We start from the raw sequence: 72,089 nt of genomic DNA, 5'->3' as shown, positions 1-72,089 counted from the left end.
AAACTGCAAGCCCCTTTCCCGATGTTTATTTTTCACCAGAGCCTTAGTTGCTACCTAACATTTAATGTGTACAATTGTTTATGTTCTGTCTCACCGGTAGAATGGAAGCTCCTCAAGGGAAGAGACTTTTGTCCATTTCGTTCACAACTATATCACTAGCTCCAGGAACAGTCTCAATAACCAATTTGTTTTATCTGGACTTGAAAGCTGGGCATAGTGAGTGTCAGAGTCAAGGCATACAGAAAAGCCACCAGTGTGGTTAATAAATAATTGGTCCAACCTGTCTTTAAGTAACAGAAGGCATCCATCAAGTGCTCTCAGATTACAGCGTGCCCCAGACATCATAGCAACAGACCTACCTAAGGCCACGTGGTTCACACTTGGGATGCTGGGACCAGACTGGACTTTTCCAATTTGTTCCTGCCTCCAGGCTCACTACCCTCCAATCCACCTCCACCCTGGTACCAGCAGGCTCTTTCTAAAAATATCAACCTGAATCCATGGGTTCCCTACTGCTGCTCATCCCTTGAAAGAGAACTCCAGGCGCCCAGAAGGCTCTTTCTAGTCTGTCTCTACCCACATTTCTGTCCCGTTCCTGCCCTACCTCCATAACACCCTCCGTGCCAGACATACTCTCTTCCCATTGCACATTGCTGGACATATTGTGCTCTCCCTGCCTTCAAACATTGTCTCTGCTCTGCCCTGCCTAAAACGCCTGTCTCAGCTTCCAACACCTACTGGTTTATACTGCTGAGCTCCACCACCAACTCTTTTCCAAATTCTTCCCTGCTTATTGTTCCCCTTTCCCCAAGAGGTTCCCCTGCATCTTGGGCAAACTATGATGCTGTGTGGCATTGTATTGTAATTGCTTAGATGTTTCTCTCCCCTGGTAAATGGGTAGGGTCTTGAGAACAGGAATAGTCTTATTTATGCCTGTGCTTAGTCCAGGGCCAGACCTACACCTAGAGTCTCTGCAACTATCGAATTAATGAAAAATCAACTTACTTTTCTTTCTCAGTTTTACTAGTTCCCTGATTTTCTTCACCTTCCCAGATCATTCTAATATATAGAATGGGTAATGAAAAGCAGCTCTAATACTGAAAAATAGTTCTCCATCAGTCTGAGGCTCCATCCAATGTGATATTCTGTGATTCTCTAACTCCCAGACAGAAAGTTAAGGTTAGGGAGGCTGAATATCTTTAACTTAAAGGACTAAATCAAGCAGGTCTTTAGGTTTGCCATAGGATGTCACTGGAAAGCATTAATATATCGGGGGAAGCAGGTAGGGCGTGGTGAAAGAGAGAAGAAAGTAGACGCTTAGTACAGCAGCCCAAGCAAAATCAAGGACCTGTAGAGGAGTGTGGATTCAATTCACCCCAACAATCCTCCCCGCCAGCATCATGCCTTGTTGAAGTTCTCAAGGGCTTTAGGGCCTCCTGGTGGTCTCCAAACATTCCCCCAACAGCTCCCACAATGGTAGAAGCCCCCTCCCTGGGAGCAGAAATTGCATGCTTATACTCCACCTGCAGAGGGAGGCCCCCCACTGAGAACCGGGCCCTGTGGGCACCCTTAGAGAAGGAGCTAATACTGAACCATGATTTAATGAATCTTACAAGTATCTACAAGCTCCTTCAAGACTCCATTTCTCATGCCTCCAAGTGTATATATTGCAACACATTTTTAAGGGCTGGCCTTTGTTTCAAGACAAATAGTTGCCAAGTGGGATTCATTTTCAAAAATTAATTTTGTTCAAGGCCAGAGGCAAGAGCTATCTAGAAACAAATAGATGAACTTTACTTTTCAAATGAAATGCACTGAGAAAAGATTTGCTTTTTCTCCAGCCTTTGGGGCTTACGCTCAGGGAAGAATTAACAATAGTAACACAGGCATTATTATTCAAAGCCCATCCCATTCCTGAGGAATTCACCTTTGACAGGAGATCTGGCAAGTTCCTAACTGCAGGGGGGCTAACAGTGACAGTGTGTGGATTCGGAAGAGCACTCAAAGACTTGGGATGGGGACTTTGTCTCCCCGTTCCCCACAACACTCCCCCATGCCTTGCTTTTGCTGTCTGTTCCTCAGTCTAATGCCACTCAAATTACTAAAACATTGTCCTTTCCCACCTCTGTGAATCTGAGTTATTCTCCTACACGGCTCAGGTCTAAGCTTGCTTCTTAAACAATGGATCTAAGTACCATGTGGGCAGGGACTATGTGCTCTTTAGTGAACCATGCATTGGCTCCAGTACCCAGCCAGCTCCTGGAACAGAGCAGGCACTCAGGAAATGTTTGCTGAAGAATGAAAGCCAGGCTGCATGATTTGCTTTGTTAATTCTGACCCCTCTGCCTCAATTTCAAGCCAAGAAAAGGTGGCCCAACGCCCCAGCATGTGTTCCTCAAAATGCCTTTACAACTGTTATTTTCCAATTGACTGTGAAAATGATTAAACTCCCCTGACCAGCAGGAAAGAAAGAAAAAACTTGCTTCCATGGCCCCAGGGCCAGCAAACCCACTGGTAGTGATGGAACAATTTACAAAATGCCCATCCCAGGCAATCAGGTGAAAAAAAGATTACTATTACCTTAGTCATTTTCTTTATTCAAGATAGTAGCTTTGCTTGAGCTGGTTTCATCTCACTGATCTTCCTTAGAGATCATATCTCTTTCCTTTTTTTTTTTTTTTTTTTTTTTTTTTTGAGATGGAGTCTTGCTCTGTCACCCACGCTGAAGTGCAGCAACACCATCTTGGCTCACTGCAACCTCCGCCTCCCGGGTTCAAGTGATTCTCCTGCCCCAGCCTCCCCAGTAGCTGGGATTACAGGTGTGCCCCTCCACACCTGGCTAATTTTTTATGTTTTTGGTAGAGATGGGGTTTCACCATGTTGGCCAGGCTGGTCTTGAACTCCTGATCTCAAGAGATCCGCCTGTCTCAGTCTCCCAAAGTGCTGGGATTACAGGCGTGAACCACCACACACAGCCGAGATCATATCTCTTACTTAAAAAACAGTTGGTGTTTTCAAACCTTTTCTACCTATTCACCTCTTTCTTTCTGAAGACTTTAATTTATATCACAATTTTCAATATTCACAAACCTTCCCTTAGGTCCTGGAATCAAAAATCCTTCATAGGTCTTTGCATCAGTTTCCTAGGGTTGCTGTCATAAAGTATCACAAAATAGGTGATGACTTAAACAACAGAAACGTATTCTCTCACAGTTCCAGAGGCTAGAATCCAAAGTCAAGGTGCCAGCAGGGTTCGTTCCTTCTGAGGGCTATGAGGGACGGGTCTATTGTGAACTTCTCCCCTTGGCTTGTAGATGGCCACCTTTTCCCTATGTCTCTTCACACTGTCTTCCTCTGTGTGTACCTGTCTGTGAGTCCAAATTTCCCCTTTTTCTAAGGACACCAGTCATACTGGATTAGGGCCCACCCTAATGCCCTCATCTTAACTTGATTACCTCTGTAAAGCACCTATCTCCAAAGAAGGTTTTATTCTGACATACTAGAGGCTGGAATGCCAACATATTTGGGGAAAGAGGGATGCAGGTCAACCTATCACAGTCTTTCTGCATAATTTGAAGCACTCATACTAAGAGTTAGAGAGACCACATAAAGACACCGTGGAAAAAGAAAAATCGTCGTAATGCTGAAAATTAGCTCGTTGTGGAGATTAACAACTCCTTCAGCTCCAACCCTCAAACTATAAATAAATACACACATAAATAAATAAACAACCATATCCCCAAATGCCTAATTGAAGGAGCTCAATCCTGTCTGCTGTACTTTTTCACATCTGATGGCTCAATGACCTTTGCTCCTCCTACTTTATCAGACCCAATTTTTGATAAATATCAGTAATGTTAAATATCATATATATTAATATTAAATAATATTAAGAATAAATATCAGACCCAAATTCAGGCCTGTGAACACAAAATAAATCATAGGGTTTGATTATCATTAGGTAAATTGAACCAAAGAGGAATGCTTTCCTAATGAAGGGTCAGTAAATTAGGCACAAATTGCACCATGCAGCCAATGAAGCCAGCAAGCAAACAGACCTGCTCCCAAGGGTTCACATGAAGACTGGGAGAATGGCCAGCACATCACATCCAGGCTGAGTGGCAAAGGCCAAGCTCAGTGGTCAGAGAAGGACAGCAACAAATGGTAGGAGTAGAATTACCCAGTCAAAGGGTAGGCATGTATGTACTTTGAATAGGTAACACCAAACAGTTATACAAAGCTGTAGTACATGCTTACACTCCCATCAGTAGGATCTGAAAGTCCCAGTTTGAAGAATAAAGCTGGATGCAAGTTGCCCTCAGCATCCCAATGGACAAACTAGGGGTCCACCCAAGGGGATGGAGAAGCTTGCAAAGCGTCAAGCAGCTCCTCATGATTTTCTAATCTACTTTCTGACCAACATGCCATTCCCTCCTCTAGAAGGCTGGATGGAGAAACATAACTGAATGTGCTAACAGGAAGTACGAGCTGAGCAAACAATAACTGGATGCAAAGCCAGACCAGGAGGGCTGACCTGAGGTCAACTGGGTGCTGCACACTAATACTAGTGCCTTTGGATACCTTCTCTTACAGAAGTCCTACAGAGCCAAATATTTCTCAGAAGGTCAACTTCATCAGTTATCAGCCATTCAGCAGGTGGCATGAGTGCAGGGGTTGGGACTATCACAGCTCCATGGGGGAAATGCCAAGGAAATTACGGTGCTCTCAAATTTCTCCCACAACCAACATCAGCACACACTGGAGAATATGTTCCTTTCATATCTATTACAATATCAAGTAAGAGAGATAAAAAGTAAGACCAAACCCACTAGTCAAATATCCTTGCTGAACCCTCAAAGATCATTCATAGGACATCAAAAATGGCTATTCTTCCAAAATATTCAGGTTTCCTGAAAGGCATGGCAGCAGGAGAACACATTTAACAGTGAATTCTTTAACAATATAAGGAGTAATAACAGACGAAAACATCGACTGTGGTCTAGCACTTTTCACATATGCTATCCTTTACTCTTCAAAATTGCATTTCGAATTGAGCAGAGTTGGTATTATTATCAAGCTGCCTTCTTCTGATAAAAGGGCTTTCTCCTAATCAGAATAAATGTGAAAACAGAAGGTACAGACTTCATAAAATTGAAAAATATCAATTATTAAGAAAATGTTAAATGCTAATGTATTTGTTTCATTTATTTTTAAAACTGAAATGAGAGACTGAACAAAGGAATACAAGTATGCAACTAAATGCAGGGTGTTCTTGCATATGTCCATCATAAAAATACTTTGAAATTTGAACATCTCTTTCTAGAGATTTGGGTATTTACCATATATTTGACCAATAACCATGAACACAGGTCTAATTTTAAAAAGAGAAGGAGACCTGACCTTTTAGAGAGGCGGTAAACTTCTGGATTGTCCGTATAAACCAGTAGATGCCATGAACAAAGACAACTTACTTTGATAAGAGCTGTTTCTCCAGGATAATTTATTTTAAAACTATCTGGCTTTCAAAAATCTGCCTTTCTATTTTAAGATTGAAAAAGGTGCCTTTATCAAAACTTTCAAGTGTTTCAGTGTGGGTTCAAGTTCAGGTGAAGAAACAGTTGGAGGGAGCTAGGTTTTCATTTCATCTGTACCAGTTCATACAACCTACTTAAGAAAGAATTATAGGCAGGTGATATCTGAGTCTTCTACAAGATGTGTGTGGGGATCCCGAATTGGCCTAAAAGGGACTCTCCCGGTTGGCTTGCATTATGGAAATATCTATAGCTTCAGGCTCTATTGGAGTCCTCTTATTAGAATTATTTACTGCTGCAAAATCAGCAGCGCTTGTATCACTGGCAGCCCAATTTGATTGTCAGAGGTGTTCGAACCAGAGCAACTAGATCTTGAATAGGTGTTGGGTAAAATGAGGCTGAGACCTACTGGGCTGCATTCCCAGGAGGTTACGCATTCTAAGTCACTGGATGAGATAGGAGGTCGGCACAAGATACAGGTCACAAAGACCTTGCTGATAAAACAGTTTACAGCAAAGAAGCCAGTCAAAACTGCCAAAACAAAGATGGCAACAAGAGTGTCCTCTGATCATCCTCACTGCTCATTATACAATAATTATAATGCATTAGCATGCTAAAAGACACTCCCATCAGTGCCACCATACTTTACAAATGCCATGGCAACCTCAGGAAGTTACCCTATAGGGTCTAAAAGGGGGAGAAACCATTAGTTCCAGGACTTGCCCACCCCTTTCCCAGAAAACTCATGAATAATCTACCCCTTGTTTAGCATATAATCAAGAAATAACTATAAGTATCCTTACTCCAGCAGTCCTTGGGGCTGCTCTGCCTATGAAGTAGCCATTCTGTATTCCTTTACTTTCTTTTTTTTTTGAGACGGAGTCGTCTCACTCTGTCGCCCAGGCTGGAGTGCAGTGGCACAATCTGGACTCACTGCAAGCTCTGCCTCCCGGGTTCACGCCATTCTCCTGCCTCAGCCTCCCGAGTAGCTGGGACTACAGGCGCCCGCCACCACACCCGGCTAATTTTTTTTGGTATTTTTAGTAGCGATGGGGTTTCTCCGTGTTAGCCAGGATGGTCTCGATCTCCTGACCTCGTGATCTGCCCGCCTCGGCCTCCCAAAGTGCTGGGATTACAGGCGTGAGCCACCATGCCCGGCCTGTTCCTTTCTTAATAAACTGGCTTTCACTTTATGGATTTGCCTCACATTCTTTCTTGTGTGAGATCCAAGAACCCTCTTGGAGTCCCGATGGGGACCTCTTTCTGCTAACACAATCACTGAATACAAATAAGCAGCCTTCTGCCCAGGGGCCAAAAGGGAAGCCCTCTTCCCCATTTACAGAGGAACAGAGTCATGGGAAGGGGTGAAATTTTGATGCTAAGTTTTGATGTGTGTCTCCTGATTCAGGAAAATGGATTGACCTAAGAATCCTTGTCTCATTAGGGTGACCAATCACCACCAAAAGTATCTGAAAGAAACAGCAGTCATCACGGTCACATGTCCCCCTGTTAAAGAAAAAAAAGTTGATCTTTCTCTGCCTGGGTCAGCCCAAGACCATCCCAGCTATTACTTCCTCATTATTGCCTATGTCTGAGAGTAACCTTGTAGCTAAAAAAAAACCAACAGGGCAATTGCATTTCAAAAGTCTCTTAGAATCTAGACTCTATGGTAACCCTCCCCCTTCTGCTTCTGACCTCCTGGGGAAGAAATTAGTATCCTCTGCTTATGGAGGAAGTGAATTACTTCACAGAGGCCCTGGATCACAAGCTGAAATTCTATTGTTTGTGTGCAAAATGCTTCCCTTTTTTTATCATTGTGTTATTGACACCAGTAGACTGATTTCATTGACCTAAAGTGAAGTCGGCCGGCATGGTGGCTCACGCCTGGAATCCCAGCACTTTGGGAGACTGAGGCAGGCAGATCACGAGGTCAGGAGATCGAGACCATCCTGGCTAACACGATGAAACCCCGTCTCTACTAAAACTACAAAAAATCAGCTGGGCGTGGTGGCTGGCGCCTGTAGTCCCAGTTACTCCAGAGGCTGAAGCAGGAGAATGACGTGAACCTGGGAGGCACAGCTTGCAGTGAGCCGAGATCGCGCCACTGCACTCCAGCCTGGGCCACAGAGGGAGACTCTGTTTCAACAACAACAAAAAAAAGTGAAGTCACCAGAATTGTCTTTTTAATAGGAAGACAATATTAAAAATATGTTGAACTTATGGTCAGTAAAGAGATGCCTGGCACATTACTGATTGCTCACAGCTCTTTTATTCAGCCTAACCTCCTATAAAGATTTCATCAGATGCTTCCAATCAAGAGCATCAGAATATGCTGCATATATTTGAAATATTTATCTTTACAGGGCTTTTTAAAAAATCCCTCAGCTCCCCAGTCTGAGAGAAATAAACTGTCCTCGAAATGAGGTCTAATATTCCATAGCTCTGTTTAAGGCCACAGAGGGCTGGTTTTTATTTCTGTGTCCAGTGACAAATATTTGAGTATTGGGCAAGGCACTCTCTTTCTCCATGTCTGAAATCAGATGACAAAAAAAAGATATAGGGCCAGGTGCGGTAGCTCACGCCTATAATCCCAGCACTTTGGGAGGCCTAGGCAGGAGGATCACATGAGGTCAGGAGTTTGAGACCAGCCTAGCCAACATGATGAAACTCCGTCTCTACTAAAAATTAAAAAAATAAAAAAATTAGCCGGGCGTGGTGGCACATGCCTGTAATCCCAGCTACTCAAGAGGATGAGGCAGGAGGGTCGCCTGAACCCAGAAGACAGAGGTTGCAGTGAGATGAGATCGCACCATTGCACTCCAGCCTGGGCGACAAGAGCAAGATTCTGTCTCAAAAAAAAAAAAAAAAAGATATAGAAAAACAGTCCTAGGCATCCATGAAAAGGAGGTGTTTGTGATTATTTCTTTTTAGAATAAATGAAGTCACATTGCAAATGGGTACAGGGCTTCTTTTTAGGGTGCTGAAAATGCTCTAAAATGTGTGTTCACAATTCTATGAATATACTAAAAACTATTGAATTGTAAACTTTGATGAATTGTATAGTATGTGAATTACATTTTAATAAAACTGTTACATTAACGAAGGGAATTAAGTCATGATAGTTTAATTATAATACAATTATTTTTAAGAATTAAGCAATACTACAAATCACTTTCATAATATTACTACCATAATAATATTACACATTAAACATATGGTACTTGCTTGGGAAGGAAATATTTGAAAAGATAATAGTGGTAGTTTTGATACGGCTCCGATGAGTGGAGAAACACCAGGGCTCTTGTCTCATGCCAGATTAGATAGGATGACACTGACACACGTGAAGTGGTTTTAAGGAGCGGAGAGTTTAATAGGCAAGAAAGAAGGGAGAAGAAAAGAAGCTCCCCTGTACAGAGGCAGAGGGAGGGGGGTGTCCAAAGCCGAGAGAGTAGACCCCATGTGCCTTGGATACCAGCCAATTTTATGAGGCGGCCGGAGGAGGTGGTGCCTGATTTGCATAGGGCTCAGGGGATTGATTTGACCAGGCAGGTCATTCACATAGCCGGTGGAAAAAAAACTGGCCCTCCCACCCTAACTTTTAATATGCAAATGCAGGGCTCCATAGTGTTCTACACACGTGGGGATATGTGGAGGTGGCCATGCAGCCAGGCACGGGGTATTGGGGCAAGAAGGCAACGGTGGGAATCGCCATGTTTGGGTGGACCCAGTTTCCAATGGCTTACATTTGCATATCAAAGGTTGCTTGCCCAGTTCTAAGAGCCGGGTTTTCCCGCAAGACCAGAAACATTTCTGGAGCTGCTTTAAAAGAAACGAAAACTTTCCAAGCATCCCTTTTCCTCTCTATCTGACTAAAATAATTTCTTAATAACTCCTATAACAGTTTGACTACCTCAGCAATAGTGTTCTAAAAATGTTCCACTGAAATACAGAATAAATTTTCAAGCTATACATGCTATGTAACACAATATTATTTATATTATTGTTGTGATTTTCTTTAGCCAAGCCTATGGAGAAAGGGCTCTGTGTCAACCAGGTCCAATGATACCTCGGACATTGAAGAAGCCGCTAGCATCCTTTTGGGGGAAAGCAGTCATCGCATACTGTTTATATCACTGCTCCACCATTATTGAGACTTGAAACATGATTTTTAACTACTGTAGTGAATCTGTTATAGGTTTGACAGTAAACTGGCCCACCCCTTTAAAAAAGGAATATAGCCATAGGTATAAAAAAGTTTTAGAAGATATCCATATACTTGACTCTGTTGTCACACTTGTAGAAATGTATCCCAATGAGATAATATAAAGAACTATAGCAAAAATGTCTACACAGTATCACTTGTGCTAACAGACATTAGAAAACAACCTAGGTAGGTATGTAGGTATGAAAATTACGAAAAATCCACTTTATGGTATATAATGCAGCTATTAAGTTTTTCCATTATGTTAAAAGAAAAGACTTTAAAATAACCAAATATATCCTATAATCCCAACACTTTTAAAGATATTGTGTGATGGTTTTAAAGATATGCCCACAAAATCTTTAATAGTTTTTTTAAGAAATGTAACTTAGTTTTTCTCCCCTTGATTGTGGGTGGGACTTAGTGACTTGCTTCTAGTGAATTGAATATTGTAGAAGTGATGGAATGTCAGTTCTAAGATTGACTGGAATTCTATGTGTAGATTCAGTCTCTCTCTCTCTCTCTCTCTCTCTCCCCTCACCCCTCTTCCTCTCTTTCTCTTTTTCTCCCTCTCATCACTTACTCTGGAGGAAACCCGCTGCCAAAGAGGGAAGCCACCTGCCGTGTTGTGAGGACACTCAGGCACCATGTGCAGAGGCCCACGTGGTGAGAAACTGACACCTGCCACCAGCCACGTGAGTAAGCCTGGAAGCAGGTCTTCTGGGGTCTGCCTGCAGCCATGTGAGCCATCTTGGAGTGGCTCCTTCCGCAGTCATGCCTAGAGATGACTGTAGCCCTGGCAAACAGCTTGACTGCAGCATCGAGAGAGAGCCTGAGTCAGAACTACCCCACTAAACTGCTCCAGGGCTCTCAGTCTAGAGAAACTGTGAAATCATGTTTGTTGTTTTAAACCAGTAAATTTGAAAAAAAATCTCTTACACTGCAATAGATAACTGAAGCATGTAGTAGAGAAAAAAATTACATGAGGGTATGTGAAAATGCTAACAGAGGTTTATTAATCAGATGATAAAAACCTTTTCCTTCCTTTTGTCTCCCTTGTCAAGTAATCTATAATTAAAATAATTAATTATGACCTGTTTGAAAGAGATTTTAATTCCTTTATTACACAAACAGTAATTTAACTCTTTCTCAACCCCTATGTATCTGCAGGATGTGAACTTTGTTCTTGTTCAGAGATACAAATGAAGTAGAGGAGGGCAATGGCCCTCTTATTAAGACATGGTTACTCAAAACACAGGCACCAATGCATGTGCCTTTATATACTGTTTCTTTTTAAAGATGCTACTGACTCAGCAACAGCAAGACAATCATTGAACTGTTTTCCTGGTCATTTTAGATTTTATCCTGATGCATCCATATTCTGTTACTCAGCAGTTTTTTCACCAATGCTACACATTCGTAAGAAGGCCATGTATTGGCTTTGTAACCTTGGGTACTTAAAGTCTATCTCAGTTTCCTCATGGGTAAGATGGTGCTAATCTTACCTTTCCCATACAGTCACTAGTGAGAAATAAAATATGCAAAGCATCTCATGTAGGATCTGACATACAAGGGCTTTGCAGAATTAGCGATTACCATTGCGCATTTTAAGAGAAACTTAAACAATAGGTGCATCTGAGCAGTTAGTTTGATGGGTAAGTTATGGGCTAAGGAATCAGTATAGGTAACAAGAGGCCCAACCAAGCCACATTAACTGAGTTTACAAATACCAGATCCCTTATCTCCATTCCTTTTTCAGGAAAAATGATTCTACTGACTTGTTTGTAGAATGAATTTGTCACTGTCTGAAAGTTGTTGCAGGGATCTGAAGCTTGTGCTCATTTCTACTTGCCTTGATAGGATTTCAGTTTTTGTAGTACTTAGATTATGAATGTTTATTTTCTTTCTATTTAAAATTGATCTTTGAACTTAGGAGGGTGTGCCTCCAGCCCTTCCAAAGCCAAGAAGTATGATCGATCAGGCACCCAATCTTCAGTAAAGAAGTAATTGGATGAATACTGCTCCTGATTAACGGTGAGCTCCCTGGGCTTACAGGCCACCTGGGCTAATTATTCTTAAGAACCAATTTGCATTTCATCACAGAGGGAATCATTTCACTCCAAAGGTGGTGTGTGCTAATAATAGGGCATTTATCCTCATTCATCTTTCAGGGCAAAGGACATTTTCAGTTTTTAATTAAAGACATAAAAAGGTGAAAGCGCATGAACCTGGCTAAATCAGGGAGCATGTATTTTCAAGAAATCAGCTAATGCTCCTCTTACTCAGGAAATCACATCTATTTCGGCTACACAGAGCGGATCAACCACAATCTTGATGGCACTACCAGGAGGCTGGACCGCAGTTTCCACTAGGGCATAACTGAGAAAGACATCCAACACACAGAGGAGTGATGGAAGCTCACCAGCTGCATTGGAGGCCTCTGTCTTCCACCCCCAGATAGCTGGTGACCTGAGCCCACTGGGTGCTGAGTTTTGACCATCCCCAAGAAAGAAAAATGAAAATAAATTTAAACTTCTAAACTAAACATTCATTTTGGAAGTATGAGCAAATGAGCTCCTCACTAAGACAGTATTCATATCACTGGAATTAATCAGTTCAACTCATTGACTAGACTTAGTTCTAAGCAAAACAGCAGACAAGAAAGAGAACATACTGGAGAGAAAAATTGCTTTAGGAGCCCAGTAACGCAGATTCCAGTCCCATTTCTGTCACTTAGTAGCTGTGTGACCTTAATTAATTCTACTATCAACTTTGCTGGAAAATGGTTAAATGGGCCCAAAGCTTGTGACCATTTCCATCTGCCTTGATGGGATATTTTTTTTTTTAATCTTCACACTTTGAAGATTTGATTTTTTTTTTCAACTAAAACTGTTTTCTGAACTTAGAAGGGTGTGGCTCCAGTTCTTAGTTCCCTTCTGTGTAGAAGAAAAAGGGTGAATTAATTCAATGGTAATTAAGAATATGAATCAGAATCTCCTGAAAATATCGTCGAATTCTCAAGCCAGACTTTATTCTGGACACCATGATCTAGCACTTCTGGGACTGGGGTCTTGGCACTTGCTTCCTGAAAACCATTTCTAGATGATTCAGGTATACATTTGAACCAATGGCAGAATGAGCTCTGGGATGTTAGGATGGTTAATTTTATGTGTCAACTTGACTGGGCTCAGGGTGCCCAGATTAAACATTGTTTCTGGGTATGTCTGCATGGGTGTTTCTGGAAGACATTAGCATTTGAATCAGTGGACTGAGTGAGAGAGATCCACCCCCACCCAATGTGGGCAGGCACCATGCAATCCATTAAGGGCATGATTAGAACAAAAGGTGGAGGAAGGAGGAATTTGTTCCTTTTTTTCTTGCCTCACTTCTTCACCTGGGACATCTCATCTCATCTCTGCCTTCAGACTGAGACTTAATTACACCACCAGCTTTTCTGGGTCTCCAGCTTGCTTGCCGATGGCAGATAATGGGACTTCTCAGCCTCTATAATCACATGAGCCAATTTCTTATAATAAATCTCCTTTTACATAAGCCTCACTTCACTTCATCCAAGGTTAGTCTTGGGGTTCTCATATCAGAATGAACTTCACCTGTTCTAGAGAAGGCAGCTTTCTCACTGCAGGATCAGGCAAGTGTCTGGTATCACCTTAAAAATAGTCTGAATGAAAACATACCAGTGTTATGGACCAGTTTGTGAGTATATGAGCAAAACTGCTTTATTCCTCAACATTGTTCTGATTCCCAGCTACCGGTCAGTTATAAGATTTAATGTCGGCCAGACGTGGTGGCTCACCCCTGTAATCCCAGCACTTTGGGAGGCCAAGATGGGCAGATCATGAGGTCAGGAGATCGAGACCATCCTGGCTAACATGGTGAAACCCCGTCTCTATTAAAACTACAAAAAAATTAGCCAGGCATGGTGGTGGGCGCTTGTAGTCCCAGCTACTGTGGAGGTTGAGGCATGAGAATCGCTTGAACCCAGGAAGTGGAGGTTGCAGTGAGCCAAGATCCCACCACTGCACTCCAGCCTAGGCAACAGAGCGAGACCCCATCTCAAAAAAAAAAAAAAAAAAAATCTAATGTCCTGATGCATTGCAATTACAGACCTAGGTCCAGATGACAGAAGGGAACATGTGAACAATTATTGAGCATCCAAACATTACAGGGTCTATTTCTTTTTATCAGCGAAAATCTTTTGAGTTATCCCTATTTAACATGCAAGAAGAATGACAAGGGAATAATTGTGTCACTTAACCAAGGTGAATGGCCAGGGCTATGAAAACAAAGAAGATGGACATGAGGTGCTGGACTATAACTCTCCTTGTTAATGCAAACGTCTGCGTATGAAAAGAAATGTGAAGGACTGACAGACAGAGAGAAGCTAGCAACTCTTACACCCAGGTTCCTAACACATCCATTGTACCTGTCTCCATTTAAAATGAATTTCATTTTTTGAATGAATATTGATCAAGCTTTGGTCCATGAGGAAGAGACCTGAGCCTCACAAGTAACCAAACTTGGAGAGGCTATTACATTTGAAAATGGAGCCAGAGCATTTGTTCATGAACACAGAAAGGCATATGACGTTGAAAACCGATAAAGGGGTCGTGACCAGGGCCAGCTTCACAGGTGTGTAAGGTCAGTCACACAGGGCACTGCACTTAGAAGGCCCCATGCTTGGTTTAATGCTCCACTGTCCCCATCTTGAAGTTCTGAATCCTTTGTTGTTTTTGTGTGTGTGTGTGAGACAGGGTCTCGCTCTGTTGCCCAGGCTGTAGTGCAGTGGCACGATCTCGGCTCACTGCAAGCTCTGCTTCCTGGGTTCATGCCATTCTCCTGCCTCAGCCGCCCGAGTAGCTGGGACTACAGGCGCACACCACCACACCTGGCTAATTTGTTTGTATATTTTTTTAGTAGAGATGGGGTTTCTCTGTGTTAGCCAGGATGGTCTCGATCTCCTGACCTCATGATCCGCCCACCTTGGCCTCCCAAAGTGCTAGGATTACAGGCGTGAGCCACCGCACCCAGACAGTTCTGAATACTTTTTTAACATGAGACCCTGCATTTCCATTTTGCACTGGCCCCCACACATTATGTAACCAGTCCTAGTCGTGGCAATTGTTCAAAGAAATAAAATATTAAGGATATTTTCCACTGGATGAGATTTTAACATTTAGAGTTTGTGACATAAGTCTTGTTGAGTGTGGGGAGGCTGATTTCATCCCCACTATCAGGCTGCAGGGATAGGATATCGAGGCTGGGTTCAGAGCCTACGAACCCAAAGCTGGGAGGGAAAGTGACTTCCCAAGCCAGAAGGAGCAGCCACCAGGACCCAGGAGCCTGAGTCCTCTGCTTTTGTCAACTGGATCTGCCAAATCAGCAGGCCCTGGCCTTCCAGAGTGGCACTGGCTGCTGCTAGCAGGGAGCCAGCAGAAGTTTCTACCCGGGCAAAGAAGCACACCATGATCAGACAGGGGTTATGTTCTTCTTGGCCAGACTAACTCTAGTTAGCATATTAGCAAGTTTGGCTATCTCTATAGGGCCCCTCCAGCCCCAGAGTGCCAACCACAGGAAAAACTGTGAGTGCAGAGGTGGTTGGTGTGCAGGGGTGGAGAGTAGAAACAGATGAGGATGTCAGAAGCTCAGGCTCGAAGTCAGGATGGAGGCCACCAAGCCAGGGACTGTGAGGAGGTCTGATGTCATGCTTGCTACTTGCCCAAGGTTCCCTTGCTTACCCCATGGGGGTGCTCCTCATCTCTGCTTAGGAAAAGTGTAAATGTGAAACACAAACCTTGAGTCAAATCCATGAGATCAACTCTGAGGAGCGGGAAAAGAGGAATAGACTGAGGGATAGTAGATACCTAGCTCCCAAGAGAACCAAGGCTTCAAGGGCAGGGTTGGTGGACGGAAGCAACACAGCAAGAAACAACAGCAAGGACGAGATGGTCACATGCTCCAGGGAAAGAGGGAAGGAGGGTTGGAATGACACCCTGGCTGCAGGATCCCAGGAAGAAAGCTGTGGAAGAACACAGCTCCCGGTAGGCACTCCACCCCACAGCCAGCCACTTTAGCAGGCTCTGTCTCAGGAGCTGCATGCCCAACAGAATGCCCTGTGGCCACCGCCAAAGAATGTGCTTGAAGTGTCCCAAAGGAGCAGCCCCTGTCCATGCAGCTGAGCAAGAAGCCACTGGAGCATTCTGAGTCTCCTCAGTAGGGTTGCCAGATAAAACACAGGACGCCCAGTCAAATTCAAATTTCATATAAACCACTTTAGGGTTGTGGGGTTTTTTCCCTTAGTGTCAGTATGTCTCATGCAATATTTGGGACATACTTACACTTAAAACATAAGTGACTTATTTGTTATCCAAAGTTCAAATTTAACTGAGTGTTCTGTATTTTCATTTGCTGTATCTGGCACCACTTCTCAGGGAAGGCACCCTACTTTGACCCTCAGCTCTATTCTTTCCTTGGCCCATCTCTTTCCTCAAATCAGAGAACAGACTTGCACTCATGGGTATAGCAAGATATTGAGCCTCTCAGATCCAGGCAGGTGAGAAATACATACACTTCTCTCCCCACTCCATCTCAGTTATTTTCACTGTCCAGCACACACACACACCCCTGAACAGTGAGCCTGGCCTCCTGGCTTCTCTCCTGTGGAAACTGCAACCACTCTCCATTATTAACTCTCAAGCTACCTCCCTGCATTGGCCCTTTGGCAACTGAATGGCAACCACAGGGTTCCCCCACTGCTGCCCATGCCTTTTCAGATGCAAGTGCCTTGAAGAGACAAAGCAATAGTTCTCAACCAACTTTGCAACTCGCTTTCCCTAACACTATCATTACCCAAGATGGGCCAATAACATAATACAATTAATGATGCAGTTTTCAGAAGACATAGGTCTTAGCATTTACCACCTACTGAATGCCTCATTTATCTGGGAATCAATTGGCCTTGATAAGTGATCTTATCTCTCTCACCATTGCAGGTCTCAACCAGAGTTCACTTTCTGGAAGTTGATAAAAGAAATAACTGTCATCTCTTGCACACTCAATATCCATAAAATGGGAAACACAGAACCCGTCCCATCATCCATTTGACAAGCTCAGTAGAGATCTTAAAACCTGGATAGTTTTGTAGCCTCTAAACTTTGTAAAAACAATCAGGTAATATCATATAAGTCATGCAAAACCTCTCACCCAGTAGCAAATTTGAAATGCTATTTCCCTGATCTAAAGCCATGACTCAGAGGTAAAAACCAGAACATTGATTAACAGTTGTGGTTTCCAGTCCCTTATTAAAATACATGCTTTAAGAATCAACCAAAAGAATGTGAGCAATCATGAACAAGGACATGAATGTATTTTTGCTTCAACCCTGTACAGTTTAAAAACAAAACCAAAAAAGTTTCCCTTTTACATAACCACCTGCTTTCCTAGTCAAGAGTCATTTGATTATGAAGAGTGGAAAGAGGAACCCACTGGAAAGATGCAGTGGGACTTTGTGTGCCCAGTCCCAGGAAGGATAAGTAGACCTCTTAAGAATCCGAGATCAGTCGGGCGCGGTGGCTCACACCTGTAATCCCAGCACTTTGGGAGGCCGAGGCGTGTGGATCACCAGGTCAGGAGATCGAGACCATTCTGGTTAACATGGTGAAACCCTGCCTCTACTAAAAAAAAAATACAAAAATTAGCTGGGCATGGTGGTGTGTGCCTGTAGTCCTAGCTACTTGGGAGGCTGAGTCAGGAGAATCACTTGGGTGGGGATTGTAGTGAGCTGAGATCATGCCATTGTACTCCAGCCTAGCAACAGAGCAAGACTCTGTCTCTTTAAAAAAAAAAAAAAAAAAAAAAAAGATCCGAGATCATGGCCGGGTGCGGTGCCTCACACCTGTAATCCCAGCACTTTGGGAGGCTGAGGCGGGCGGGTCAGGAGGTCAGGAGATGGAGACCATCGTGGCCAACATGGTGAAACCCCATCTCTACTAAAAATACAAAAATTAGCTGGACATTGGCCAGGGGCAGTGGCTCATACCTGTAATCCCAGCACTTTGGGAGGCCAAGGCAGGCAGATCATCTGAGTTCTGGAGTTCAAGACCAGCCCGACCAACATGGAGAAACCCCATCTCTACTAAAATTACAAAATTAGCTGGGTGTGGTGGCGCATGCCTGTAATCCCAGCTACTCAGGAAGGCTGAGGCAGGAGAAATGCTTTAACCCAGGAGGCGGAGGTTGCAGTGAGCTGAGACCACGTCACTGCACTCCAGCCTGGGCAACAAGAGCAAAACTCAGTCTCAAAAAAAAAAAAAAAAAAAATTAGCTGGGCGTGGTGGCGCGTGCCCGTAATCCCAGCTACTCGGAGGCTGAGGAAGGAAAATTCCTTGAACTAGGGAGGCAGAGGTTGCAGTGAGCCAAGATTGCACCCCTGTACTCCAACCCGGCCACAAAGCAAGACTCCATCTAAAAAAAAAAAAAGAAAAAAAAATCTGAACTCACTGGACAATTACTTTCTCCACCTCTTTTTCCTTGAGCCCACTTGGATCTTCATGTCCACCTATTTTCTTTCCCTAAAATGCTCCTCTTCCTTTTTGTGTCCCAACTCTCACTCATCTCTTGGATATCAGCCACTTTTTAGAGCAGCTCTCCATGGTGCCCAGGAATACACCAGGCCCTTTTTCTATCTTCTCATGGTGCCCTATGCTCAGTCTTCCAAACATGTATATTTCCATCATTGTTCACGTTTGTGTCTCTCACTAGACATAGCCTTGATGAGGAATCTCAGCTCTCCTACCCCTAACTAGTGGCCCCAACCTGAGTATGCTTCTTAGAGTTCAATGGAAGAAATAACTGTCAACTCTCCAGCCCTCAGCGGCTGCCATATGAGGTGCTACCTTGCCAGGCACTTATGATCTGCAAAAAGCAAGCTACCAATGGTGGTACCTACAGGTAATGGATGCGGGATGGAGGAGCCTCATTCTAGGACATAAGTCCTTATTCGCATCACACTATTCCAATTTGCTTGGTGCCTTTGTGTCCTAAGGTTTGGCAGCTGTGATCTGAGGGAAGGAGCACAGCTAGTCCCTGGTATCAGCTCCCATGGGCTCCCGTCATTGCTCCACCACTTCCTGGCTCAGTGACTACGTCCAAAAGTCCTTTCAATGCTTTGAGCCTTAGTTGTCACTAATAAGTAATAATACAAGCCACCTACTGGGCTAGACTCTCCATGTACATTACATCTAATTCTTACAAAAACTCTAACAGGTAAGTGTTATTTTGCCCCATTTCAAAGATTAAAAAAACTGAGTCTCCAAGAAATAAAGTAACTTGCTGACGGTAACGTATTTTAAAGGTGAATAAGACAAGTTTCAAGTGTGGGTCAGCTTCTCCTCAAGTTCAATCTCTTTCTATGAAAATGTACTACTTCCCTCAGAAAGCCCCAACTAATGCCTGTACTCGGAGAAATAAAAACGCACAGCGGAGGGTGAACAAGGGTATTAAAGTAAAAGGAGGCAGAAGAGGCCTGCATAGTTCTCTGGGGCCAGGTCCCTATGAAATTGATCCCCAGGCAGGGACCCTGCCTGCACACAGCCCCCACCTGCAGCCCACCATCCTGCAGACAGACTGAACTGGCAGAGTGTCAGCACTCCCTTCACAGCAGGCTCCCAACCTTTCAGCAGTGTTCATCTCCAAAGCACAAAAACACCCTTCCTCAAACATGGCCAGGCCAGAAGGACTGGCCCAGGACCCCGTGCACATGAGACGGTCCTCAGTACTTCCCAAGTGCCAGCTTGTGTGTGGCGGCCTTGCCGGACCATACACTGCTCTGCCTCTGGTTCCTCTTCATTTAGAATTCATTACGTCTCTCTTTCCATGAAAGATAAGCCAATAGCTGCCCTTGACAGCTGTTTTCTCCAGGGTCATCCCTTCTATCTGCCCAGCTATGCTTGCTTTGGGGATTTGAGCGATGTAATGTTAGTACTATCAGTTTCATTCAATCCTTCCAGGGTAGTCTACAGGGATGTGGAGGCAGCTAAGCCAAGTGTCCTTAACTGTTTGTGCACTGTGTGAGCCAGATATGGAGAGAAACAAGGATAGAGAGAGCAAGGTTGAAAAAACAAACAAACAGACAAACACTTCTAGTGCAGAGTATATGGAAAGTAGGCAAGAAAGAATGAGAATGGCCAGCAACTTGGAGCACTCAAATCCACTTAAACCAGACCCAGGCGCTGCATCACTGAGTCCAGCGGGCAGCTCAGGATCTGCACGCCTCGAATGGGATGCTCAGTTACCGAAGCACAAAAAGCTGATGCTCCCAGCAAATTATTTGCCAGTCAAAGAGGGAATCCATCCCTTTGCACCTCTATGTGACTCAGCTTGGCAGTTTCATTTTGGTTCGGCCTCAGAGGAAATCTATGTCCATTCACAAGGTAGAAAGGATTCCCACACCATGGAATATTGGACAGGGTGTAGGGAAGGTGGGCTCAAGTTTTCTGCAGATTAAATGAAGCAGTCAGCATCTGACAACAGCCTCGAAAGGTAAATACAAGGATGCCCATTTTTTGAATTAGTAAACTAAGGCTCTTGGAGTTTCGGCAACTTACCAAAGGCCATGCAACTCAGAAGTAAAGAAGCTAGGATTGGCCAGGCGCAGTGGCTCACGCCTGTAATCCCAGCACTTTGGGAGGCCGAGGAGGGTGGATCATGAGGTCAGGAGACTGAGACCATCCTGGCTAACACGGTGAAACCCTGTCTCTACTAAAAATACAAAAAATTAGCCAGGCGTGGTGGCGGGCACCTGTAGTCCCAGCTACTCGGGAGGCTGAGGCAGGAGAATGGCGTGAACCCGGGAGGCAGAGCTTGCAGTGAACCTAGATGGTGCCACTGCACTCCAGAGCCTGGGCAACAGAGCAAGACTCTGTCTCAAAAAAAAAAAAAAAAAAAGGAAGCTAGGATTAGAATGTAGGTGAGACTAGTGGTTCTCAAAGGGAAAATTTTGCACACCCGCCTCCTCCCCCAGGTGGCTTTGGCAATACCTGGATATATTTTTCATTGTCATATCTGGGGTGCTACTACTATTGAGTAAGTAGAGTAAGTACAGACAAAGGATGCTGTTAAGCATCCTACAACACACAGGACAACCCCTCACAACAAAGAATCAGCCAGCTCCACATGTCAGTAGTGTCATGGTTGAGAAACTCCTAGTTAGACTGCCTCTGAGTCCCTGAGGCTGCAAGCATTGCGGAGGGCAGCAAGAGGACAATAAAATAACGGTAAAAATTCTATATGATGTTTCATAATTTCGCAGTGTCATTAGGGCCTTGGTGACTCCCAAACTTCATGGGACATATGGAGAAAATTCCCAAGGCTTTATAAATGATTATGATGCATAATTATAATGGTGTGTCTAGTAGAAACCATGTGGCCCAATCTCCAGGCTGGGCATTGAGATTTCATCCCAAAGGTCTTCATGGGCCTGAACTAGATTTTCTGAACAGGTGGAAAGCATTTTTTAAATGGTGACCGAAAAAGAAAAGCCTCCTGCAAGGAAAATAGAGCATGGTTCAGGTGCCGCAAGGTACGTCCAGAACTCTTCAGAAAACATCTGTGCTTATCAGACCTGGAGGTGACGGTTGGCCCAATGTTTATCCAGGTTCTTGTTCCTTGGGCAAGGCATCCCCTGCACAGGTCTTGAAGCTACCAAGGAATTTCCTTCTTGGAGAAAACAGCCAACTTAGAAGACCAAGGAGGAAAACAAAATTCCTCTGGAAACAGATTAGAGTTGGAGTTAAGGACTTCTCACAGACATGTCTGGAAATGAAAGGGCCTATGTAGTGAGGAGGTCAACAGTGAAACATATTTCTTAAACACTGATGTGATCTAGTCATTTCCCTGCCTATAACCCATGAGCTCTTGTGAAAGTCAAAACTCAACAGGAAGGAGGGCCCTTCCTGATTTGACTCCAGGCAGTCTACCTCAGACCCCACCAGGCAGAATCCCCCATCCCTGGATCCATGACTTTTGCCATGCTGTGCCTTCTCTCTAGAAGCCTCCTTGGAGCCACCCAGCCCTACCTTCCTGGCAGTCAGCATTCTTACTGGAGCGTCCAGTGCTCTAGTGCAGAGCCTTCCTCTTATACATTTTTGTTCCCAGCACTAATAGACAGCAGGGCCTCTTCAGTAAGGTGAGAGAATGAAAACAGACAGTTGTGAGCTGCCATGGGTGGTGGCAGATGCCAGATACTAACTAGATGACACCTTTAAGTTATGTCAAGAGGCTTGCGAGTCAAGTCCAAAAGCAGAGGTCGTCTTACACGTACTCTGTTATGTTGTTACCTTATGTCTGTGACTTCATCTCTTCAGACCTCAGTTTCCTTATCTGTAAAATGGAGGTATGAAAGCAATACCTATCTGGAGGGATTATTATAAGGATCAGTGAGAAATGCATGCAAAGCATTTAATTAGCACCAGGCCTAGAGAACTGGCCATGTGTGGCTCAGCTCTTTGCCCTCAATTCATTAGCAAAACACTACCCAAACAGAGTGGCCAGATGAGCACAAAGAAGAATACCACTAGCTTTAAATGCAAGGCAGCAACCACACATTGGCTTTGCAAGGTTAGAAGCTCCTCTGTCCTGCTGAGTGCTTCATTCCTTGTAGGGGCAGGTCCTGGAGCTCAGGGTTTGGCTACAATATGCCGTCAGTAACCAATTGCTGGTGAGGGAAGGAGAAGCAACTGCAAGCCAAGTGGTAGCAACTGGTGCAGATAAGAAGGGCTGTGTGCCACAGAAGTTGGCATGGTCTTCTGCCCTGGGAGAAACACAGAACTTTATGTTCTTAAAAGATTGGCTGGGTGCAGTGGCTCATGCCTGTAATCGCAGCACTTTGGGAGGCCAAGGTGAGCAGATCACAAGGTCAGGAGATTGAGACCATCCTGGCCAACATGGTGAAAGCCCATCTCTACAAAAAATACAAAAATTAGCTAGGCATGGTGGTGCGCACCTGTAGTCCCAGCTACTCGGGAGGCTGAGGCAGGAGAATTACTTGAACCCAGGAGGCAGAGGTTGTGGTGAGCCAAGGTCACGCCACTGCACTCCAGCCTGGGCAACAAGAGCAAGACTCCGTCTCAAAAAAAAAAAAAAAAAAAAAGATAGTGCTCTTTTTCGCAGGTGCTACCAGTCTTCTTAAAGAAAATGATCTCTATCTCTACGGTTAAGGGAATGATTTAAGGCAAAACTACAAAATGCTTTTCTTTTGGAGGGTAAGAGCTTTCACTGGAATCATGCTGCCCCTTCACTTCTCCCCCTTCCCTCCCTCTGCCTTCCTCTCCTCCCAGCCACCCCCTTCCCACTCATTCAGGGATCTGCCCTCATCCCCTTCTCCATCTCCACTGCTGGCTTCGGCAGGGAGGCAGAGAGCTGTAACCAGACCTGGTGTGCGATGGTATCAGCAGCCCCTGGTGACTGGCGCTTTTACTAAAAGCCTTCTGTGCCTCCTATGCTGTGACTGAATTTCCCTCTCCTAACCGGACCTGTCTCCCACTTAGAGCAGTGTCAGGGCCTGAGGGTCGGGCACTCTCCCACTCACCCACCCGCAGTCAGCATCTGCTAATGTGAAGCAGCCTTCCCGTCTGAATTAGGACATCTCTCCCAGTGAAGAAGATAGCGCTGTTAGCTCTGGGCAGGCTGGGAGACATAGCTGAGGGACTTGTGGGCAACTGCATTTTCTTGGTTCCTAGGAGACTGGGGTTGAAATGCTGGGGAAGGTGGGGTTTGAGATAACATTTACATCTCCACCAATTGAATCTGGGATGCTTCAAAAAAGGCTCTGAGTGCTGGGAATCCAAATGAAGGCAGGAGACTGAGAAAACGCAGAGCCCTACTGTGTGTCTGGTCCTTCCTGTAGATCACCTTAGGGAATCCACACAGTGCCTGTGAGTCCTCTCTCCCCATTTACTCAAAAGCCCACCTGAAAACCCTGCACTGGCCTGGAAATCTCCCTTCCTCACTGCCATGTCCAGCAGTCACCAAGTCCTCTCAATTTTACCTCCCAGAGAATTCTTGATTTTATTTCACCCTTGCTGAACCATGTAACTTCTATTAACATTTCAAAACAGTCAGGGTATGTTGGCTCACACCTGTAATCCCAGCACTTTGGGAGGCCAAGACAGGCAGATCACTTGAGGTCAGGAGTTCAAGACCACCCTGGCCAATATGGTGAAACCCCATCTCTATTAAAAATACAAAAATTAGCCGGGTGTGGTGGCACGTGCCTGTGGTCCCAGCTGCCCTGGAGGCTGAGATGGGAGGATTCTTGAGCCCAGAAGATTGAGGCTGCAGTGAGACAAGATCATACCAATGCACTCCAGCCTAGGTGACAAAATAAGCAAAACACACACACACACACACACACACACACACACACACACACGAAAAACCCCTACATATATATATAATATACATAAACATATATATATAAACACACACACACACACACTTCAAGACAGCATAAGTATGAAGTGGTAAATATTATTATCATTTCCATTTTAGAGGTGAGGACATTTTAGAGGTGAGGGAAAAGATCTGAGAGAAAAATCTAATATAATTCCCTTGTTTTGCATGAGAAAAAATAGGTCCTCCTTCACAATCTATTTGCTCTTAGTTTACACATAATCCTAACACATTTTCTTATTTTCCAATCAAAACACACAAAATGCAGTAAACTATATTAATATAAAGAGGTAGGAAAGCTGCTATATATTTTCTAACAGCCTAATGTATCAGAAGGAAAGCAAAAAAAAGTCTACATAGCAGCAGACTAGAAAGGCACAGCATCCTGGGGTCATCCGCGGAAGGGCAAAACCCTAAAATTTAGGAGGCTCGGAAAGAGTCTCTATGTCTTGAGTTTCAGCACAAGACATTAACTAATATCTATTACAATGACTTTGCATTATCAATAAAATATCAAATTATGTTACATCCTATTCTCTTACATAAAATATAATTTCCTTTTTAGGCAGAAAAATTTACAAAACACATTTGAGAAAGATTTTCATTAACAAAATTAAGATGTTTTGTTTTTAAGGGAGTGAATTGGTTTACCGAGAAATTCACTCATGTGAATTGGTAGAATATCTATTCTACCAATGCCATATTAAAAAACAAGAAAACATGTCAGTGGGGATGAGTCTAGGGAACCAGAGTTGCTCAAAATGAAGAAAATGAAAGGAGAAGTATTCTTTGGTGTACAGGTAATTTGGTGGTCATTCGGCCAAGTAATCTCACCTCCAGCAAAAAGTATGTATTTTGTGCTCACCCTCACAGACATAGCAACCAAGGCTGTCAAACTCACATTTCAGCTTGTAACATGGGTGTGGGAACACCTGTGGACCTGGTTGCAGAGCGCTGAGGCTGGCGGCAGAGGCGATACCCTTAGAAACAGCCTTTTCCTCAATAGGACAATGGTCCTGACCTCAAATCTAACCCAGGTCTGAGGAATGAAAAGATCAAGAGAGGGAAATATTATAAACATTAGCTTCCTGGACATTGTTTGCAACAGAAAAAGCAGAAACTTGGTTTTTGAAATCCATTCTTTCTATAATCCTGGAAAGGTCCCAAACCAACCAAAAAATGGCAAGAAATTCCTTCGGGGACAGAAAGTACAGAGAAATATGAAATATTAGGATATGAAAAAAAATTTAAAAACAATACAGCTGTTCAATCATTGAGTACACTGGGTTTAAGACAAGGACTCCCGGGTCTATAGTGGAATACCAACAAGATAAATTCAAATCAAAAATTATTATTTGGCAATTTAGTTAGGGTTAGCCCCTTACTAAAATACCATGAGGAAAACAAGGAAAAAAGTCCAAACTACAGGCAGTTTATGTTGTGCATATTAGAACTGTGTAAAGTGAAGACATTGTTCTAATATGCACAAATTTCAGTTATTGTGGTGCCTGGAAAAGCAAAGACTGATTGCATTTAATAAAGCACAAGGTCTTATCTAAGCCAGCAGTACATTAAAATGATAAAATAGTAGTAAGTGAGATTTCTCCTAGTAATGCAGGAATGGTTCAACGTTAGAAAATTTTTCAATTTAATTCTATACATTAACACAATTCAATTTATTAACATAATAAATGGCGAAAATCATATAACCATCTAAAACTTGTAGAAAAGCATTTGATAAGGTATAGCACCCACTTCTGATGTATATGTTCATCTTTCAGTGCCGCTTATGCTTTGAAAACTAGAGGTAAAAGGAACTCTTCTAACTTGAGGGCATCAACATACTGGAAGTATTGCAAAATAATTAAACACTTGAACTCTTAAGTAAGCAGTCCTGCAATCGAATCTCTAATAGATGTTAAAGCCATGGTCAAGTTCCCTAACCTCTCTGTAATTCAGTTTCATCATCTGGAAAATGGGTATTATGAGAAATGGATAATGCAAATAAAATTCTTAGAATACTATCATTTAGTCAGTACTCAATAAATACTATTATTGCCATAAATATGTAGCAGGTAAAACCTTAATGCTAAATTAAGGTTACTTAGTTACATAATGCTAAAACCTTATCAATATCTTAAATGTTTAAAATTACTTAGTGTTAAAACTTTAGCAATATTTCCACTGAAGTTGAAGATAAGATACTTGCACCTGTTATCATTTATTGCTCTGATTCAACATAATGCTGGTGGTCCTGACCAATGTAATAAAATAAGAAAAAGAAAAGGAAGACCTGTAAATAATGGAAAGGTGAAAACAAAAAAGACAAAAGACTCAGAGGCCTTGGAAAATTGACTGTGTGTGCTTAGTCAAGTGGAAATAGCTTTCTTAGGGCTTGTTACCACTTCGAAAATGATTTGCTTACCCAAATTGGAATTGCAAAGGAGTTCTCTTCCCATAAACTGACCACAGCTGGCAGGTGGCCTGGAAAGCCAATGATGCAATTCTCAAATGGACTGGGTGACCAAATTAATGCGTAACAACATTGTTAGAGGGCATGTGTCCTCGCCCAGAAAGGATTTATAAGTGTGTTAATTTCACCAATATGGTCGCATGTACTGGAGGGAAGGGGTGATTTTGTGGGACCACTATGGCAAACCTAAATTGTGGTTTTTATTGTTATTTTCTAATGGCTAGGGTGCTGTGGATAGAGGGCTAAATGTTTCTAAGATACAGTTGCTCAGGACTGGACTGATTAAAGGCCACCATCATTTCTCACCCAGGGAGAGGGGTGGGTGATGCTCCACAAGGATATCAGGATACCTCTGTCCTTGGAAACTGGGTTCCTGTGGCCAGGCTATGACTAAGTCCATAAACCAGACGGAATCTGGAACTTTTAAAAAATGATCTGTAAACTCCATTTACAGGAAATATATGCTATATGGCAAAAAGATGCAAATGGAAACTGATTCTGTAATATTTATTGATGTGTGTGATATGCTAGACATTAATCTTTCTATTAGAGTTATATAATAAAGGGTTTGTAGCTTCCGTTATAGAATTAAATAAAAACAGAACTTATGTGTATGATGATCCTCTGGACTAAAAATATTTAGGATAAATGACTTAAGGCCCTCAATTAACCTAATACTAATGGGGATTGCTTGGCCAAAGAGAAAGTAAATTTGATTCTAAAGAAATGATATACACAGATCAATGAATCTCTCAGTACCTGTAAAAGGCTATAAGAGGTCGTGGGTAAAGAAGGAAGAAAAGTTTGATTAATTAGGGGATTTCAAACAGTTTGTGAAGGAGGATAGTCACAAAATGTATGTGGGGGAAGGGATTCCCACTTCTTATTGAATATTCTGGGCATAGTGGTCAGTACTGTGTTAGTGCAGTTGGCTCTGTCTATCCATGGGTTCCACACCTGCGGATATGACCAATTGCTGCTCAAAAATATTCAAAATAAATTAAAAATAACAATACAACAATAAGGAATAATACATATTTTAAAATATAGTCTAACAACTATTTACATAGTGTTTACATTGTATTAGGTATTATAAGTAATCTAGAGATGGTTTAAAGTATACAGGTGGATTTTACAGGTTACATGCAAATACTACACTGTTTTATATCTGGGACTTGAGCATCTGTGGATTTTGGCATCCATGGAGGTCCTGGAACCAATCCCCTGAGGATACCATGGGACAACCGTATGTTCATGTTTATGTGTTTAATTTTGTTGAAAAATTTAATAGAAATTATAATAAAATACCTGGGAAATATGTGACATAAAAGCTATGGCAAGAGGGTGGGACTGAATAGAAAAGATTAGCCGCTGGACTGTGAATCACTATACCAGTTTCTTTGGGGCAGTTTGACCCTTAGTCAGTGTGATGATTAATTTTATGTGTACACTTGACTGAGCCAAGGGATATCCAGAAGCTAGTAAAACATTATTATTGGGTGTGTCTGTGACAGTGTTTCCAGAAGAGATTAGCGTTTAAATTGGTAGACTGAGTAAAGAAGACCTACTCTTGCCAATGTGAGTCAAGAACCCAAACAGAACAAAGAGGCAGACGATGGCAAATCTGCTTCCTGTTCAATTTGGGACTTCCATCTTCTCCTGATGATGGACACAGACTGGGACTTAAGACGTTGGCTCCCCTGGCTCAAACTTGGATTGAATTATACTACGGGCCTTCCTGGTTTTTCTGCTTGTGGATGGCAGATTTTGAGACTTCTCAGCCTTCATAATTGCACGAGCCAATTCCTAAATATATCTTATTGATCCTATTGGTTCTGTTTCTCTGGAAAACCCTGACTGGAGAACACCTAGGTGTTTGCAAAATCATCCCTGAAATAGATGAGGGGTTTTCAGGGCCTCCCATGTACTCATTTCTGATCCAAGAATGTTCTGAGTTCACTCTCAAAATCTGGCTTTTAGGATTGTCCAGAGAATCACTTCCATTTTATTGACTTGAGCTCCACTACAGAATAGGAACCAATCACTTACCTTTATAAGGGTTATAAACCAGTATAGTATTTAAACTGAGGGGAGACTCCAAGCCATTCCCCTACCCTCTGCCACCCCTGCCAACCCATGCCAGTGGCTTTTCATGCATGTACTCATGTGGCTTGTACTCACATGATCTTTTCATGAGCCTCAAACCAAAACTCATCTCATCTGAGGACAGTGGAAACTATATCTGAGTGCCCATGACACCCAGGTGCTTATTTAGTAAAATAGTTTAATTAGAATCTGATTAAGATAATAGAATATATATACACACATATATATGTACACATAAGATACAAAGAATCCTCACATAATTAACTCCCATGTACCCACCTCCCAGTTTAAGAAAATGAACAAAAGTTGTCTCCAAAATCCCTTCTGGTCACCCTGAAATACTATCTATTCTTTCTTCAGCAAAGGTAACCATTATTCTAAATTTTGTTTTTCTATTCCATTTCACCAAATTGCTTATATGTATAACTATATTGTTTCATTTTGCATGTTTTTAACTTTTAATAATGTGAGGTATTCTTTTATCACTTTCTTTTTTAAACTCAATATTATTTTCTTGAAGTTCAACCAGGTTGTTGCAAGTAGCTATAATTCATGCTATCAAATATGCCATTGTATCACTATACATACTTATTCATTCTATTATTGGTGGACATTAGTTATTTTCAACTTTTGTTATTACAAATACCACAGCTGTGAACATCCTTCTTTATGTCTCCTGGGGCACACATGCAAGAATTTTTCACTCAACTGCTTCTCTGCCATTATTGTATAGTATTTTAGTATTTTCTATTTTTAATCCCATAAGGTATTATTATTTTCTTACATAGTTGAAGCTTATTTATATTACCTTTTTTTGTTTGTTTGTTTGTTTTGTTTTTTTTTGAGACAGAGTCTTGCTCTGTCCCCCAGGCTGGAGTGCAGTGGTACGATCTGGTCTCACTGCAAGCTCCACCTCCCAGGTTCATACCATTCTCCTGCCTCAGCCTCGCAGGTAGCTGGGACTACAGGCATCCGCCACCACGCCCAACTAATTTTTTTTTTTTTTTTTTTTTTTTTTTGTATTTTTTAGTAGAGACGGGGTTTTCACCGTATGAGCCCGGATGGTGTCAATCTCCTGACCTCGTGATCTGCCCGCCTTGGACTCCCAAAGTGCTGGGATTACAGGCATAAGCCACCACACCCAGCCATTAACTCACATATTTTAATACTCTTAATTTGTTCTTATATCTCAAAGTTTCCATCTGGAATTACTTCCTATCTGCCTAAGTTATATTCCTGAGATTTTACTCTAGGAAAGGTCCAAAAGGGAAAAACAAATCCCACATTCTATGTTTGTATGAAAACATCTTTAATTTGCCCCCATTTATGAAAGATATTTTTGCTAGGTATGAAATTCTGGGTTGACAATTATTTTTTCATAGACCACAATCTTCTATCTTTTATTGTTATTCTTACAAAGTAGTTATTAATGCAGGAACAGACAACCAAACACCACATGTTCTCACTTATAAGTGGGAGCTGAATGATGAGAACGCATGGACACAGGGTCGGGAACAACACACACTGGGGCCTGTCAGGGGAGTGAGGGAGGGAAGGGAAAGCATCAGGAAGAATAGCAAAGGGATGCTAGGTATAACACCTAGGTGATGGGTTGATCTGTGCAGCAAATCACCACGGCACACGTTTACCTATATAACAAACTTGCACATCCTGCACGTGTATCTGGGAACTTAAAATAAAAGTTGAAGAAAAAAAAAAAAGAAGTAGTTGTAAATCTGATTGTCATTCCTTTCAAGATAGTTAAGACAGTCAATCTACTATCACGTTTCTTTTTCTTTTTTTTTTTTTTTTTTTTTTTTTTTTGAGACAGTGTATCGCTCTGTCACCCAGGTTGGACTGCAGTGGCACAATCATAGCCCTATACAATCTCAAATTCCTGGGCTCAAGCAATACTCCCACCTCAGCCTCCTGAGTAACTGGGACTACAGAAGTGTGCCACTGCACCTAGCTAATTTTTTAAGTTTTTTGTAGAGACAGGGTCTATATTGCCCAGGCTGATCTCTAACTCCTGGACTCAAGCCTCAGCCTCCCAAAGAACTGGGATTACTGGCATGAGCTACCATCACATGCTTAAGATCTCTTCTCTTTGTTAATATTCCATTTTGCTAAGATTTTTTAGCTGTGGATTTATTTTCTTATGCTCAGGATTCATTTGGCTTCTCAAGTCTGGGGATAGATGTCTTTCAGTTTTCAAACATTATCAACAATTTGGTATTCAAATATCACTACTCCCCTAATTTTTGTCTTTTCTCCTTCTGAAACGTGAATGAATGAACCACATACTGGAAAATTTCTATCCTATGTTTGTGTGTGTTTGTGTGTATATATACATATAAGATATATATGTTAATCTCTCTTTTTAAAAAAATCTCCTTTCTTGAACTGTTCTGGATAGTTTATTTAGATCAGTGCTCTAGGGCACCAAATTATTCCTTCAGATAAGTTTGATGCTATTTAACTTACAAAATTTTTAATTAGCTTCAGTGAGGTATAATTTACACACAATAAGACTCACCAATTTTATGTGTATGTTTCAACAAGTTTTGACAAACGTACACAGTTGTGTAACCACAACCTCAATCATGAGATAGAATATGTCTATAACCACCAAAAAGCCCCACTGTGGCCCTCTACAGTTAATCCCCTACTTCACTCCCAACTCTTAGAAAACACTGACCTGCTTTCTGTCACTAATTTTGCCTTTGCCAGAATTTCACATACAGAGAATCATACACTATATATTCTTTTGTGTTCATATTGTTTTACTTAGCAAAATGCTTTTGAGATTCACCTGTGTTATTTGGTATTAGTAGTTCCTCCTTCCGGGTGATGAGGAGTATTTCATTTATGGTTATACTGCATTATATTTATTCATTCACCAGTTGATGGACATTTGGGTTGCTTGTAGGTTTTATCTATAATGAAAACTATGAATATTTGAGTTCAACATTTGAACATTGAACGCAAACATTTGAACAAGTGTTTGTGTAAATCCACATTTTAATTTCTGTTGGGTAAATAATCTGTTTTCCAAAGTGTCTGTACCATTTTGCATTCTCACCAGTCATGTATAACAATTCCAGTTGCTATATATCCTCACCAACATTGCTATAATCAATCATTTTAATTTTACCCATTCTAACAAATGTGCAATTATATTTCTCCTTATGGCTTGGTTTTGCAATTCCCTAATGTTAATGATGTTGAGTATCTTTTCATGTGCTTATTCACCAACTGTACATCTTCTTTGGTGAAATATGTATTCAAAACTTTTGTCCATGTTTAAATCTGATTGTTTGTCTTATTATTGGACGGCAATGCTATATATTCTAGATACAATGACTTTATCAGATATGTTCTTTGCATTTATTTTCTCCGAGTCTATTTCTTGCCTTTTCACTTGCCTATGTCTATTTAGAAACAAAAGTTTTTAATTTTGATGGACTGTAAATTTTCATTTTTTCTTTTAAGGTTTTGTTGTGTCTAAATCGTGAAATCTTTATTTAAGCCAGGCCATACCCACGCATTCATACAAAAATCTTCTATTTTTTTTCTAGAAGTTTTGTAGTTTTACCTCTTAAATTTAGATCTGTTTTTTATTCTGACTTCATTTTTTATATAATGTGTGGTAAGAACCAAGATTCACTTTTTTACACATAGAAATCCCATGATTAAAATAAGAGTTGTTGGAAAATTGGTCCTTTCTCCATTAAATTATCTTGGCATCTTTGCAAAAATATTAACTGGCCAAATGCAAGTGAGTCTATTTCTAAATTGTCTATTGTGTTTTATTGATCTATATGTTTATTCTTATGCCAAAATTACAGTGTATTAACTATTAAAGATTTATAATAAATCTTTAATTAGATTGTGAAAGTCTTTCCAGTATTTTTCTTTTTTTCAAAACTGTTTTGTCTATTTTACGTGTTTTTAATTTCCATACAAAGTTTAGAATTATTTTTTCTATTTGTTTTTGTTGTTGTTGTCAAAAGTTTGCAGAGATTTACATTTGGGTTGCAATAACATAAAGATCAAATTTTGTAAAATTTATATCTTAATATTATTGAGTCTGCCAGTCTATGAACATGGTTTGTTTTTGCATTTATTTCGTTTTCCTTTCATTTCGCAAATGAAAATTTGTTATTTTCGGCATACAAGTATTGCGTATGTTTTAAAAAATTCATTTCTAGGTAGTTAATATTTTGATACTATTTTAACTTTCTAAATTTCCACTTCTGATTGTGTGTTGCTAGTATGTAGAAATAAAATTTAATTTTGTATGTTGTCTTAGTTTTAAGAAAATTTCATAAATGAGCTTATTGATTCTAGGAATTTCTTTGTAAATTCCCTAAGATTTTCTACATTAACAATTATGTCATCTGTGGATAAAGAGTTGATTTTATTATTTTCAATCCATATGCTTTTTATTTCTTTTTCTTGCTTCCTGTACTGACTAGGACTTCCAGAATAATGTTGAATAAAAGTCATAACGAGAATGAATACACTTACCAATCTCCCTGTCACTATTAGGTATGATGTTAGCTGTAGGATTTTTATTATAGATGCCTTTTATCATGTTGAGGAAATTCTCTTCTATTACCAGTTTCCTGAGAATTTTTATCATGAATACATGTTTAATTTTATCAAAAAAATTTTAGCATCTATTGAAAAGACTCTTTCTTTTGTCTGTTAATATAATGAACTATAATGATTTTGAATAGTAAACCAACTATGATTTTCTGGCATGAACTCTGTTTGGTCATAGTATTTTATTCTGCTTGCATATCATTGGATTGTATTTGCTAAAATTTGTTAAGGATATTTGCATCTGTATTTATTAGGTACATTAGTTAGTCTGTAGTTTACTTTCTTGTAATATGTTTATTTTTGTTCTTTTTGTTTGTTTGTTTTACTATAAGGATAACGCTTGCCTCATAAAAAGAGTCAGGAAGTGTTTCCTCTTCTATTATCCCTGTAAAGATTTGTATAGAATTGGTATTTTTAAAATATTTACTACAATAATCAGAGAAATCATCTGGGCCTAGAATTTTCTATGTGAGAAAATTTTAACTATGAATTCAAATTCTTATTTATTTATTTATTTTATTTTATTTTATTTTTTTTGAGACAGAGTCTCGCTCTGTCACCCAGGCTGGAGTGCAGTGGCCAGATCTCAGCTCACTGCAAGCTCCGCCTCCCGGGTTCCCGCCATTCTCCTGCCTCAGCCTCCCGAGTAACTGGGACTACAGGCTCCCGCCACCTCGCCCGGCTAGTTTTTTGTATTTTTTTTAGTAAAGACGGGGTTTCACCGTCTTAGCCAGGATGGTCTGGATCTCCTGACCTCGTGATCCGCCCGTCTCGGCCTCCCAAAGTGCTGGGATTACAGGCTTGAGCCACCGCGCCCGGCCGAATTCAAATTCTTAAATGGTTATTCAGGTTATGTTATGTTTCTTCTTGCGCGAGCTCTGGTAGTTTGTGTCTTTCTAAGAATTTGTTTATTTCATTTAAGTTAACATATTAGCATAAAGTTGTTCATAGTTATTACTTTAGTATCCTTTTACTATTTGTAGTATCTATTTATAGTATCTGTTCTGTTATTACCGGTTTTAAATCTTGTCTTTTGTTTTTTGTTAAGTTTGGCTACAGTTTTATTGGTGTCATTATTCATTTCAAAGAGCCAGTTTGGATTTTATTAACTTTCACACTTGTCCATTATATTTACCTTTTAATAGAACCAGATTTGGAGTTCATTTATTTTTCTCTGTTATTCTGTTATCTGTTCTACAGAATTCTGCTTTTATCTTTAATAGTTTCTTTCTTCTGCTTGCTTTGAGTTTTGTTCTTGTTTCTATTGTTAAGCAAAACCTTATTATCTTTGATTTAAGACCTATCATTGTTTTTCTAATGCACACGATTATTAGTTTGTTAGGTCTGCCATAACGAAGTAGCATAAACTGGGTAACTTCAACAACAAAAATTTATTTTCTCACAGTTTTGGAGGTTAGCAGTTTAAGATCAAAATATCAGCAGGATTGGTTTTGTCTCAGGTCTCTCTTCTTGGCTGGTCGATAGCTGTCTTTTCCATGTGTCGTCACAGAATCTTCCCTCTGTGTGCTTCTGTGTCCCAATCTTCTCTTCTTATAAGGATGCCAGTCATATTGGATTAGGGCCCACCCTAATGACCTCATTCTAATTTAATTACCCTTTTAAAGGCACATCTCCAAATACAGTAATATTCTGAAGTACCAGGAGTTAGGACTTCAACGTAAGAATTCGGGGAGATGCAATTCAGTTCTTAACAGTAACTATGCATTGCTATACAGTTCTCTTTTAACACTGTTAAAGGTGTATGCCCTAAATTTTGATGTCTTTCCATTCAGTTCAAAACTTTTCAAACTTGCCTGTGATTTGCTCCTTGGTTTGGAAATTCTTTTCAGACATCTTTTTGTTTACTTCTAGTTTCATGTTTTGCAGACAAAGAATATACTTTGTATGATTTTAATATCTTATGTTTGTTGACACTTGTTTAATTCAGTATTATGGTAGATATTCATAAATGTTCCTTGTATACTTGGAATGAATGTGTATCTTTCTGGATTTTGTGATTTATAAAATGTCTAGTTGAGACATTTATAAGTTAGTTGCTACAGCTGGTAAAGTCTTGTACATCCTTACTGATTTCCTGTTTACTTTTTCATTCAGTTATTGAGAGAGTAGGGTTGAGATCTTCAACAATGACCGTAGATCTGTCTATTTCTCCTTTTGGATGTAATAGTTTCTTCTCTATTTACTGTGAAGCTCTGTTCTTAGGAACACAGACATTTGTGGCTGTTATTATCATCTGATGAGAGGACCACTTATTCAATATGAAATGGCCCTTTTTATTCCTGGTAATATTCTTTGTTCTAAATTCTACTTTTGACATAAACATAGCCAGTCCAACTAGTTTGATCGCACAGAATATATCTTTCAATTCTTTTAAACGAATTGTATCAGATTTATTGTGTGTTTCTCTCAGACAGCATATAGTTGCGCATTACTTTTGCTAATTCAAATTGACTATCTGTCTTTTGATTGGTGTGTTTATATCATTTCCATCTCATATAATTATTAATATGTTAGATTTAAAACATTTATCTTGCTGTTCATTATATATTTATTCCGTCTGCAGTTTGTTTCCTTTTTGCTCATTTTTGCCTTTTGCACTAAATTTTTAATTTTGTTTTATCTTCACTTTGGGTTTACTAGTTTTGCCTCCTTAGTTTACCTTTTTGGTTGCTTTAGCGCTTACAATATCCATCTTTCACTCATCACTGATTATCTTTACATAACATTATAACACATCACTTATCATGTAAGAGGCTTACAACAGAGTGCTTTTTCGTCATCTATCCTCTATGCTATGCTATTACGGACACATCTTTAACTTTGACATACTCTATAGACCTAACAATAAATACGTTGTTACCTATTTTTCTTTAAGCAATCAACAATGAGAAATACTACCTTTTTAAAGTTGATCCCCCTTCCTGATCTCTCTTTCTGGGCCTCTAGTTATATTTTAGACTGCCTTTTCCCCTCTGTTGGGCTATTTATTTTGAGAAGTTTCTAATGCTATATATTCAGGTTCACTCTTCTTTTCTTCTGTATTGTCTAACCTGTCGTCTCATTCAGTGTATTATTTTTCATTTCAGTTTTTATTTTTTTAACCAAAAGGAATATAATTCATTCATATAACTCATTCTTATATTTTCTATTTCTCTCCTCAATCTGCTCATGTTTTCTTCTACATTCTTAACATGTAGAGTATACCTGTGTTCATGTCCTTGTTTGCTATTTCTACCACCTCTGTCATTTGGGGTGTTTCTATTGAATGATTTTTATTTGGGTTAATGACCTTATTTTTCTGCTTCTTTCATGCCTGGTAATTTTTGACTGGATGCCAGACATTGTAAAATTTAAATTGTTGGGTGTTCGATTTTGTTTTCTTTAAATAGTGTGCAATTTATTCTGGCTCACAGGTTACTTTAAATCAGTTAGATCCTTTCAAGTTTTGCTTTTACGCTTCATTAGAGAAGAGGCAGAATAGCCTTTAGTCCAGAACTAACTTAGAATCATTATTAAGGGGATACCCTTTTGAGGATTCTATTGGATGTCTCATGTCTTATGAGGGCTTTTGACTCTGGTCAGTGGTAACTCAATTATCCCAATCCCTGCTGAGCTCTGGGAATTATTCTGCTGTCTCCATTCCAGTAGTTGTAGTAGTTCTTCTTTGGCCATTTGTAGTGTTGTTTTTTTTTTTTTTTCAGTCATGCACAGATCAATACCCAGCCAAACATCCATGGGGAGCCCTCTGCAGATCTCCAGAGCTCCTTTTATAGCTGCTCCTTCTTCTTCTCTGGTATTCTGTCCCATATACACTCAGTTCTCACTTAATATCATTAATAAGTTCTTAGAAATTGCCACTTTGAGCAAAACAACATATTATTAAACCAATTTTACCATAGGCTAATTGACATAAACAAGAAATAAGTTTCTATGTCACGTTTCTGGTCACATAAACATCACCAAACTTCTACATAAAGACCAAAACACTTCTAATATTAAATATTGAAATAAGTGTGAGCTATACAGACATTTAAGACAGATTAATAAAAACAAGCAAGATAATTCTTTACCCAATTATTCAGTTCAGGATCTCAGGTGGCTGGACCCTATCCCAGCAGCTCAGGGCACAAGGTGAGACCCAACCCTGGACAGGATGCCATTTCATCAGAGGGCACACTCACACACACACTCACACTCACTTGGTCCGGGAGAATTTAGACATGCCGGTCAACTTACTGTGCACAGCTTTGGAATGTGGGAGGAAATCAGAGTACCCAGAGGAAAACGCAGACATGAGATCATGCAAACTTCACACAGACAGTGGCCCCAGTGAGGAATCAATATCTTTTTCCTCATCAGTGTTATAATGAAATGACGTTGAGGACCTGCTACATTCTATTTGACCTCCTCTACATCTGAGCACTGTCTCCTCAACTCAGTAAGGGCACTAGCCTTAGTTTCAGTCTCTCCTCCCTAACTTGTATCCTGAAATTTGCCTCTAGGATGCAAGCTGGTGCCATCATAGGGCTGACTTGACTTCTCTTGCTTATCACACTTCTTGTCTACCAAGTATCCAGTGTCTAAAAACTGTTGTTTCATGTGATTTGCCTGATTTTCTAGTTGTTTAAAGCAAAAGTATAAAAATCTGGTCCCTGTCACTAAATTTTGATCAAAAGTAAAAATATGTCATCATTGAGTTTTACATGTCAATCATTTTTAATTTCTGGAATATCTGTTTGATTCTTTTTACAAATCTTCCTGTTCTTCACCCAGTTTTGGGTTGTTCTTTTACATTTTGAAATTTAACAAATTATTTTCTGTGTCTGAAAGTGTTAACATTTGAAGTCTTCAAGGATCTGATGTTTCTCTGTTTGTTGACCTTCACTCAAAGTACCTTGTTATTTTGTGTGGTGTGTGTGTGTGCGTGTCTGTGTGCGTGCGTGCATGGGTGTTTTACTATGAAGTGCTCATTTTTATCTGGAACTTTGAGAATGAAGATAAATTCTTCTAATTGGAATCAGTTTTTGCTTCTGGAAGACACTGATGGAAACTACCAGTCCTCAGTCATTTCAATCTCAAATTGAGATTTTTGTGGACCTCCCAGGTGGCAGGTTTGAGAGCAGAAAACAATGAAAAGGGCTAGTTTGTTGCAATGTCTCAGGGAATATTCCCATCTCCTCAATTCAATTCCAAGTCTTAAGTCTGAGTGTTATCTTTGCAGTCCCCTGCAGGTGTGAAAGTGGGTGTCTTCTACTCCACCCTTAACTGATATAGCTTGTTAAGAGTCCCAGTTTTATAAAGAGGATGCCCTATTCCAATCTCCACCTTACATGGACGCTGGGCATTGAATGCCACCCCATAACATTTGAGACCAGGCAAGCAAGGACCTAACCAAATACCTCAAGTCCAAAGCCAGATAATGAATTCTACTTCTCAGAGATTCTTTCATTTTTGCCTTACTGTTCTTTGATATCTTGTCTCATATTCGTTTAGAAATTTTTAAAATATATTTATCCAGTACATCCAACTGTTTTCAGCAAGAGAGTCAGTTTAGGTGTCTTGTTCATCATATTGGCAGAAGCCAAAATATCACTGTGTTCTTAATTTTGACTCTAGTGTGTTTGACAAATGTATTTTGATAAAGTCAATTTTAACAACATTTTCCTTTGTATCGGCTATCATGGCTTAAGTGGTTTGAAAACGAATTGGGGGAGGGGCCTTTGCCTGTTATTTTCTTCTAGTATTTTATAGCTTTATTATTTATAGTAACTATTTAATTTTCTGGAAGTTATTTTATGAAAGATTTAAATTTATGTTTTTCAAAATAACCATTTGTCTCAGCACTGTATATGGAACAATCTGTTTCTGGTTTATTGTATTATATTTATGTACTTGATTCTCATACAGATTATTATCTGTTCCTGTACTATCCATATTGGTTCACCAAACCATCTTTGGATTCTTGCAGTAGTATGACACTATGCTGTTTTAGTTACTGTATATGTTTAGAATGTTTCTCTGGAATGGTAAGTTAAACCTATTATTCCTTTCTATAATGTTTCTACTTTCTTTCTTGTCATGACATTTCTATGTTCACACACAGTTCTAGGACCTAGACTTGGAAGTCATTAAAATGTTAATTTGGGAAGAATTGATATTGGACTCCATCACAAAGTCACTTGATTTTGTTCTCATGTTAATCCTTTAATGAGGGGTAATTTTTCAAGGTCCCATGAAGGAAAGACGGCAGTCTCATGGCTTCTATGGTCACTCTTAAGTAACACAGAGTCCTGTGGTCCCTTTGTCACAAACACAATCCCATATCAGAAGCTAACATGTGTTTTAATAAGGTATATTTCAGTCTGTATTCATATTCACGCCTGTCCCCATCAACCCTTGCAAGGGTCTGCTGCAAGGAAGTAATCAGCAGACAGGAAACAGTGTATTTTCTGTACCTTCCTTTTTTCCTCTTGGCCTGTCCCTCTGTAGGTAGAAGCAGTGCTGGCCATTCCAGGGTTGGTTGGATGAAGTAGAAGGAGAATTAAGAGAAGAACATTCTTAACTACCTGACACTGTCAGAAGCTGGATTCACGTACTGAGCTTGGCCGATGCTTCCACCTGGTGTTTTTTCTCTAACGGAACACTTTCATGGTCCTCTGAACTGTCACTAGGGGTCTCTCACTTTCTTTTATCTCGTCATGTACTTGGCTTTACTAGGTGGCCACTTACTTGACCTATAGTCCTCAAGAATCCAGCAATAGCTTCAGCTTTTCTTCATTGATTTCAATTTGCCTTCACAAGTTCCTAGATAACCTCACACTGGGTTTCACACAGGGCCTACTTCTGGTCCAGAGAAACACCTTCTTTGTCCCAAGTGCTATTCATGCAAATCAGTCCCCACCCTCCCCACCCCCATGCCACCATCAGCTCCTCCATCCACACCTGCCTAGCTCATTTTCTACCCCTCACTCAAGAAGGAGTCAGGCACCAGCCCACTATGCCCCTTACTGAAAAGGGACATACATGAAATTTTCCACTTGGTTTTGTTGACTTGAAGTGAAAGAAGAAAAACCAACACTGTACACACACACACACACACACACACACACACACACTCCTTGTTTTATATAAGTAAACGTTCACCTCAAAGTTCTTTTCAGAAACACTTCCTTCAAAATCTCTCTCCTAGGCTGGGCACGGTGGCTCACACCTATAATCCCAGCACTTTGGGAGCCTGAGGCGGGCAGATCATTTGACGTCAGGAGTTGGAGACCAGCCTGGCCAACATGGTGAAACCCCGTCTTGACTAAAAATACAAAAATTAGCCGGCTATGGTAGGGGATGCCTGTAATCCCAGCTACTCATGAGGCTGAGGAAGGAGAATTGCTTGAACCTTCGAGGTGGAGGTTACAGTGAGTTGAGATTGTGCCACTGCATTCCAGCCTGGGCAACAGAGCAAGACTCTGTCTCAAAAGAAAAGAATTTTTAAAAATATGAAAAATCTCTCTCCTGACTCATTGATATGCCTGATGTGGATGAGAGGTTTCAGAAACACCAGTTGTCGATCCACCACCCCAAAACTTGCTCATGGCAGTCCCTTTGGTGTGTGGCACCTATTGTCTTCATGCCTCAGCCAGAAATAAGAAGGGTCCTCTTCAAAACTTTGTTAGGCTAGGTCAGAAAGTTAGATGAGGGATGAATACTGCTTCAGTCTATTTTGTGCTGCTGTAACAAAATCCCTGAGACTGGGTCATTTATAAAGAACAGAAATTTATTTCTCACAGTTCTGGGGGCTGGAAAGCCCTGGATCAAGGCAGCAGCTGGGCTAATGAGGGCTGCTCTCTGCTTCCAAGATGGCACCTTGAATGCTGCATCCTCCAAGAAGGAGGAATGCTGTGTCCTCACATGGCAGAAGGCAGAAGGGCAAAAGGGGACCAACTCCCTTAGTCAAGTCTCTGTAGAAGGGTACCTAATCCATTCAGAAAAAAGGAGCCCCCATGGCCTAATCATCTGGAGTGTCCCACCTGTCGATACCATCACATTGGCAACTCCTGAATGTTGGAGGGAACATGTGTGAACCCTAGCAGATATGTAATCCTCTTGAGGGCCGATATGATTTGGCTGTGTCCCTCCCCAAATTTCATCTTGAATTGTAGCTCCCATAATCCCCATGTGTTCTGGGAGATAATTGAATCATGGGTGCAGTTTCCCCCATACTGTTCTTGTGGTAGTGAAATAGTCTCACGAGATCTGATGGTTTTAGAAGGGATTATCTCCCCTTTTGCTTGGCTCTCATTCTCTCTCTTGCCTGCTGCCATGTAAGACATGTCTTTCACCTTCCACCACGATTGTGAGGCCTCCCTAGTCACATGGAACTGTGAGTCCATTAAACTTCTTTTTCTTTATAAAGTACCCAGTGTTGGGTATGTCTGTATTAGCAGCATGAGAACAGACTAATAAAAGGGTGATACACTTGATGTACAGACTAAGGCTCAGATCACCTGCCTGTTCTGAGAAACCTGGGCTTTCAATACAATGACCACAAACATCCTCCCCAGAGGTCTTCTTCCCACAGCCCCTGCCACCCTTCAATCCTCCCCCTGAGGTTCCCCTACTAATTATGTCCATTTTGTGCACCACCCACCTAGGCTCCCATTCTCATAGAACATTTCCCTTTCCCCTCAAATGTACAAGAGTGTCAAGCGGCCCTGCCCCGGAACTCCTGCATTCTTCGTGAAAGAAGCACATCAGCATTTTATGAGCCTCTCCTAAAGGGAGACAATGCCCAGCTTCATCACCAAATGACCTTCCTTTCAATGGTACCTTCCTCCTCTTGTATGGCCACAGAGAACATTCATGACCACATCCCATCAAATGCTAAAATTGTCTGAAGCCCCTGGGCTTCAGGGACCTGCAACCCCACCCATTACAGGACACAGTTTTATGGTCCCAACATGAACAGAAGCATGATATCAGCATGATATTAGTCTCTAGGCCCAGCCAGGAGCATTCACTCATAAAGAAGGTAATGACCCCAATTTTTTTTAACTTTTCTCCATTCCACAATTTTTTTTTTTTTTTTTTTTTTTTTTTTTTTTTTGAGATGTAGTCTTGCTCTGTCGCCCAGGCTGGAGTGCAGTGGCCGGATCTCAGCTCACTGCAAGCTCCGCCTCCCGGGGTTTACACCATTCTCCTGCCTCAGCCTCCCGAATAGCTGGGACTACAGGCGCCTGCCACCTCGCCCAGCTAGTTTTTTGTATTTTTTAGTACAGACGGGGTTTCACCGTGTTAGCCAGGTTGGTCTGGATCTCCTGACCTCATGATCCGCCCGTCTTGGCCTCCCAAAGTGCTCAGATTACAGGCTTGAGCCACCGTGCCTGGCCCCACAATTTTCTATAGAATGGTTTTTAAGGATCCAGGAAGTTCTGATCCTATCCCCACATATCCCTGGCCATGAAGAAAATAAACCGATATCGTTTGCCACAAGGCACAGTTCCTATACATTATCTTTAGACCAAAACTGATCACTGATAAAATACAGGTTTGTCATGGGGTTCAGTAGACCTTATTCTGTGAAAAACAGAATACTAGATGAGAGGATTTCGCTGATCCTTCCCAATCTAAGATCAATCATTCTGATCCCAAATACTTTCATTTCCCTTTGATCTTTAGTTTGGCAAAGAGACACAGGTGCCTTGGCAAAGAGATGAAAGAGAAGGACAGGTGAACATTTAAAGGAGAGGCCACAAGTTCTGGTCTCTTCAGAAGGTTTGCATGCTTGCTGGTTCTATATCATGCCATTCATCTCTCTCCACTCAAATCTGAAGAGTTGACTGGAAATTCTGAAGATATATCTGATATTCAAACTTCCTCTGACTTCTCTGATCATTTCTTTTTTTTTTTTTTTTTGAGACGGAGTCTCGCTCTGCCGCCCAGGCTGGAGTGCAGTGGCCGGATCTCAGCTCACTGCAAGCTCCGCCTCCCAGGTTCACGCCATTCTCCTGCCTCAGCCTCCGGAGTAGCTGGGACTACAGGCGCCCGCCACCGCGCCCGGCTAGTTTTTTTTTTTTTGTATTTTTTAGTAGAGACGGGGTTTCACCGTGTTAGCCAGGATGGTCTCGATCTCCTGACCTCGTGATCCGCCCGTCTCGGCCTCCCAAAGTGCTGGGATTACAGGCTTGAGCCACCGCGCCCGGCCTTCTCTGATCATTTCTAGAGACTCGTTGGTGATAGGAGAAAGCAAGTCATGTCAACAGCAGAGCCGGGGAATCTTTTCCCGCTGTTCCAGCTGTGCTTATCAGAGGCCTCTTCCCTTCCCTAGACAGCTCGAGATGGAGTTGACTTGGGATTTGTAAAAGTAAACAATGCAAAACCCAAGTTGGTGTTTTTTCTATCACCCAATGGATGACAGGCTGTGAGTAAGAACTGAAGAGAACTCAACAAGACTGATTTTCCTAAGGCTGACGGAGAAGCCAGTTATGAGGGACGGTGGCAGCAGGGAGGGAGTGAAGCTCCTCAGCTGAGGCTGACTTCACACTGCAGCTTTGTCAACGGCCCTGGAAGACAGTTGCCTCTGTTGACTACCAAAGTCTCCTCCTGTCATCCTTAGGAATGTTTTCAAAACATCTACAAACACTGTTTTATTTTCTAGAAGCAAACATATTTTTTAAATAGCCTGGGTTTTCTTCATACCCTGTGGTCAGAGACCCATGAGACTCTAGGCTGCTTTCCCCAGATACACACTCCAGCTAACTCGAGAATCCACCTAGAGGTTGAGGTAAATTCTGTCAGTCTAGTTGGCTCATCCTAAATCACGCATTTAACTTTTAAGTAAATGGACCCTTTATTTATAAAGGCTTCATTTAAAAGCCAACAACAGTCATTATAGAATAGAGCAGGCCGGGTGCAATGGCTCATGCCTGTAACCCCAGCACTCTGGGAGGCGGAGGCGGGAGGATCACGGGGTCAAGAGATAGAGACCATCCTGCCTAACACGGTGAAACCCTATCTCTACTAAAAATACAAAAAAAAAAAAAAAAAAAAAAAAATTTGGCAGGTTTGGTGGAGGGCACCTGTAGTCCCAGCGACTCAGGAGGCTGAGGCAGGAGAATAGTGTGAACCCGGGAGGCGGAGCTTGTAGTGAGCCGAGATCGTGCCACTGCACTCCAGCCTGGGCAACAGAGCGAGACTCCGTTTCAAAAAAAAAAGAGAGAATAGAGCAGTCATAGCCGTCTTAGATACAGATTACTGTTCATAGGGTCACCAACATCATCACATCCTTGGGAAGGCCACTCCATAAAGGGATCGGTTCACCGGGTTGAAGTCATACTACCTCCTGGGAGCAAGCTGGGTGAGCACATTCCTGGGTACCATCTTAACTGCAAAGCTATACAAAGATTATAATGTCCCTCTCACCCTCTCCTGCTTCTAGCCTCTCCCTGGCAGAAATACAGAAATCCTGAATCAAGAAAATGCTTTCATTAGGATCCCAACCTTCTGTTTAAAATAGCAAAGTCATACTCTGATGTTTTTCTAGTAAATTACAAAACAGGTAAAGTTGGAAACACAGACACATACAGACTGTGACTGACAACCAATCTGTTTGGTAAATTGGGTGGCATTTAGAAATGTCTTCCTATTTAGAAGGTTAAATTCATGAAAAAAGAACAGAGCTGGCTGGGCACAGTGGCTAACGCCTGTAATTCCAGCACTTCAGGAGGCCAAGGCAGGAGGATCACCTGAGGTCAGGAGTTCAAGACCAGCCTGGCCAACATAGTGAAACCCTGTCTTTACTAAAAAAAAAATTACAAAAACTTAACTGAGCATGGTGGTGGGCACCTGTAATCCCAGCTACTTGGGAGGCTGAGGCAGGGAGAACTGCTAGAACCTGGGAGTGGTGGCTATAGTGAGCCACGATGGTGCCACTGCACTCCAGCCTGGGCGACAGAGCAACACTGCATCTAAAAAAAAAAAAAAAAAAAAAAAAACAGAGCTGTTACATTGTTTTTGACCATATGAAATAAAGTGGCTTTGCCTTCTTTAAAGAAAGTAGGAATAGGCTTCCTCCCTCACCCTTTACAGCCTTACCCAATCAAGGTTGGGATCCATCCAAACACAGCACTGGGCACTCAAGAGCTGCCTGTCTACTGTGTAGCTGAAGCCCTTGAAATGGCCACGATGGTAACAACCCATAACCCTGTTCGTCTTGCTACCTTCATCTGAGGACTGAAGCTTCCAGTAAACAAGGGCACAGGGTAAATGGGTGGCTGCAGAACGTGACATGGCAATAGATTCCCTAGCAGTAACATTCCATGGGAGGTGCAAAACTACAGAAAACTCAGGTAGCAATTTATGATGAAGACTGTAGTTTTTCATTCATCTAATCAGAGCAATAGAAATACAGGTCTGAGAGAACATCTCACAGCAGCATCAAAGAACCTAGTTACAAACCAGGAAGTGAGCTGGGGCTACATGACAATGTGACTTTTCAGCTATCAAAACAAGGGACGGGGCGTGGTGGCTCATGCCTGTAATCTCAGCACTTTGGGAGGCCAAGGCGGGTGGATCCTGAGATCAGGAGATCGAGATCATCCTGGCTAACATGGTGAAACCTCGTCCCTACTAAAAAATACAAAACAATTAGCCGGGCATGGTGGCGGGCACCTGTAGTCCCAGCTACTCCGGAGGCTGAGGCAGGAGAATGGCGTGAACCCGGGAGGCGGAGCTTGCAGTGAGCCGAGATAGCGCCACTGCACTCCAGCCTGGGCGACAGAGCGAGATCTGTCTCAAAAAACAAACAACAACAACAAAAACAAACAAAAACAATCAAGGAAAATCTAATACTCTGTATGCTGGCAAATGCTGAGCCTAAGAATGTTTCTGGGGCTCTGGGGTTGCAGGAAGACAGGCATATGTGCGTGCACACATACACACAGGCACATTTATGCCTGTGTAAACACTCACTCATCTATACATATTTTGAGGGTTCAGTTCGTAGTGGTTCCGAATCATTTCAGCTTGCTTTGGGTGCAGTTCATATCTACAATCCTTGTAGCACCACATATCCCTAAGTTTAACTGAATTAAACAGTAGACTCAAAATACAGAATGATAGCACGATTCTTTGACTTCTAAAGTCAAAAAGCAGAATTTCAGTTATTCCATGTTATGAGCTGAATGTATTCCCCCCAAATTTGTATGTTGGAGCCCTAATCCCCCAAGTGATGGTATCAGGAGGGGTCCTTTGGGAAGTGATTAGGTCGTGAGGGTGGAGGTCTCATGGATAAGATTAGTACCTTTATAACAAGAGACATGAGAGAGATGATCTCTCTCTCCACCATGTGATCTTGGACTTCCCAGCCTCCAGAACGGTAAGAAATTTCTATTCCTGGCCGGGCACAGTGGCTCAAGCCTGTAATCCCAGCACTCTGGGAGGCCGAGACGGGCGGATCACGAGGTCAGGAGATCCAGACCATCCTGGCTAACATGGTGAAACCCCGTCTCTACTAAAAAAAAAAAAAAAAAAAAAAAATACAAAAAACTAGCCGGGCGAGGTGGCAGGTGCCTATAGTCCCAGCTACTCCGGAGGCTGAGGCAGGAGAATGGTGTAAACCCGGGACGCGGAGCTTGCAGTGAGCTGAGATCCGGCCACTGCACTCCAGCCTGGGCGACAGAGAGAGACTCCGTCTCAAAAAAAAAAAAAAAAAAAAAAGAAATTTCTATTCCTGTTGCTTAAGCCACCCAGTCTATGATGTTTTTGTTTATAGCAGCCTGAGCTAAGGCACTTCGATTTTATTGTTCTATCTTACCACTCTGTGTTTAAAATTTAAAAAGTGAACACAATATATTTCTTTAAGTTGCAGCTGTGTTTTTTAAAAGAAAAACATATTTAAGAAGTGTATTCAATCATTTCCTTAAGTTGAATATTATCTTTAAAACTGAAATGTATACACTTTAAATTGTCTTAAAACTGAAGAATAAATCAGCCCCGCGCCTAGCCGATGGGAGCGCGGTGGCCCGGCGCCCGCCCGGAGGGTCACGCCAAGCCAAGGGCGCCCCCGCGGCGCCCAGGCACGAACCCGGGTCCCCGCCGCCGCGGGCCTGGGCATTTTTAGTCAGGGGATGCTTAAGGGAGGCCGGCCGCGCCCGGTGCATTGTGGGAGTCGCTCGTGGCCCATTTTCCGGGAGGAGGCGGATGGCACAAAGCAAGCGGTGAATCGGTAAAGAACCCGGCCAACCCGCAGAGGGAGGGGTGGGGGTGAGCTGTGAGGAGAGCAGGCCCGAGAACCATGTCTACGGGTGAGTCCTTTAACCCGGAAAGTTACAAATTGGACAAGAGCTTCCGGCTAGCCAGATTTACTGAACTGAAGGGCACAGGCTGCAAAGTGCCGCAAGATGTCGCGCAAAAATTGCTGGAATCTTTATAGGAGAACCACTTCCAAGAAGATGAGCAGTTTCTGGGAGCCGTTACGCCAAGGCTTGGCATTGGAATGGATACTTGTGTCATTCCTTTGAGGCACGGTGGGCTTTCCTTGGTTCAAACCACAGATTACATTTACCGGATCGTAAACGACCCTTCCGTGATGGGCAGGATAGCACGTGCCAACGTCTTCAGTGACCTCTACGCAATGGGAGTCACAGAATGTGACAATATGCTGAAGCTCCTTGGAGTCAGTAATAAAGTGACCGACAGGGAAAGGGATAAAATGATGTCTCTGGTTATCCAGGGTTTTAAAGACACAGCTGAGGAAGCAGGAATATCTGTAAGGGGCGGCCAAACCATACTAAACCCCATGATTGCCTTGGGAGGAGTTGCTACCACTGTCTGTCAGCCCAGTGAATTTATCATGGCCAGCCCCAAGTTGGACCAGCAACAGGGGTTGGTGTCCCCTCCTGGGATCTGTGAGGCAGCAGCTGAAGGACGAATAAATTTGAAGTTGGAGAAGGCCTACACATGCACCACATCCCTAACCTACAGAACCCTGGAGATACAGTATTAGAGTCCAGCCCCTCTGACAATCCAGAGGTATCTACTGAGCATTTTATTCAACAATACCGTTCATGCTCCTTAATGACAGCACAGCCGGCCAGCCTCATCTAACAATAAAATTTTGAGCACAACTATACTGCCAAGGGAGAGACTTTTATTCTAAAATTATTTCAGCCATTTGGTTGCCCTCTTCAGCAATCAGTTTAAGAAATTGGGGCCGGGCGCGATGGTTCACGCCTGTAATCCCAGCACTTTGGGAGACCAAGGCAGGCGGATCACGAGGTCAGGAGATCGAGACCATCCTGGCTAACACGGTGAAACCCCTTCTCTACTAAAAAATACAAAAAAATTAGCCAGGCGTGGTAGCAGGCACCTGTAGTCCCAGCTACTCGGGAGGCTGAGGCAGGAGAATGGCATGAACCCGGGAGGCAGAGCTTGCAGTGAGCCAAGATCGTGCCACTGCACTCCAGCCTGGGCGACAGAGCTAGGCTCCCTCAAAAGAGAGAGAGAGAGAGAAAAGAGAGAGAGAGAGAGAGAGAGAGAGAGAGAGGAAGGAAGGAAGAAAGGAAGGAAGGAAGGAAAATTGGAGTCAACTAAATATTGATATCCAGATTCTAAATTTTAAGTATCAGTTTCTCTTTTAATCTTAGATGTCGTGGTGGAAGGAAAAATCAGTTAGCAAATAAGCAATCCCAGAAAAAGTGTAGCTAGCTATTTGATGCCTTTATGCCTTACAACAATGTTGAACGCAATGAGAAAGATAGGTTCCCTTTATTGAAAGTTTTTTGTACATTCCAGACCTAAATCAATGTGTACTACTTTGGACATTAGCCTTGGAAGAAGGAACAGCTCTTTCTCTTCTGGCACCACAGTGTATCTGCATTTGATTTTCTCCCATTGTGCATGAGCACCTCACGGGCCACAAAGATGCGCTTTGAGAGCACCCTGAGATGAAGTTTATTTTAAAAGGAACAACAACCAACACCAACAATCAACACCAACACCAGACCCACAGGGGCTGTCCAATGTACATTATTATCATCTCCTTGTGTTATGAGTATTGAGTTTTAGAACACAGTTTGGAAAGTGCCAATTTAGAATATTAATGTCTTTATCTTTAATTTTACTTTTCATTCTGTAAACATAACTAGATTATAAACAATTTTGTTTCAAATGCACTAGACTTTTTAGCTAATTCAATTGTAAGTAACTTTAATTAAAAATGTCAAGTTTATACTCATCAAAAAAAGAATCAATGAAGAAGATAATTTATTACATAATCACTAACAAAAATCTTGCCATGTAGAGAAGGAGGCATTAAAAAGGATTCACTTCAAGGAGTCAATCCACAGGGTGCATCTCTGCACTTGCTGTACCCACTTACTGGAACGTTCTTACCCAGATGCCCCCTAGCATGGCTTACACTTCTTCAGGCCTCTGCCCAAATACCAGCTTATCCAAGAAGTCTTTCTTGACTACCACCCAACTCCATCCATGTCTATTGTCCTAGCTGGATTCATTTTTCTTCATTTCACCAGTTTCCTGTCAAGCTGTTTATTGGTTGACTCATCACTTACTGTGTTTCTTCTTCACTAAGAGCTCCCTGTTCCCTGGGAACAAAAAAACTTCACTTTCTGTTGTTTACATGGTTAATTTTTGAACCCAGAACAGTACCTGGCCTGCCCCCAAGCAGACACTGGGGGGAAAAATGACTAGGTGATTTCTGTATCAATTACTGCATGCTTTACACTAATTTGGAATGCCACCTTTATTAGGAAAAGTCATGTCTCAATATACTCAAGGATGAAAGCTCACATTTACTGTCTACAGAACGAATGCCCATATTGGTGGTGGAGGTAGGGAGAGAAAAGGGAAGAATCTCAGCAAATGGAAGGCCATTCTCATCAGCTGGGGGTGCAGCTGGAGCCACGCATTCACTCCACCAGCTCTGCTGGAGGTAAGAAGCTTCACAGACCTGCCCCTCGCCTTTTTCTTCCTATCTTTAAAGAAAATCCAGAGCACCATCTAGTAAACATGTGCAGATTTCTGAGGAACCTCAGGGCTCCAGCTATAAAAAGCATTAAATACCAAAACGAAGCTTGCTAAGCAGCTGGACACAAGACAGGACAGGAAACAATGGGGAACTTCTAGGGCAAGAGGAGCAAATCCCCTCTTAGCTGGCCACACCCTCATTCCAGCCTCGCACCATGGTGCCAATTCATAGGGATATTCACCTCGCTTTGCTCTCAACTGTGATGCATCTGTATCAGTCACAGCTCTAAATAGAAACACTAATCTCAAAGCATATAAGGCAAAAATGAAACTGTATCTAGGTTTTCTCCTCTTTGTCATTGATCTATTTGACCACCAAGGTTCATGCTGTTCAAATGATTTCAGATTTATTTTAAATACACTTTAAAGCTAACAGCACAAGCTTTTGCCCATTTATTTTACTTATTGTTCCTTTTCTCTGGGCTAGTTTCACTTGTTCATCCAAAATATATTCTTCCAAATAAATAGTAGAAATACCATTACAAGTTCCAAAAGAAAAAAAAAAGCCTCATGCAATTTTGATGGAGAAATTGAGGGCAAAAGGTGCAGCACTGGTCCCATCCTTGGGATAACCACTCCAACATTGATCCTTCAGGGTCACGGCATCTTCCTCTGGTGCCATCGATGCACCTGCTGTCTCCCGCTGAAAACCTATTTCTTTTCTTTTGCTTTTTTTGAGATGGAGTTTCACTCCTGTTGCCCAGGCTGGAGTGCAATGGAGCAATCTTGGCTCACTGCAACCTCTGCCTCCCAGGTTCAAGTGTTTCTCCTGCCTCAGCCTCCCAAGTAGCTGGGATTACAGACACCCACCACTACGCCCAACTAGTTTCTGTATTTTTTTTAGTAGAGATGGGGTTTTACCATATTGGCCAGGATGGTCTCAAACTCCTGACCTCAGGTGATCCTCCTGCGTAGGCCTCCCAAAGTGGCTGGGATTATAGGTGTGAGCCACCATGCCCGGCCCTGAAAACTTATTTGTCCCAATGTATGTCTTACCTCGGAGAGCTTTAGGAAGCCACACCCCAACGGGGTTCTAAGAGTCAAGTGATTCCTGCCCCCTAACTGCCACCCTCTACTGCCACTGCCTCCTGCTGTGGCCATGGCCTCGAACCTACACCATTGCAGGGCTGACTGCCTCTGTGTGGTAGGGCTTCATTAGGAGAGATTCCAATTGAAGGTTGTCTGGGATGGATGGCCAGGCACAAAATGGCAGCCACAGTTAGTGACAGAGGGGGCTGGCCTGCCCCCAGCTGCGGTACACTGGCCCAGGGGGTGGTGGAGGGGATCTGACAGACTGCCTCCGTCTGCTGAGGTCATCTTCACTTGTGGTCCACACTGACTCTTCCCAGCTTCTCTCAGCCTGTGTGTGTCCCCACGGCCCCTTTTCTCTGGACCTCTTGGATGCTCAGAGCAGCTCTGAAAAGACCAGGATGAGCAGGCTTTGGAGACTCCCTTGGAGCCCTCCTGCTTCCGGAATGGCCATCCTGCAGCCCTGACCAGTCACTACCTTTCCAGAGCTCCAGTCCCTCACTTTTCTCACTTATCCTAGCCTTACCTGCCTCTTACAAAGCCACCTCAACCTGCCTCAAACTCAAGTTACAGTTAACCCCCTCTGTGTTTGCTTTCACAATGAGCAGATCCCTGACCTCACAGCCTGTCAATTTTCCTCAACCTGGGTTACGTGTCAAACCCTTTCTCCCCACCAAGGCTCTTCCTTTCCCAGTTGGCCTTCTGACCAATCTCCACTCTTGCCTTCTTCTAAGTTGTGTTCCACATGGCGCAGGTGCCCTCACTTAAAAGGAAAAAAAAAGTGATCCTGTATCTCCTCTGCTTAAGACCCTTCCTTCAAAGGCTTCCCAAGGCTTCTAGGATAAAAGTTGAAATTTTGAACCTGGTCTGCAAGTTCTCATAGCAAGTTCTCATAGCATCTCGGCCTCCTTTCCTGGCCTCAGCTTGCACCATTATCTCACACACCTTACTCCAGTCAATTGCTCTATAAAACCTACTCTCTTCATATAGAAAGTTCATCAGGGCAGAAGCTCTCTGAGGGTGAATGTCTGTTTCTGTTTGCCTGACACTTTTTGTATCCCCAGTACATAGATAATGTCTGGCATACAGGTGTTCAATAACTGTTAAATGAATGACCGGATGACTGAATGATTGAATGAATAGATGAATGAGAAAACTATAAGGTATTCCTTGTTACAGGAGTACCAAGAGTGACCAGGGTAAGCTGCAGAGCCCAAGGCCAGCTCTGATTAGATGGGCCTCTCACTCCCAAGTACTAAACACCTGTAGTAAGACACAATCAAATCAGAGAGGAAGCCTCAATTTTCCCAGTAGACACAGGAGCTCAGAAAGAGAGCTGGTTAAGCATGAGGCATTGTTGGGGGGCATGAGTTCATATTTCTTACAGCTATACATATCTGCAACCCCCAAAGAAGCCATCATAAGCAGTGCTTTTGCACTGGCTCTTTCAGCCACTAGAATGGCCTTTCCTCCTCCTCCACAGCCTAGCCCCAGCCCTGAGAGTAGAAGAACACAAGCATTTGCAGCCTTGGAGTGTGAGCTACTTTGGGGTGGTTGCAATATTAAGGGTGACAGGGGACAACTGCAGCTTGGGGTCAGGAGTGTCCTAGGGGGTTGAGCCAAGTAAGGTAGCAGGAAGTCCTGTGGTCCCCAACTTTTCTCAGCTAAGCCTGCCAATGTATCCATAGAAGTTTCTCCTCAACCAAAGCAGGTGAGTGTGGTGAAATTGTGAAGCTGCAGCAGAGGGGTCACACAAGTGACCACGATGGCCTTGGAAACTTGGTTAAGAATTAGGCGGGAAAATCAAGTTGCCATGCATTGCTGTGTGGTTACTGGGTGCTGAAGGTTGAGACCACTGAGAAGTAAAGGCTGAACCCAGTCCTCGGGGCCTTGTAGTCCACCCAGCCACAGAACCAGGGCACCAACCCCTAAGAATTTTGAGGGTGGAACATTCTGATGGCAGTTGAAGCCAACAGTTGAGGAAAGGTTCAGGGCAGGGCAGGATTCACAGTCCAGAGAAGGGTACAGATACACTGGAAAGAGGGGCTTGGAGAGGGAGACAGGGCCGGGCAAGGCTGCTGGGCAAAGAGAAGAAAAGGGATGTGGGGCACAGGGGCCTGCTAAAGATATGAAAGAAAAGATGAAGGCTCGGGGCACCCAAGGGGCTAAGAACCCAAAGGGACCAAGGAACCAGAAGGCAAACTAATCACACTGTGGGTCTTTTGGGGGTCATCCAGCCTGGAGAAGAGCAGCCCAGTCACTTTCCCAGCCACCGAGTGAACAGGCTCTCTGGCTCACGGGGCAGGAGTCATGGCTGTCTCTGTGTCTGGAATGAGCTGATGCTCTGCAAAGAGTGTTCATTGGGTATTAGGACAACAAAAAGTCCTGGTGCTAGCTGCACCAATAGGCACAAACTAGAACAAGTTTCAAAAACTAAATGCACTCATTCACTCATTCATTCAACAAATACTTATTGAACACCTGTGAGCTGGATGTTAGGAATATAATAGCAAGAAAGACAGCTCATATCCAATGAGAACTGCAGATAATCCTAGAATACTTATCTGTGACAGGTGTTATGAAGAGACAGTGCATGCACTATGAGCACTTAAAGCCCTGATCTAGTTTGGGGCTTCTCTATGAACAATGGAGCTGAAATCTGAAAGACATACAAGAGTAATTACCTAGCTGAAAATGGGGAGGATGAGGAGTAAGGGCATTCTAGGTAGAAGGAACTGCATGAGCAATGGCTCAGTGCTGAGAAGGAGTGTGGCATATTCGAGATGCCAACAGCCAACAGGCCAATGGGCAGGCATGAGCCAAACCATGCATGCTCTTGGAGGTCATGTCCAGTATTCATTTTTGAAGTTGATGTTGAATTGTTCTGGTCTTGATGCTGAAGGCAAAGTCACAAGCAGCCAATGGCAAGGCCAAAGCAGAGGCCAAATACAGAAGAAAAAGATGAGTATATGTGAATTCATAGGCAGGACCATGCACTTAGGGGATTGTGTGCTATAATCCGGCACTGTTGAAGAATCTGCACTCTTTTCCCTCTGAATTAATTATAGAGAAAAAAATATCAGGCATCTCAGGCACAGAAACTTACTAAAGCTTAAATTGTGCTTTCACCAATGACAGATATTAGCAGAGTTTTGTTGTGTTTGTATGTGTATGTGTACATAATTCTCCTAACCAAATCTACATATTGATATAAAAGAGATGAATATTACCTCCTTTTATAGAAGAGCTAAGGCTTACAATGATTACATGGCTTGCCAAAAGGGAAAAAGAGACAGAATAGAGACTGGAAACCACTTTCTAGCTTGTCTCACAACATGCTTCTCTCTAAATAACAATGCTTAGAACCACTATTTGATAAGAAAATGAAAGTAAGATAAATTAGTTCCCCAAAATCCATGCCAGTATGCTTATGAAATAGTTGGATAATATATCAACAGGGTTCCACTCTGAGTCTGCAACTAAGAATATTAAATAATAGACAATTTACCAGTCTCCAGACTGAAATGATTTACTTAAAGCAAGGAAATTATCAAAATAACAGAAGGAAAAATAGAAGAATAATTGGAGAGGTCATGAAATAAATGATAATGATGTAAAGTCACCCAAGGAGTCTTTGGATATGCAATACTAATTAATGCACATGTACATTATAGAACTTGAAAAAATGATGGTGAAATGCATCTGGAAGGCAGAGTTATCAGGTATATCACAGAACTGATGCTCTAGCCACTCCAGGCTACAGAACAGAACATGACAACACTATTCAAGCCATATCAAAATGGGTTCAAAGGGGAGGTGGGAGGATTACCAATGGTTTGGAAAAGAGAATCCAAGAAGTGCAGACATGTCAGCTTGTGAACAAGCTGCTCCCACCCCTGGGTCCCCCCAGCTGGCTCCCACTTACCAGTCTACTCAGATACCCCCCAAAAATACCTCTCACCCCTGTCACCTGCCAGAGCATCTTAGGAAAGCCTGGCTCAAACTTCCACCATGACAAGCTCTCCAGTGGTTCCTCAGCTCCTGGCCTCACACAGCCCAATGTGAGGCACATCACCGTCCCTCTTCTCAGAGCTTCTGGCAACCTCACCTAAATCCAGCCAGTTGCACTTCTTTCCCTCTTAACACTCAACTCTCTTCCTCCAGCCCGCGCCCACTAGAAGCAATAATATCCCAAGGAAATGAAGACTCCATGAATCATGCATCAAGCTTCCAGGTCATAGATCCTCTCAACCCAGGAACTTCTTGTGGGGTCCCTCTAAGAGGGTTCATAGTGACCCCTCGTCTGATCTCATGAAGCTAAGCAGGGTTGGGCCTGGTTAGTACTTGGATGGGAGACCAAAATGAGCTGGACTCAGCTGTGATGCTGCTGCAGTGTGATGATGTTCTCTGCCTTCTTTTAAAATACATAGAACTTGAACTGATTGAGGGGGCCCCTCTCCACCTGCAACCACGCTCTGTGGAGACTTCCAGGAGTCTGGCTGCTCTGCTGTGTAGGGAGGTTTTGCTCCCAGCAGAGCCTCAGGGAGGACAGGCTGGGTGTGCACAGGACGGAGCCCACATCCCTCTCCATAGCTGTCCTCTCTGCATCTCATTTCCACTCACCTCTTCTCTCTTCGTTGTCATTTACAAGATTGAAGGGTGAATGGAGGCTGAACCCAGGGTCCATGCAAGTGCTCTGCTGAGAAGAGAATGGGCAGGGAGAAGCCTGCACGGGGGAAAGAAACAGAAGGTTGGATCCTGCTCCTGGGTGGGGCTGGCGCTGCCCCTGTCCCCAAAACAAAGGCTGGCTAGCACAGTAACCTGCATAGACCTGGGCACCAGCCTTTGCCCACCTTCCCCCTGCCAGGCAGAGGACCCCATGAGACCCACTGGCCCAAAAGACCCTCAGTGTTGGCAGGACAGCATTTCCAGGGGCATCACAACAGCAGCACTTCCTGTCCGGAGTCACCCATGCCTTCTTAAAGGCTATTCTTAACTTTCTTCTTCCTTCCCACTCTTCTTTCAAAACCTGTGTGTGTGTGTGTGTGTGTGTGTGTGCAACCCAGGGCACCACAAGCATTTTAGTTATGAAATGGAGTCTGTTTTGAGTAATTTCTCACATCTAAATGCTACATTCTTCTACATGTCATATTGAAAGAAACCCCACAGACGCTCTAGGCAAACCTTTTTAACTCGTCACATTATCAGCCACAAATAACCAAACACCATGCCCAGTTTTGGGAATTCACAAAGGGGCTTTAGATAATTCAAACTGCTTTTCAAACAAGTAGGGAAAGTATGCAATTAGTAAGGGGCAAGGGTACTTACTTACCACTATCAATTGTTAAAACCTTCCCTGGGCTTAGTTTAGTAAATCAAGCACATGTTTTCTAAGCATATGCTACAGACTAGGTACCATTTTAAATTTTGAAAAGTATGAGAACCTTATCCTGGGTATATGTATGTGTGTGTGTTTGTGTGCACAAACTATATAATTGTAAAATTGAACACATAAATATCTTTATTTCCCTTCCAGAAATGTTCTGGCAGAGGGATGGTGTATTAGTCCCTTCTCACACTGCTATGAAGAAATACCCGAGACTGGGTAATTTATAAAGAAAGGAGGTTTATAAACCAAACACCGCATGTTCTCACTCATAGGTGGGAACTGAACAATGAGATCACTCGGACTCAGGAAGGGGAACATCACACACCGGGGCCTATCATGGGGAGGGGGGAGGGGGGAGGGATTGCATTGGGAGTTATACCTGATGTAAATGACGAGTTGATGGGTGCAGCACAGCAACATGGCACAAGTATACATATGTAACAAACCTGCACGTTATGCACATGTACCCTACAACTTAAAGTATAATAATAATAAATAAATTTAAAAAAAAAAATTTACACATAAGAAAAAAAAAAAAAAAAAGAAAGGAGGTTTAATTGACTCACAGTTCCGCATGGCTGGGGCTGGTGGGGGTGGGCCTCAAGAAACTTAACAATCATGGCAGAAGGACCTCTTCACAGGACAGCAGGAGAGAGAATGAGTGCCAGCAGGGGAAATGTCAGATGCTTATAAAACCATCAGATCTTATGAGAACTCACCCATTATCACAAGAACAGTATGGGGGAAACAGCCCCCTTAATTACCTCCCACCAGATCCCTCCCACAATACACGGGGATTACAATTCAAGATGAGATGTGGGTGGGGACACAGCCAAACCCTAAGAGATTGTGTGAAGAGTGCTTGTGGTTTATCAGTGGTCCCTTTCTGCCTTAAGGGTGATGGGAATCAAAAAGAACTTCTCCACCCTTGGCTTTGATATTGCAGGCGCACAAACAAGGCCTCATTCATCCTTCCTGGAGCTGATCCACTGGCATGATTTGCTCTAATGCCAACATCACCGCCCTTCCCCAGAGGCCCTGCCAGCCTCTACTCTCCCAGGAAGTCAGCCCCACTCTGCAGACTAGTCCTGCTCTGTACTGTCTTTCTGGGCCCATCATGGGTCCCTGACCACCCAACTCTGAAACGATCTCCAGGTCCAGGGCATCCCACAAACCAGGTCGTTGATGGAGCTGCTATTTGGCAACTGCAGGTGGGGCAGGAAGGTATGTGGTATGGGGAAGATTTAGAGGCAGAATGAAATGGCGCGGAAGTTACCCTTTTTGGATGAGTTCAAACCCCCTAGGCTGATGCACCCAATCCCTGCTCCATCATTCGTGACCTGCACTTTCCAGAGCAAAATATTATGGGATGGGAGGGCCGCCCTCTGAATCTTTTCCTATGAACTTGACTTTGATGATGTGTTGGTCCTTTTGTCAAGCCTGAGCCACTGTGGTCTGATGCTGAGTGTCTCACCTGTAACATCTCAGCAACTAACACTCCACAGTGAGAGCCTTCCTTCTGCCCCTGGGAAGGAGAGCTTTACAGAAGTGTTTCCAAGCAAATTTCCAGAAGGCCTCAAAGTAAGCAGCAGAAGCCGCTGCTGGTGTGAGCAGCCAATCAGCACTCAGCTTGAGGCCTCCCAGCCTGCCCCGGGAGGGGCACGGCTCGCAGCCTTTGCACTCTGGGTTCTTTCCAGTGAGGATCCCATGGGGCACTTCCAGGAAGGAGCCCCTGCTGCTTTCTCCAAAGAGCTCTATTTCGGGTCTCTAAGGACTGGTTTTATCTGCAGAGAAACTAAAGGAAGGAATCTACTGGTCCCCTAAGGGCCTGATGACACATACACAGAAATCCCATTTCTCTTTTCATTCTCTGAAGTAAGGGAGGCAATGAAGCCATACGTGTACCAGAAAGAGTGTGAGAAAGAAGGAATTCTCCAGCTGGGGTCTTTCTCTGAGTCATTTTTGGGTCGTAGGGTACAAAAAGCTCCAGGTTATATTCAAGGTTTTATTTTTGCCAGAGTATCTTCAGGGGAAAAAAAAAGTATATATGAAAATCACAGAAACTCTTTTCCTTCAAGGTAAATTAGAGGATTTGAAGGGGTAGTAGTGCTGGATGATCTCTGGGTTCCCCTCTATTCCAACACCCAGACTCTGACATTGCTTCCCTGTGGGAGCTCAGCCTGGCCTCCTTCCATGGGCGTTTCTTCCACCGTGGAGGTTTGTCAGTGGCATACCTGATGGCCAGGGCCAAATGCTGTTCTTCACATCAGAACATCATAATTTAAAATTTCTCTGCTCTGAAGCAAGCAATCAGAGCTTCAAACCTAAAACTTGCAGGATTTACAAAGCAGTTTCACTCCACCAACATCTACTGAGTACTCATTATGGGCCAGATACAGAGATGAGAAGTGGGTCTGAGAACAGTCCCTGCCCTCAAGGAGTTCACAAATCTCATTGTGAAGAGGCAGGCACAGAAAATCTATCCATGTGGTAGGGGTCAGCCCAAGCCAGGTGGCAATATTCTCCCTCATAGAGTTAGTAGATACTTTAAAGAAACTGCCATCCAGAGGGAAGGGAGTGAGGTTTTAGGAATTATGATTCCTTTCCTAAATGTCTTTACTATTTGTTATGAGCTACACAAATGTGTATACTAAGTCTTAAGGTTTTGGCTGATTAGAATATTTTCAATAAAGAGGGAATTTCTACTTAATGGGCACCATGTATGTTATCTGGGTGATGCATATCCCAAAAGCCCTGACTTCACCACTCCACAATCTACGAGTGTAACAAAATTACACTTGCACCCCATGTATTTACATAGATTTTTTTTAAAAGAGAGAGATAGGGAATTTAGATTTAACAGTGAAAAATATTTGAAAAGCTTGCCTTTAGTTCCCTTTTTATTTTCTGAGAATACAAAACAAACAGCATACAACTGGCAATTACGTTTTTGCACAAAGGACTGGAACGAAATGAAGTTTGAGTTGCACATGTTTTGTTGGAGCCAGTCCACTAAAGCACTGTCAACTACAGAGCCCTGTTGAAATGGGGACAGGCATGTTTATGCAGACATTTACAAGAAATTTATTTCTAGCTCTGAAAAGAGGGCTTAAAGAGTAAATTCAAATGGAACTAGGGAAAAGTTGGCCTCATTTTAAAAAGCAAAGGCTTTCATGGCTTTGCTTGGACTAAAATTTGAAGATATCAGATCCAAGTTATTCCAATGTATGAGTGATGGTTCCTGCCCAGGGTTCAAAGGTGTGTGTCAGGGCAGGCATTACAGATCCTTAAGGATCATACATGTTTTTTGCCATTTTCTTTTGTTGCTTTTTCTTTTTTCTTAATTAGGCCCATGTAATAAAGATGTGAGTCCAACCTGACTGTATTTCAGAATCCTGACACTAGAACGAGAAAGTTCAAAGACCCAGCCCCCTGCGTGCCCTCTCTGACCTTACAGTCCCCAGTTCTTCCACTTTCATTTCAGGATTCCTCTTGCTGTGCTCCCTCTAAGCCTCCAAGAAGCTTCAGGCTTCTGCCCTCCTCACCAGGACAGATACGTGTTCTCCAGTCCTACTCCACAAGTCCCTGCTGGGGCTGGCTTAGAAGTCCTTTTCAAGGAGCCCTAGGCCCTCCAAACCGTAAGGCTTTCTTCCTCTATCCTCCTCACTCTCAATTCCAGAAACAGCTCTCTCCTCCCCCTTCCACAGCCTGGATGCCAAGGCTAGTCTCCCCTTCTCTCCCCACATGCAGCCATCAGTCACAATGAGGCTGTCACCCAAGAGGCCTTTACAGCTGCCCCTGAACATGGGGCAAAGCCTTACAAGCTCCTCTTATGAGAAATGTACATTCCCAAATGTACCTGATTTGAGAAGCCATCTCCCTCCCCAGGTTCATTCCCCAGTGATTGGAAATAGCCCCCACAGAAGCCTCTTGATCCCAGCTCCTGGATCTGCAACTAGTCCCTATTCTTACCATCCTCTCTGCCCAGCAAACCAGGCCGCCTCCTGCTCAGCAGCACAAACTTTGGGAAAGCATTGCTGGCCATTCAAGTGGAAGATTCTCTGGTGGCCCCTGCCAACTGCAGTCTTACACATATGCCTCATCTTTCTAGAAGGAAGTAGAAACAGGAAGAAGATCCCATCTGAGACAGCACTGCCTCCTCTTCACAGCTTGCAATGGTCATGCAACAGATCCATCAGCTGATGATGTTTCTCGAATGAAACTGGGTGCCAGTAGGCAAAGGAGCTCTCTGCAGAGAGGTTCCTGCCAGGACTATGAATGCCTCAGGATCTGAGATAGGCAATCCCACTAGCACACAGAGAGGATTCCGTGTATTAGGATAATATGCCAAGCAAGGGAAACTTGATGACTTGGGGAGGCTTCGTGCAATTGTATAAAAAGAAAACAGAAAACCATCCAGACTAGCATTCTCAAAAGAAGGCTTGATTTTCTGCAGAAAGACTATCACAGAACAGAGAACAGAAACTGGAAAGCCAGTCACAGATTCTCCATATCTCTCTCCTCTGCCTCTCTGGGCCTGCAGGTCTTCTCTCGGGTCCCCTTTGTCCAGAGCTTCACATCCTTCTTCTCAGAGGATTTGTAAGTTTTCAAGGCTCTTGTTTCCACATTTGCAATCTTGGGGAGGTCACCTCTGCCCTACCAGACAACAGAGCACAGCAGTCTAACCACAGTCTCTCGAACTCTTCAATGAGGAATTGCACAGCCATGGTCATCCAATAGATTCCTTACCCCCACCCAGGATCAAATGTCCAACCCATGTCCAATCAATGGAGAACAGGAAAGCAGGATCCCTTGGTAGGGACACGACCTACATGGTGTAACCAGGAAGGGGCGCTCCAAGATGGGGAGCCTCACCTGTGATAGTGAAACAGGAGGGGGACAGGGAAGTGCTGGGTAAAGAAGGCTGGGGTCCCTGGCAAGGGCTCCACATGTACAGGCTTGTGCCCATGTACCTAAGTGAGGACAGGCACTCCTATTTTCGATCCCAAATGTTGCATTTTCCAAGTTCACTCTGGCCCGCCCCACACCCCCATCCTGTGCCTATAAAAACCCCGAGACCCTAGTGGGCCCAGACACAGGCAGCTGGACGTTGAGAGGAGCAAAGGAGAGGAAGAGCACACCAACAGGTACCAGCAGACGCCAGCAGGCAATGGACGGCGGGGTGACATGGAATGGAATTCAGCTGGCGGCAGTCAGAGGCGAGCCCAGCTGCTGGATGGCCTGACTCCAGGACAAAACCACCTTCCCACTCCATCCCCTTTCTGGCCCCCCATCCACCCCACTGAGAGCTAGCTCCACTCAATAAAATCTTGCACCCATTCTCCAAGCCCATGTGTGATCCAATTTTTCTGATACACCGAGGCAAGAACCTAGGATACAGAAAGCCCTCTGTCCTTGCAATAAGGCAGAGGGTCTAATTTAGTTGATTAACACAGGCCACCTGCAGACAGCAAAACTGAAAGAGCACCCTGTATCACACACCCACTGGGGCTTCCAGAGCTGTAAACCCTCAACCCTAGATGCTGCCACAGGGTCAGAGCCCAAAATGCTGCCCACAACTTGTCCTGCAGGCTCCCCCGAGGGGTTTGAGCAGCGGGGCACCGAAGAAGTGAGCCACACCCCTGTCACACGCCCTGCGAGGGGGATAAGGGAACTTTTCCTGTTTCAGTAGGGTAGAGCTGAAAGCTTTGTGTAAATTGCCAACTGCTGTGTCACCATGGGACCAACGCCACCGGCAGTGTATGGTAGCACCCACAAGTGCGGCAGAAGTCACAGGCAGAGAAAGGAGAAGCTGCTGCCACTGAGAAACGGTGAGGTCTGAAGACTGCAAAAAGGCCACAAAGACCCCGTTCAAAGAAAGTCTTGGCGGTCTTTGATTATTACAGCGTCTTGCAATAGGCATAAAAGGGAAAGAGAAACAGAGGAGCCAGCCACCTTGTCACTTGAAGCCACTTTAAAGACAGAAAGAAAAGGGTGAACTGGGAGGATGAGTGGGAATTTTCTTGAGAAAAAGGGAATTGGAATGAAGATAAGAAGTGCAGGAGGCCAGGTCCTTTCAGCGCTACCACTATCCGGGGGCCCTGGAACACAGCTCCTGAGCCAGGAGGAATGGGGTGGAGGTCTGAGCCTCAGCTCTGTAAATCACCAAATTCATTGCTCCACTCTGTGCCTCAGTTTCCTCTTCTGTAAAGCAAAAGCAGCCCATGTTCTACAGGAATGGTATGAGGATCATATATGTCTCTTGCTCAGCCTGCGCTGAGTTAATAGTAAGGGTTCACCATATGGGGCCTGTAGAGAGAGAAGTGCAGAAGTTTCCCCTGTAAGAAATGATTACCCCTTCCAGGCACACATCACCCATGCTGATTTTCTCTCAGACCTTACCACACTTTGTCTCGGGTTTTAGTTTCTTTAAGTAACTTCCCAGCTTGCTGTCTGGCTGGAATGGACAGGAAGGTCCTATCCTATTGGTGCCTCTAGCCCCAGCCAGTGGTGCAGTGCCAAGCACACAGACAAGGCAGAGTCACTTGCCCAGCCTTGAAAAGCTGATCTAGATGGGAGACTGAGGGGGATGCCTTCTGAGTCCCAGAAGGCATCTGATCACTGCTTGCATGCTGCTCCAAGCAAGGGACACCAGGGGTCAATGGGCCTCAGTGTCCTCATCTGTAAAATGAGAGGCTTGGTCTTCATGTACTCCAGAGGCTTCTCTTGGAAAAGCTAGAAAAGAAGATTCATTTTCTTCTACAGTTATTAAACTCAAAAGTTTCTTCTAGAGTTAATAAACTCAAAAAAATGGGCACTCACGGAAATGCCCATTTCAAAGGTGTCAGTAGGTTGCCAGAAGTGGTCCACAAATTTGGCCCCAAGCAGCTCCTACATCTCTGAGTAGCTCTGTAGTTTAAAAAATCAAAAGCACACACAAAAGCCCTCATACTTCAACTGAAGCAGGATAGGGGGCTCCAGACTAAGAGGGAAGCAATTCAGAAGAGAAACTGGCTCTTTTTTTTTCCTCCTTTCTGAGCTCTTTCCTTTCTTGGCGAGCCAAATACAAATGCCCTGGTATCTTCAGTAATCCTTTACCTTGAGGAAGTTGGCAAGGAACCTCTCACCCATCACCAACACCTGTGCTTCAGAGGGTGCACCTCTAAATCCTACAGAGCCTGGACCAACACTGGAAGTTGGGTTCACAAACTTCAACAGCTATGAAACTCCTACTTCATGTGGGGTGCCACTCTCTCCTTAAAGAGGCCTTGTCCAGACAGAGTAAATGATTGCCCTTCCACCTTGCCTTCTCGGCCTTGGCCATGTACCAGTCCACCAGGCTGGTCCTGGTGCTCTGTCCACATGGGCTGGCATGTCTGCCATCTCTGCTAGACTGTGAGCTCCTTGAGGACAGGAACAGTGTCTTCCTCTCTGCCCCTTACAAGCATGCACATTTTCAGATGGCGTACCCGGAGATGACTAACCCTTGATATGTGTTTTAATTAGGTAATTGGCTTTGAGAAATGGTAGATAGTGGGTACCATTCACAGAACTAAGAAACACAGAAAGGAAGATTTGAGGGGTGAAGACCATGAGTTGACTTGGTGGCACTGAATTTGATTTGCCAACTGAATGGCTAGGTGAAAGGATGCAACAGGTGAAGGAACCTGGAGATGCAGGGGAGGGCTGAAGCTCAGGGGAACAGTTGGGAATATGTTTGGGGTGGCCAATTTATTGGGTAAGCACAATAGACATATATGAGATGAGCCTAGAGGAGGAGGATTACCAGGGCACGAGGCTACTCTTCCAGAGAAGTTCATCTCTTAGAGGACAAAGAAAGAAACAGGAAGAAGTAGAGAAACAGATATTGACCAATCAGAACTCAGTTGCATCAACCAATCAAAACTAAGAAAATTTCAGTCCTTCCATTGCATAGACAGACCTGACTGAGAGTCTCAGAAGTATTGTGGAAGAAAATGGAAGCGAGAGTTTCAAAAAGGAAAGGTTGGAAATTGCAGAAGATTCTTTAATACAGTGGTTTTGAGAGAGGTGTGGAAGGCAAGGGCAGACCAAAGTCAAATGAAAGGATCAAACCTAGAGTCAAGCTCTGCCAATAAATTGAAGAGTGCATGAGGAAAATTGATGTAGCAAACATTTCTCATAGAAAGCACCTGAGCCTTAGCAAGCCCTCTGTTTTGCAATCTGGAAAGTAAGATTTTCCACGCTATAAGCACACGTTAGCGAAAGAACAAAGAGTTGATATTTTCCAAGACTTCTTTAAACTCCTCGTTGCCAGCACCCCACCCCCTTCAAATATGCTGTTTATCTTACAGGAGAATGGCAAACAGTAACAAATTCCATTACGAAAAGGCTCCACAAAAGGGCAAATTGGGACTGAAACACCCATCCGGCTTTGTGGCTGGTTGCATAGAGCACAGGATGTGTGGTGTTAAAGTATGCCCCCCGTGCGCCCGCCTACAGACTAAATGGACTTTCTGTGACTGAGGTGTGCAAAGTTAAAACAGAACAAGGTGACCATAGCTGGATGAGGGAGTGGCCACATACTGTGTGTTACCCGAAAGATATTCTAAAAGTATCACAGGATCTCCCTTTCTACGATCCAGCCAAACCAGTTGCTGCTGTCTGTGCCAAGATAAAATGCAGCAAGAAATCCAGCTCTCCCTACCCCTACTAGCCATTTGAAAGAAACATCTCACAGAGACTTCCAATTTTTGTCTTAGAAACCAACCAATCAGAGCTCACCTGAACCAACCAATTAGAGATTACCTGCCCTGGCCAATCAGGGCTCAGTTTTATCAACCCATCAAGGCTCAGTTATATTGACCAATCAGAACTTAGTTGTATCAACCAGTCCTTCCATTGCATAGACAGACCTGATTGAGAGTCTCGGAAGTATTGTTGAAGAAAAGGGAGGTGAGAGTTTCAAGAAGGAAAGGATGGAAAAAAAAAAAAAAAAAAAAAAAAAAGATAAATGAGGTTTTACCTAAGCAAAATGTAGCTTGTGAGCTTTCATTTATTTATTTATTCATTCATTCATTCATTCAACGACCATTTTTGGAGTGCCTACACTGTGCCAGGCACAAGAGAGACTTTAGGAACATTCACAGTGAATCTTTCATTTACTATCCTGAATGATCCAGGTATTAAAACTAAGGTTTGGGTACTTGTTCCAAGTAGCACAGTTAAGCAACCATGGTTTTCCAGTCGGGCATTAAAAAAATAAGCCAAGGTGTGGCCGGGCACCATGGCTCACGCCTGTAACCCCAGCACTTTGGGAGGCTGAGGCAAGTGGATCACGGATCAGGAGTTCAAGACCAGCCTGGCCAAGATGGTGAAACCCCATCTCTGATAAAAATACAAAAAAAAAAAAAAAAAAAAAAAATTAGCCAGGCACGGTGGCAGGCGCCTGTAATCCCAGCTACTCGGGAGACTGAGGCAAGAGAATCCCTTGAACTCGGAGGGAGAAGGTTGCAGTCAGCTGAGATGGTGCCACTACACTCCAGCCTGGGCGACAGAGTGAGACTCCGTCTCAAAAAAAAAAAAGAAAAAGAAAAAGAAAAAAAAAAGCCAAACTTTCAAGCCCAAGTGATTACCATTTCTCTTTTCTTTACACGTATCGAAATGCCATAGAGAAATGTCTGTGGAATGACTCTCTGGAGCCATTTGAAGTTTTACTTACTAGGATTTTTCCTTTTCAGCTTTTCCAGCTTTTCACAAAGAATCAAGTATTGCATTTTGCAAAATTTCTGCTTAATAGAACATATTTACTTCTCATGTATAATGGCCTTTAAGGTAATACTTGAGAAGTCCTGTTGAAGTTCTTCACTGGAGACCTATCTTCACTCCCCAAGCAGGGCTTATTCCTCACAGCGAAAAGAAAAAAAAAATAGCTGCTGAAAGTGGGGTGGGAGATGGGGAAAGCCAAAGGGGGAAAAGAGAAGTTTGGGGCTTTTTTTTTTTTCCTTTTTTTTTCTGGCCAGAGCCTGCCTTTAGAAAATAAAATCTAAGTACTTTTGAAGTTTATTTGCTTGGTTTTTCCTTTCTCATTCAATCTCATATGCCTAGTTTTCCTAATATCTCTGCAAAATTAAAGCATATGCTTTTTCACCCTTGGTCTTCTCTGCTCTATGAGAACATCAGCACATAGCCCATCTCAACCCCAACTGAAGCGCCAACAGGCGCCGCCACCTCGCCCGGCTAGTTTTTTGTATTTTTTAGTAGAGACGGGGTTTCACCGTGTTAGCCAGGATGGTCTCGATCTCCTGACCTCATGATCCACCCGTCTCGGCCTCCCAAAGTGCTGGGATTACAGGCTTGAGCCACCGCGCCCGGCCCCAAAGTGATTTCTTATTGCCAGTCCTGCGTGAGTGAGTCTAGGCCTCCTCCTTGCTGTTGCCAGTGTCTCTCCAAAACACTGCTCTCATTATACTTCCCTGCATAGCATAGTCTATGTCACCCCAAGACCTACAAGATCAAGTCTAAATGCTTCTTCATAGAGGGGAAGGTCTGTGACAATATGGCCCCAGGCAATCTTACCCACCTGATCTTTCAGCTTTCCCTGCCTCCTCACTCATGTAGTCCAAACCCAGCGGGCAGATCATCTGAGGTCAGGAGATCAAGACCAGCCTGGCTAACATGGTGAAACCCCAGCTCTACTAAAAGTACAAAAATTAGCTGGGCATGGTGGCGGGTGCCTGTAGTCCCAGCTACTCAGGAGGCTGAGGCAGGAGAATTGCTTGAACCCAGAAGGCAGAGGTCTCAGTGAGCCAAGATAGCACCACTGCACTCCAGCCTGGGTAACAGACTGAGACTCCATCAAACAAACAAAAAATAAATGGGATCCTATAGTCCAAACCCAGGATGCCTTTGTTTCCTCACACAGACTGAGTGTGCCCTCTACCTAGAAGGTTCCTGCTTCTCCACCTGGCAAAAACCAAGGCCTCCTACAAATCCCAAGTGTCATTTCAACATAGAAGCATTTCTCAGCTCCCTTGGCCAATTTTTACCATCTCAGGCCTTCTGTTCTCACAGCATCTAGTTCATGTCGCTTTTGTAAATGCTACATGTGGTTATAGGTGTATGTCTGTCCTTTAACTCCCAGATGTGACCTCCATGAGAAGAGGCCATGTCATATTTGTTTTTAGCCCACTGTGTCCACATAGGGCTTTACCCATGATGGTGGGTGCTTCTCCTGTGAGTCAATGAAACGTGTGGGCTTCGTAGTTCTATTGAAGAATGGAGAGAACAGAGCATTCTACACAATAAACCCTCTGCTTGCTAGAAAGAAAGAAAGCGCCACCTATTATGTCTTCCCTCTAATGGGTCTTGGAAGTAGCAGTGCAGATTATTTAATGAAGAGCTTCATTTTAAAAGCCAGCAACATCCCTAGCTAGTAGAGAGGAGGCTAAAGAATGCAGTCATGCTACCATAGCCATTCCTTTTGTATCCTGATAGCTAGAATATCCTCAGGGTCTTGCTCCTTTCTGATCTCAATGTTCCGTGAGCTAAAAATCATAGCACGTGGGAAGCTGACACCCAGATCATCTGGCACTGCACACCCCAGCCCTTCAGAACAGAGAGGCAATTATTTCAGTTGTTCACAACTTTGGGTCACCAGCTACCTCAAGGTACATTTGCTTTTATTACATTTCAGTATCTTTTTTTTTTTTTTTTTTTTTTGAGACGGTGTCTCACTCTGTCACCCAGGCTGGAGTGCAATGGCATGATCTCGGCTCACTGCAACCTCTGTCTCCTAGGTTCACTCAGTTCTCCTGCCTCAGCCTCCAGAGTAGCGAGGATTACAGGTGTGCACCACCATACCTGGCTAATTTTTGTATTATTAGTAGAGACAAGGTTTCACCATGTGGGCCAGGCTGGTCTCGAACTCCTGACCTCAAGTGATTTGCCCATCTCGGCCTCCCAAAGTGCTGGGATTACAGGCGTGAGCCACTGCCCATCTTAATGTTGAATCAAATTGCCCTTTAAAAATAGGCTTTTGGAAAATCCAGGCACTTTTGGAAGCCCTCCTGAACATAAAACCAACTCCTGGACTATATCCACCTGCATGACAATATTTGTTTTTTGAGAAGTCTCAGATACCAACACTTCCTCCAAAACATTCAAAGAAAAGTCAAAAAAAAAATGTCCAAAGACTGTGACAAAAGAGGGAGACTGAGAGACGTCTCTATTGTTGATCACTTGAAAATGTGCCTACTTAAGAGAGGACCTCTGTCCTAAGTATTGCAGTTGATATTTTAGTTACCCCGAGAATTGTCAAGCCTTTGTAATATTTCCATGTGACTTTGAAAAACGGTTACGGAGGAGATGTACAAGTTCTAGTTCTACTTCTCACATCCTGCCATTTGGAGATGGTGGGAACCGTCTGTGTGTATTTGCCATAGAACATTCTTTTGCCCAACATTCATGGCAAAAGGAGCCTCCACACTCTCAGCCCCAGACTTGCATCTCACTAGCTCTTGGCCTCTAGGAAAATGAAATGGACAACTCACTACATGCCTTTAACTATGCTCTTCTATGTACCTGGAGTGCCACCTCACACCTGCTCATTTGTCACTGTTTTAAATCCAACCCATTTCTCAAAGTCTAGTTTCTCTGCTGGCACTGAGTAGACCAGCTCAAGATCTGTGTCATGGAGGGCTGCTCCCACCAAGACCACTGTGAAGTTGTGAAGGCCACTGTTGCCTCCCTCAGGGGTAGAGAACTTTTGAAACTCAATGGTAATTAACATGTATCTGACTAGATGTTTCCAGCATCTGCATGATAGGAACAAAACTATACCTCACTTGTGTCTCCCCATGGTCCCTGGCACATAGTAAGTATTCAATAAATGTTTGTTGGATTAACTGGATGAATACAGTCCCCTGCACTTAAATGAATATTAGTTTGTGATTACACACAACATGAAAGTATGTTTATACATATATATTATTAGTTCTTAAGTACAATTTAAATATTACCTTATAAAAATGAAACAAATTCAAAACAGTAAGATAATATTAAGAAAAGTCTTACACACAAAATCTTGTTATATTATTAGGAAAGTAACAGTAGTTTCAAATAAAATGGCACATAAATAACCCATCCAGTGGGTATGGAACAGAAAGGTTGTAAATCTAGGTGTATTCATCCATTTTCATACTGCTGATAAAGACATACCTAAGACTGGGAAGAAAAACAGGTTTAATTGGACTTATAGTTGCACATGGCTGGGGAGGTCTCTGACTCATGGCAGGAGGCAAAAGGCATTTCTTACATGACAGTAGCAAGTGAACATGAGGAAGAAGCAAAAGCAAAAACCCCTGATAAACCCATCAAATCTCGTGAGACTATCACGAGAATAGCACAGGAAAGATCAGCCCCCATGATTCAATTACCTTCCCCTGGGCTTCTCCCAAAACACATGGGAATTCTGGGAGCTACAATTCAGGTTGAGATTCCGATGGAGACACAGCCAAACCATATCATTCCACCCCAGCCCCTCCGAAGCTCACATCCTCACATTTCAAAACCAGTCATGCCTTCCCAATAGTCCCCCAAAGTCTTAACTTATTTCACCATTAATCCAAAAGTCCACAGTCCAAAGTCTCATCTGAGACCAAGGCAAGTCCCTTCTACCTATGAGCCTATAAATTCAAAAGGAAGCTAGTTACTTCTTAGATATAATGGGGGTACAGGTATTGGGAAAATACAGCCATTCCAAATGGGAGAAATTGGCCAAAACAAAGGGGTTACAGGGCCCATGCAAGTCTGAAATGCAGTGGGCAGTCAAATTTTAAGGCGCCAAATGATTTTCTTTGACTCCAGGTCTCCCATCCAAGTCATGCTGATGCAAGAGGTGGGTTCCCATGGTCTTGGGCAGCTCCACCCCGTGGCTTTGCAGGGTACAGCCTCCCTCCCGGCTGCTTTCACAGGCTGGCATTTAGTGTCTGCGGCTATTACAGGTGCTGGCGTTTGGTGTCCCTGGCCATTCCAGGTGCACGGTACAAATTGTCAGTGGATCTACCATTCTGGGGTCTGGAGGACAGTGGCCCTCTTCTCATAGCTCCACTAGCCAGTATCCCAGTAGGGACTCTGTGTGGGGGCTTTTACCCCACATTTCCCTTCCACACTGCCCTAGCAGAGGTTCTCCATGGGGTCCCACCCCTGCAGCAAACTTTTGCCTGGGTATCCAGATGTTTCCATACATCTTCTGAAATCTAGGCAAAGGCTCCCAAACCTCAACTCTTGACTGCAGTGGCAGGCTCAACACCACATGGAAGCTGCCAAGGCTTGGGGCTTCCACTCTGAAACCACAGCCCAAGCTGTATATTGGCCCCTTTCAGCCATAGCTGGAGCATTTGGGACACAGGGCACCAAGTCCCTAGGCTGCACATAGCAAGGGGACCTGGGCCTGGCCCATGAAACCATTTTTTCCTCCAGGGCCTGTGATGGGAGGGGCTGCCATGAAGGTCTCTGACATGGCCTGAAGACATTTTCCCCATGGTCTTGGAGATTAACATTAGGGTCCTTGCTACTTATGCAAATATCTGCAGCCAGCTTAAATTTCTCCCCAGAAAATGGGTTTTTCTTTTCTATCACATAGTCGGCTGCAAGTTTTCCAAACTTTTGTGTTCTACTTCCCTTATAAAACTGAATGCCTTTAACAGAACCCAAGTCACCTCTTGAATGCTTTGCTGCTTAGAAATTTCTTCTGCCAAATACCCTACATCATCTTTCTCAAGTTCAAAGTTCCACATATCTCTAGGGCAGGGGCAAAATGCTGCCAGTCTCTTTGCTAAAACATAACAAGAGTCACCTTTACTCCAGTTCCCAACAAGTTCCTCATCTCCATCTGAGACCACCACAGCATGGACCTTATTGTCCATATTTCTATCAGCATTTTAGGCAAAGCCATTCAACAAGTCGCTAGGGGGTCCAAGCTTTCCCACATTTTCCCATCTTCCTCTGAGCCTTCCAAACTGTTCCATCTTCTGCCTGTTACCCAGTTCCATAGTCGCTTCCACATTTTCGGGTATCTTTTCAGCAACACCCCACTCTACTGCTACCAATTTACTGTATTAGTCCATTTTCACGCTGCTGATAAAGACATACCCAAGACTGGGAGGAAAAACAAGTTTAATTGGACTTACAGTTCCACATGGCTAGGGAGCTCTCAGAATCATGGCAGGAGGCAAAAGGTACTTC

General features: G+C 43.1%; 1 pseudogene; it reads left to right on the top strand.

Annotated features, from left to right (window-relative positions):
* Positions 1–47,693: 47,693 nt before the first annotated feature.
* Positions 47,694–48,404, top strand: LOC102114903 (selenide, water dikinase 1 pseudogene; annotated as a pseudogene).
* Positions 48,405–72,089: the final 23,685 nt, after the last annotated feature.

Source organism: Macaca fascicularis, chromosome 7 (assembly GCF_037993035.2).
Source record: "Macaca fascicularis isolate 582-1 chromosome 7, T2T-MFA8v1.1".
Lineage (NCBI taxonomy): Eukaryota > Metazoa > Chordata > Mammalia > Primates > Cercopithecidae > Macaca > Macaca fascicularis.
Note: the sequence above shows the minus strand (reverse complement) of the source record. Positions and strands in the feature narration are given on the sequence as shown.